This window comes from Medicago sativa, chromosome 3 (genome assembly GCF_051527215.1).
Source record: "Medicago sativa cultivar Bolivia chromosome 3, Bolivia_mono, whole genome shotgun sequence".
Lineage (NCBI taxonomy): Eukaryota > Viridiplantae > Streptophyta > Magnoliopsida > Fabales > Fabaceae > Medicago > Medicago sativa.
In genome coordinates, this window is record NC_140751.1 from 46,357,430 (window position 1) to 46,426,304 (window position 68,875).

Sequence of the window (68,875 nt, forward strand, 5' to 3'; positions counted from 1 at the left end):
AAAACCTAATGAGTCTTCTGCTCATCTTTTCCATCCAAAGTCATGATCAAATTCTCAGCCTCATAGTATCTAGTCTTCCACTGATGCTTCTCTCGGCTCCCTATAGCTAGATGCTCCTGATACATCTCCTGAGTAGGCAGAGGTAGAGGCAAAGGCATGGTTGGAGTAGATGCGGACACATATCTCATGGTGGGGTAAGGCATGCCAATCTTCTCAGCCTGGTTTATTACCCATTGAGTATATGCCTCATGGGCAATACCGGATCTCACACCCATATGCTTCACATCTTTCTTCCGAATCTTAGACCAAGCCTCTACGAAGTCTTCTCTTATCCCTGTAGGAGCATTAGAGTAATGGAAGAAATATGGAGATGTAGCAAGATAGATGGGCTTCTCTTTCATGGGGAAACCAAATTGTCGCAAGGCGAGCTCCGGGTTATAGTTGATTCCACCCCGGGTACCAAGAAGAGGCACATTAAGAAACTTTCCACCACCGAAGATAATTTCTTTGACTCTAGCAGCGGGAATGAGCCAAACCACTTCGTTAGGGGTGAGAGCCATAATCCGCTGTGAAATAGTCCAATTCTCTGGATTATCATGGAAAGACTTCGGAAGGTGCGAAATAAACCACCTGTAGAGGAGAGGTACACAGCACAGAATGTATCCAGGACCCTTGCCGGATCGATCGTGAATAGCATGGTATGTGTCAGCCAGCAAAGTAGGGACCGGATTCTTGGAGCGGAAGATCATAATAGCATTCATATCCTCGAAGTCATCAAGATTTGGAAAGAGGATAAGCCCATAGATGAGTAGTGCGAGAATAGCCTCAAGAGTGTCCTGACAAGTGGTTTTGAGATTGGCTTTCTCAAGTAGATACTCCGAAGTGAATCCTCGGATGTGAGCCTTAGTGACAAGATTCTTGGAAACATCGGAGGTCTTGAGATGGAGATCACGGGCAATAACCAAAGAAGTAGGGGGATGCTCAAGACCCGTGAAAGGTGTCCCCTTGGCAATAGATAGATCCATCAAGCAAGAACAAGCCTCGAGTGTGGGCACCAACTGAAAGTCGGGAAAAGTGAAGCACCGATAGTCCCGATCATAAAACTGCACTAGAGTGTGTACAAGCTTCTCATCCACATTAGTCCGGAGAAGAGTAAGTAAGTCCCCGTAACGATGTCGGAAACCGGTCGGATCCTTGACCTTGAGTGCCAAATCTCTCAAACTAGCCAAACCCACTTCCTTGAACTTGTAGGACTTAGTCTTCCCCATTCCTACAATGTTTACAAATTCAATTCGTCTAAGCCCTTCGATAAATGCATGGAAAAAGGATTATGCATGTATGCATGATCACATTCAAGTACGGAGAGAACATGGTGGGTTGAAATTCAAAGTCAAGGAGTCATGAGTGGACACGGTGTCCGGTGAAACTAGGGCTTTGGGTAATAGTAACTGGGTTCTACAAAAGGTTCCCAAGTCGCAACCTCTCTTACGTATATCATGGTGCCACGAGACAAACACTCGCTCCATGATTATCTGTAAGAAGGTTTAACTTGAGTGTAGTATCACGTGACGACTAAAACTCGAGACAACACTCGGTTTAGCCTCCGCACTACATCCTAGAAAATGGCCATGGATGGGTTCGGTTATCTGCGGTCCATAGCGTCATAGAACAATTGGAAGCAAAGTGCCTAAACGCGACAACACGCGCCGACAACATCACCCTCAAAATGCCTCAGCTATGTGGGATTGATCGCATAATCCAATACACGAGGCAACCCTCAGAATGAATTGTCAATTATATCCCCCCTAAATCCTAAGTTCACTCAGCCCGGGTGTAGGGCTTTTCATATTCTCACCCCCACACGTTTGCAAGAATTTAAACATTTATTCACATAAGGAAGCAAATAAAAGAACAAAAGCGCAAGCGTGAAAATAAAGACTAGGCGTAACTCTCGAATCTCCCCAGTGAAGTCGCCAGCCGTTTTATCTTGGTTTTTCGGGTGTCAAACATTGATTAAGTTTGAACCTTTTTAACCTTTGATATCTGATTTTTCTTGGGAAGGGAAAAATAACAAAAACCCTTGAGAATCGAGGTCCGGGAGTTGTTTTCGTCATGGGAAGGTGTAAGGTACCCATAACAACTATAGTATCCTATAGGAACCATCTTTACTTTCTACGCGCGCGCTTTATTTTTAAATGCTATTTGAAAATGTTATTTACACCTAAGGGTTTGCTAGGTTAAGAATTGGAAGGAGAAGAATGTGTTTGAATTTTATTTTATTGGAATTGGAGAAGTTTTGACTTCTTGCCTACATACCCTTTTAAGGGATCAAAATCCATGTAGTTCTCTTCCAAAAAAATGTTTTTTTGTTTTTTTGTTGGTTGATTTTAATTTTAAAAATGGAATTTTGAAGAATAAGAGAGAGAGGCCTCAAGGGCATATGATTTGGAAAATGTGAGGTGGAATTAGTCATTTTGCAAAAAAAGGTCTAAGTATGATTAAAGTTCATTAAGGTTTTTGTTTAAGAAAATAAAGGGAAAATTTAATGGGATCTTGATCCCAAGGTTTCTTTGGAAAATTATTTGAGTGAAGTTGTTCATATTTTTTGGAAAAGAGAAGTTTTCTAAGTATCGTGATTCCTAAGCATACATCTAAAGCATACATTCCCTAAACATTCATCTAAAGTATCCATGTGATGTGTGTGTATGTGTCGGTGCTTGTGTCGGTGTACATCATTAGAGTCCATTGTCCATTACATAGGCCCTAGTTTACACGCTATGGTCTTGCAAGAATTTAAATTGCATAAAATAAAGTACAAAAAAACCTAGGTTATACATGCTAAGTCTTGACAAAATTTAAAGTGCAAGAAATAAAAGCTAAGGATATAAGATGGAGGATGAGATGCTTATGGAATGTATGAAACAAGAAGTAGAAGGTTAGTAGCACAAAGTGTAATATGGTGAAGCATATAAGCAAGTAAACATCACAAAAAACTTCAAAATACACCAAAAATAAAGGTAAAATATACCTAAAATTTGACCACAAAAGCAAAGCCAATACATGCCTTCTAATCCTCACATCATGATAATTTTCCAAAGGTTTTATTTCAATCATGATCATGAGAATTAGGAGAAAGTATCAAGCCAAGAATTATGACACATTCATAGACATATTTTACACTTTATTTTCACAAACAATATCCACATAACTTGTAACACAAGAAATTAACAAATTGAATTCACAAACAGTAAAAAAAAGACACAAATCAGAGGCAAACATATCACAAGATTGTATATCAAGTATCAATATCAAATTGACAAAATATCATAGCAAAATATAGCAAGAATTCACAAGAATTTAGCAAAGAAAGCAAACAAATCACAAGAGACATCATGTATACTTTTTATCAATTTTTAACATGTAAACATTCACAAAAATATCAAGAAACACATCAAAAGCACATAGGAAATTTTTAGGAATTTTATCATGCATTTTGAGGCAAACAAGGGTGTAATTAACAAGAAACAGTGTCAAAATAGTAAAAAAAAAAAAAGCAAAACGAAATTTAACAGCAAAATTAGGCCCAAGCCCAAGTACAGGTTGGATCTGGATCACAGGAGGCTACAGGAGCCGTCAGATCGATCCAAATGGGTCAGACCTAGATCTGACGGTGAAGATTGAAAGAAAAGTGAACCAGGAGTGAACCAGACCGGTCCACTAGTTATATAAAGGTTTGAAACCGGTCTGGTTTCATTTCCTCTTCTCCTTTCTCTCTCTAAGTGTTTTAGAGAGAGAAGCTCTGCAACTTCTCTCTTCTTCTCCGATCATCTTCTCCGACGAACACAACGACGGAGGTACGGTGGTCCGCCTGTGGCGCCACCGTACCTGAACGTTTTCTGAAGAAAAAAAATTACATCGTTGTGTTCGTCTTTGTCTCCTCTTTATGGTTCTGAAACTAGTTTTTTGAAACGAAGCTTAGATAGGAGCAGATCTATACTTGAATCTTCCTGTTTCAACGTTTTCGAATCTTTTCAAAGCTTCTTGAAACGCAACCCTAATCTAACCTATTTTTCACACTGATTACGAATATGAACTTAGATTTTGCAAATAAACAGTGAATCTTCGTAGATCTATGTTTTAGGGTTCGGTTTTCATTTTTTGTAAAATTTTTTGAAGGAACAAGTCCTGAGACTTGTTTATCTACCTTGATTCACCGTTTATCTGTTCCTATGAACCTTCGTTGAGCCTTTGCGATGAAAATAAGAAGGTTTTTTGTGATTACCTGAATTTTGAATTGGAGATTCGAACAAAAGATCCGTAAAAGCTTCTGGTAAGTTTGAACCGAAAATAAATCGGTGTTCTTCTCTTCTTCTTCTTCACTGATTCAATTCTGGCTTCGATCCCTCTTCTTCTCACCTCAAAACCTCTCTGTGATCGTCCAGATTCGTTGCTTTTGCGATGAATTTGGGCTCGAATTGCAGAGAAAGCGATTCGATGATGATGATTCAAGCTTGAATCTCTGAGAATTGCATCGAATTCATCGAATTGATGATGAATTTGACTTTCTTGAATTCTAGGGTTTGATAGTGTTCTTGGTGTTCTTGTTGATTTCTGGATTTTGATCTAACTGAATGGAGAGGGAAAATTCTCTTTCTGTTTCTGTGATTTTGCTGAGTTGTTGAAATCTGAATGGGGAATGTGATGACTGGGCTCTTATATAGCTGACACTTGGATTTGATAGCCAATGGATTGCTGCCACGTGCTCCTGGACTGTAACTAACTCGGCCTTGCTGAGTTTCTTGCCTTAGGGACCTCTCTGCAATTTTTAGAACTTTGGGACTAGTCTGCAAAACTGGAAAAGGACTAAAACAAAACTTGACACAAATAAGGACTATTCTGTAATTGTTAGAAATAACAGGACTAGACTGTAATTTATTAAACTGGACTAAAATGCAATTTTTAAAACTTTGAAGGACTAAAATGAAAATAATAATAAAATTGGTAAAATGGAAAAAAAAACGTAAAGTGAGACAATTAAAAAACACAAAAAGGACTAAAATGAACCAACTACAAAATGAGGTACTTTAAAGTAACCTCTCTTTGTCAAAATTTCATGTGAAATGACCAAAATGCCCCTGGGGACTAAACTGACTCAAAATGACTCAAATACAATTTTGAAATGGATTTTAACATGGAATTGAAACAAGGATTTATACAAACAAATTGAAAAGACTCAGAGACAATTTTCAGGGATTAAAATGAGTTTGAATGGAGGAAATGACTAAAATGCCCTTTTCCATGATTTTTGCAAATAAAGTTGAAATAAAATGCAGAGAAATATGCAATTGATCAGAGACAACTTCAAATGACTTGGAATGCAAGAAAACCGTTTTGGATGGCTTGAAATGCAAGAAAACCACAGACAAAATCACAGTTGAAAATATTTTCAAAACAAAGACAGTAACATATGCAGATGAAGCATGGTGAAATATCAGGGTAAAACAATATTGAGTAATAGACATATATCAAAGATGGAAAAACATTTTGAACAAGTATTTTTAGGTCCAAAATTAGGGTATGACACCGTTGTACTGGCACACCTGGCTCTAGCGATTACGAAATCGTGGGAAGTGTAACCACAAGAGAGTTGATTGCGGGAACGTGCAGAGAGACATTGTGGCTTGCTTGAACAGGTCTCGCTCGCTCCGTGCACCCCCTTGTGGGGAAGGGGTGTGTCGCAAGTAACGTTGCCAAACGTGGTGCTTGGGCTTTGGATTGTATTGGGCCTAAGTAAATGGGCCAAAGGTCCTTTTGGCCGGTCCAGAACAGAATGGAAAAAATTTAATAAAAAAAGAATGTGAAATGTTTTTACATTGTCAAGCAATCATATTTGTTAGATCGTTATAAACAAATGCCTTTAATCAAAACTACTTCTAAAGTCACATATATGATTTTTATGTGATTGGTTGACAATCTTAAACTGTATACACGAATAGTGTGTCAAATTGAACTCAAAGGATTAAAAGTTCTAGTTGAATAAATTCTGTATGAAAATACTTTTATAAATTTATTATTTTTTTCATACTTTATCATGTTATTTTATTTTAATGTTTTATATGATACTTAAAAATGTAGGTAAAGTTGTATCATCAAACAACTGGGACATAAATATTTAAATAATCTATATTTTATAACAATCCGATATGGTATTGCTTAAAACGTGTTTAATACAATCTGGTATTTCTACCAAAATCTGAAAACTAGCTGAAGATGTGGCCTCCTTTGCTAATCTATGGGCTGCCTCATTTGCATGTCTCCTCACAAACTCAACACTAGAGTTGACATCTAAAAATTTTAAAGATGCAAGCTAGCTCAAGAAAGGTCTGTAAAGTTAAAAAAAAACAATCAAGATCAGCTGGTGCAACTATTTCTGAGTCATCTAAAAATTCTTCTTCGTCAGTGAATAACGATTGGGAAAATTGGGTTTTGTTACATGGCAAATCGAAAGCAGTGGAAGCGGATGTTAAGGAGATTGGTAAGACTGTAGGGGTGAGTTTCACGTGCGATACTTCTAATAGTTTTAATTTGTTGACAAGGGAGGGGAGAAAAGGGTGGCGGGCTGCTGGTGGAGGTGGGGTGGGTAACGAGGACGTTATGGTAGGAGAGGGAGATGGGTCCGGTTGTTGATTAGTGTTGGTGGGTTGACGGTGGGGGGTGTTTGTAGTTTCCAATGAGGTTGTTATCTTATAATGTGTGGGCGTTAGGTGGTGGTGAGAAAAGGGGGGAGGCCCGAAAGTTGGTTTCTGAAAAGCATCCATTTGTGCTCTGTATCCAAGAGTCTAAATTGGGAGTTGTCGAAGACTTGATGATTAAATCGATTTGGGGTGACGCAGCTTGTGGTTATTCCTACCAACCTTCGGTGGGAGCCTCTGGTGGATTGGTGACCGTTTTGGATACTTCTTGTGTTGATGTTTGGTCTACTATGAGTTTTAGTCATGTGTTAGTGATCAAAGGGACGGTTGTTCGCTCAGCGGAAGATTTTATTATTATTAATGTGTATGCGCCGTGTGATCCGGTGGCTAAACGAGAGTTGTGGGATGTTTTGACACCTTTAGTGGCTAACAATAATGATGTCTGTGTTCGTGTTTGTGGGGACTTCAATTCGGTTCGAAATTGTGAAGAGAGAAGGGGTCGGTCGACTGTGGTTAGGCAGGCAGATGCTGATTTGTTCAATAAATTCATTGAAGACAATTTTTTGATTGATTTACCTATATGCGGCCGGCTGTTTACTTGGTACCGTGGGGATGGCGTTTCTATGAGTAGAATAGACCGATTCTTGTTGTCAGCAAAGTGGTGTGAAGCTTGGCCTAATAGTATTCAGGTTGCTCTCCAACGGGGTCTGTTTGATCACGTTCCTTTATTGTTATATGTTGATGCAGCCAATTGGGGACCCCAACCGTTACGTTTGCTCAGGTGTTGGGCTGAATTTCCAGGATATGATGATTTTGTTCGAAATAAATGGGTTTCTTTTAATTTACACGGTTGGGGAGGCTATGTGTTACGTCAGAAGCTGAAATTGATGAAAGTGAGTCTTAAGGAATGGCATCAGCAACACTCTCAGAACTTGAATGGTAAGATTTCAACGGTGAAAAATTGAATCTCTTTTTTGGATTCAAAAGGAGAGACAATTGTGTTACTTGATGATGAGATGGCGGAGTTACATGAATTGTCTCTTAATCTTCATTCCTTAGCAAGGGCTTAGAGTAATATCAGTTGGCAAAATTCAAGAATGAACTGGTTTCAAGAAGGCTATGCTAATACCAAATTCTTTCATGGTGTGTTATCTAACCGCCGACGACATAATGCAATTAATTTGGTTACAATAGGTGGAGCTATTATTGAAGGTGTTCAAAATATTCGGGAGGCAGTGTATGACCATTTTCCACTCATTTCAAGACGACGAGCAAGTTGCGGCCAGGCTGACAGGGTACTCAGTTTCGCAAACTTTCTTATGGTCAAGCCGGTAATTTAACAAGACCGTTTTCTTTAGAAGAAGTAAAACAGGAAGTTTGGGATTGTGATGGGTTAAAGAGTCTGGGACCGGATGGAATAAATTTTGATTTCATCAGAAAATTTTGGGAAATTTTACAAGATGATATTATGACCTTCTTAATGGAATTTCATCGTAACGGGAAACTGTCGAGGGGGGTAAACTCTACTTTTATAGCTTTGATCCCAAAGGTGCATAGCCCCCAACGGCTTAATGATTTTCGTCCTATTTCTTTGGTGGGGTGTATGTATAAGGTGCTAGCGAAGGTTCTAGCAAACTGTCTGTGGACAGTCATTGGTAGTGTGGTGTCTGAATCTCAATCGGCGTTTTTCAAAGGTAAACAAATTTTAGATGGGATTTTGAAAGCCAACGAGGCGGTTGATGAGGCAAATCGCATAAAAAAAGAGTTGCCCATTTCCATTAGCACCAACCTATTTTAATATATTATTACTCTTTAGAAACATATTTATTATAATTATTTTGCTTTTTTGAAAAAAGTTTATTAGATAAATAATTATTAATATAATTATTGTGTTTTTGTTGCTATGAAAAAAATATGCATTTTTTAAATATTTTATAAAAAATAAAGTTTTCGCGGGTGGGGGTGGGGGCGGGGCCGGGAGACCCGTCCCCATTGGGGGCGGGGTTGGGTGTTCAATTTTTACCCCCAATATGGTCTGGGAACGGGGGTGGGGGCGGGGGCATGGAAGCGGGGGCGGGGACGGGGATACTCAAACCCGCCCCCGATCTGCCGGTTGCCATGTCTAGTGATGAATTGTCGACGTGGATTTATTCCTTTTTGTCGCGTCATTTTACGGAGATCAAGGCCATTTGATTAGCTTTTGACTCACTAGTTATTTCACGACTGAACATTTAATTTTTTTAAGAAAAGGGGAAAAAAGTTCAAACTACCCCATATTTTGAAAAGATTTAGGGTTCGGGGGTTAGTTACATAAAGGGGACGTATTAGCACCCTTTATGTCCGTAGTACTCTATGGGAACCTCTTAGTTTCGTTTAATTAATGTGCTATAACTTGCTTCTAAAAATGGAATTTAAAATGATAAAAAGAAGAAAGAAGATACCTATTATCTACATTTTTTATTGTTTGGAAGGACGATTGCCCTTTGCCTACATACCCGTGAGGTATCAAAACCTCGTAGTTTGGGGTATAAATTGACGTTTGATTGGTTGAGTGTTTTTTATTAGTTTTTGACAAAAAAGGTTTAAAAAAATGAAAGAAAGCCAAAGTGGCAAATGAGTATTTGTTTGTGTTTTTTAATATTAAAGAAAATGGACTCAAAATAAGTTAAATTGATTGATATTTGATTAAGAAAAGAAAATAAAAAAGGATCACTTGATTTAGGATCAAGGTTTCTTTAAAAATATTTTTGTGGTTTTGAACTATTTGCATGTTTTTGTTTTTTTTGAATGATGATTAAACTAGAATTGAAACTAACGGAGCAAGAAAATAAAACGTAGGTATCTTATAGTGACGTTGGATCACTACAAGAACCTTTAACCTATACAACCACACACGCACACATGAATGATTTACATTGGCCTAGGATACATTCTATGGTCCGCGCAATAAAGTAAATGACAGAAAAATAAACATGCGTTACATTAAGCCTAAATTTACATTCTAAAGTCTGCGGGAAAAAATAAATATGCATGATAAATTTACATTAAGCCTTATATACAATCTAATAATTTAAAAATGCTTAACAATAAAAATAAAAATGCGAAAGTAAACTAAAATAAATATAAGATGCAGTAAGATAAAATGTAATTAAAATAAAAATGCATGGAGAAAAATAAACATGATACGAATTGAAAAGAAAAGGGAAAAAAAAAAGATGAATGCAGGGGGGTGCAGCAGTATAATGAGAATGTGCAGTAAAAAAAGTGGAATGGGGCTTAAGAGGCATGCTGGGCGTCAAAGGCCAGCATGTCAAACCTTAGCCGTCTGATTAAAATCAGACAGCTTTGGTTCAATCATGCAGAGAAACAATAAAAGCCACAGGATTGGAGATTAAATGAACAAGGGGCGCAGGTGCATGCTAACACATGCACCGTCCCACACTAGATCAGGGCAGCAACTATAAATAGGCTTTTACAGCCATTAACTTCATTTTCCTTTCATGTTTCTCTCTCTACTCTTATATTTCCCCTTCGTTTTCTCCTCTCTCCCCTTATGTTTTCTTCTTCGATTGGAGAATGGGTGGTGGAAGGAGTTCCGGTGCCGTGGCCGGTGGACCACCATGGCGCCGCCGCCGCGCCGGTTTAAAAAGGAAGCCTTTTGTTATTTTTTTCGTGGTTTTACACCATTTTCCTACCTCTACTCAATTCTGGCCTCAAAATTTCCACAACAGTTAAATTGAAACCTAGATCTAAGAAATTAGAAAAGAAACTACCTCTTGCGTTGTCTTTGGATTTCTTTGCCCCTCCGTTTATGTTCAACTGTGACGGCGATGATGCTTATATTCTGTGGTGTGGCCGTGAGTGTTGGTTCCATTTTCGGTCTCCTTCTACTCTTCTTTAGACGAATCTGGCTCCTTGTTGTTTCCTTTGATTCAGTACAGATCCATTTTTGTGCGACTGTGCTTCGGTTTGTATGTTGGTTTGGTTCGGATGTGATGTTGGTGTCTGGTTTGTGGTGATAGGCTGTTTTGGGTGTGATCGGTTCGAATTTGATGTCGTTTTGATTCGTGTACGATGGCTTTGGTACTGGATGTTGGTATTGATTGTAGGTTCGTGATGGAAATTATATGTTGTGAGAAAATTGCAGGTTTACGGGTTGTGAAATTGGTTTGAAAACTGTTGGAAAATTGCAGGTTGATGCGTGTAATCGTTGCGAGATTGTTGCAGGTTTTGCTGATGGTTTTTTCATGAATTTTTGGCCCCCCTTTGCGTGTTGTGCAATGCAGGTTTTTATAGTGTTGGATTTGGACTTAGGGTTTGTTAAAGATGCAGAAAAAATTGGCATTTTTGGATTGGAATGAATAAGAAAAGCGTGACTGTTCCTGGATTGTTGCAGATGAAGGTGAACTGGATTGGAAAGGCTGTGTGAGGCGTGTGATAGCTGTTTTTGGACTGGAATTTGGACTTATCAAACAATATAAATAAAATAAAAATAGAAGATAAATATGCATGCTTTTTGGATTTGGACGGATGGATATTATTTTTAAAACAAACAAAAAAGGTAATTAAATAAAAATAAGAAAATAAAAAAAAAGATAATAATGACTATTAGAATAAAATTAAAATTAAAATTAGTCAATTAATAAAAGATGGAAATAATAACAAATAAAAATAAAGAGAAGAGGGCCCAACTCGGAATAAAAAATGAGGTATTTTAAAATACCTCTCTGTCGAATTTTTTTACTGAAAAGTCAGAGATTGATCAGGGTTAAATGACATATGAATGTAGGGTCTTAGGTCAAAAATTGGGGTATGACAGATGCCCCTATTTAAGTTTCTTCGTTAGAAGATTTGAAGATGGAATCTTTGAGTCGATGGGCCGAAGAGACTTAAATACAAAAGTACACCAATTTTGACCTAAGATGTTATGAATACACGTGATGTAACTATGAAATACAGGACGACAAATGCGATTTGATTGGGATGAAAAACTATAACACCCATACTAGACGTATCTAGAAAGTCTAGCATGTGCGTTTATTTAGTACTGGATACATTAAAAATTTACAACATAAAAACTCACAATGAATATCTTATACAACAATGTGCGTTCGTACAATAATAAAGTAACTCAACTTTTCTAAAATATGATGAATGCGTCCTTGCATATCCATATCATCCTGCAGCGGGTACGAACGAACACTTGTTGATATATCCATTCGGCTACTAGCTTGCCATCCAACCTGTTTATCTGAAACAAATAAGGATTGGGATGAGACATAATGTCTCAGTGAGTTCCCCTAAATCCTAGGCTATAGGTAACCTCAGGGAAAACCTACGGTCACCACGTGTCTAAAATACAACCTGACGGTTGATTATACATGTGTGGTCATGTTTCCCAGACGGTAGTGCATGCTAGACTCGTCATAGGCTTATCTCACTTGTTATAGGCTTCACTTCCTATACGTGTCATGACGGTTAAGGGGAATCTAAGACCGTTTTGCCAAGATTACGCTCTACGCATCGAGGCCTAAACATAACATAATCATGACACAATTCTAAACCAGACGATCAGGGGAAACTAAGATCATCATCGGCATAACTTTCTCTATTGCTCTATGCATACTTACGTTGTGTCTAACAACATACCTTATCTTGCTATCATACTAGTTCTTGACGATCTATGCCAAGGCTCTACTAATTCTTGACGATCTACGTCAAGGCTGTATGACATAACATAAACATGTCTAATAATTATGCATAGTCAGATTCATTGATAAAGTTAGCGTGTAACAAACAAATACTATCTGAGTTCATTTTACGGAGAGCCCCGGGGTGGAGTAAACCCGAGCACAATCCCTATCTAACCGATGGAACCTATCTAAGGTATAACCAACGTCACTCCTCCAGTGGCGTGCGGGTTCCTTACGGCTAACCCCGTTTCACCTAGTGGAAACCCCTTATGTCCAACCTAGTGTGGATCATAAGAGACACGATACCTACGTCTTGTTTAGCTTTCTATGTGAATAGATATCTAATCACTTCACAGCTTTAATAAAGTTTGAGTCTAATAATGCATGAGTATTAAATCTATACCTGCTATCTCTTTTACCTCGGATTCCTATACGATCCAACTAGAGGTAAAATATACTTGCTTAACTTATTCCGTGAATAGATATCTAATCAATTCACGTCTTGCCATACTCGTATGGCACTTAGCTCCTATGCGAAAATAATACTCTATATTACTCCGCGACTTATCAAGCATATCACTAATGCATAGCATTATACTTCTTTACTAACTATTCTAGTTCTTGACAAGCTATGTCAAGGCTTTACTTTAATCCCTTTCTTAGTTCATTTCTACCCGAGTATTCGGCTAAAACTCTCTTGTGCCATTCTTGTTGTACATGTTAAGATTACCATGATTCTTGATTCGAGGATCATTTGATGTTATGTGCATTGCCTAGATGTTGTTTTGGGTTACAAAGTTATAAAACGATGAAAGAAAGGTTATGGAATGCACCACCGACCCAAGGATGGACCCACAAGCCAAAAGCATGTTGGCCAAAACCAGAGAGCTGCGCTAATAGCTCACCTGGGGCGTGGCTCATCCTGAAGAATTTCGCTATTAGCGTAGATTTCGCTAATAGCGTGGTTCTTCGGGTCTGTGGTACCAAATCTGCAATTTTTGACCCAAAACTCGTCCCAATCGATCCTGCAATGAACTATGAACATCCAGCAACTTATATATCATTATAAAACACCTTTCATGGCAATATTAACATGTACAACACAAGATCAAGGCTAGGGTACTAAAAATCATATTTCTCTAAACTTAGCTAAAGTCATGATTTCCTTGCAAAATTAAGCACATAAACCCAAGGTAGGTTCTATCTAAGAACTCACCTAACATATTCCTTGTGATTCCTCAAGTTCCAAGCTTTCCCAAGTTCAAACCCTAAGCCAAGAATCCTTGCTCAATCCTTTCTCTTTGTTGTTTCTTGTCCTTGAAGCTTCTATGATTCTTGTTTGGTTACCAATTGCATGATTTGGAAAGCCTTGGATGGATTGGAGAGGGAGAGATGGGCGACATCTTAGAGAGAAGGAGGAGAGAATTCTTTCTCTCAAAACCTAGAGAGAGAAAGAAGAAGAAATTATGAGGTTTCCACCCCCAAAATCACTTATATACTCCCTTGTGCGAGTTTACTTAAATGCCCTTCGTCTTGGTCGCGCTTAACTTGACACTCATACATAAACCCCTGCTTGACTGATATTTCATAAAAACATCTTCCGTCGTACTTGACGTTCTGTAACACTTAATCTCTGATATCTAGCTCATACCTGACTTATGCCATTTATAGACATTTCCATTACCCCTTACTTTCCATGAACATTTGTCCTCTGACGCGTCTGATGGGTAATATTCTGTTACTGATAAGCGGGATATTACAAAAACAACAACGGGATACCCAAATTTGTTGATGAACGAGATCCGACTTCGCTGGGGAATTGCAGTTTCACTGGGGAAGAGATTGTCTACTACCGTATTGGTTTGGAACGATAGTTTAATGAAGACAAATTTTTTAGTGACGCCTCTTGACCAGACACACTAGGGATGACGCTTATTAGAAAATGAAGGGTGATTGCAAACTGTTCGTTTGTTCGAACTTGTTGCTTGACATGTAATAAAAAGATAGACAAGAGTTGTTCGTTGGTTGGAACTCGCCACTTGGCACATTTTGGTTGATTTGTGACATCTCTAGACCAGACATACTGGGAATGGCGCTTTTTGAAAGGGTCCAAGCTGTCCTTTTTGTCGGAAACTAGCCACTTGAAATAGATTGAAGGTAAACGCAAGTTGTCCTTTTGTCGAAAACTAGCCACTTGAAATTGATTGATTTGACTCAAGTTGTCCTTTGTCGGAACTCGCCACTTGGAATTGATTGAAGGTAGACTCAAGTTGTCCTTTTGTCGGAACTCGCCAGTTGAAATTGATTGATTTGACTCAAGTTGTCCTTTTGTCAGAACAAGCCACTTGAAATTGATTGATTTGACTCAAGTTGTCCTTTTATCGGAACTAGCCAATTGAAATTGATTGAAGGTAGACTCAAGCTGTCCTTTTGTCAGAACTAGCCACTTGAAATTGATTAGCGACATCTCTGGAATAGATAAACTAGGGACGACACCATTGAAATTGATTTGATTAGTGACATCTCTTGAACAGATAAACTGGGGATGACACCATTGAAATTGATTTGATTAGTGACATCTCTTGAACAGATAAACTGAGGATGACACTTTTGAGATTCCGTAATCCGGTAAACCGGGGATGAAACACTTGATATTCCATAATTTGACAAAGCGAGAATGAAATACTTGATATTCCGTAATCCGACAAAGTGGGGAATGATTGTTTTGATCTTCCGTAATCCGACAAACCAGGGAAAGACACATTTGATATTCCGTAATCCGTTAAACCAGGGAATGAAACACTTGATATTATGTAATCCATTAAACCGGGGAATGACACGTTCGAGAAAAGAAAATGTGATTTCAAACTGTTCATTGGTTGCAACTAACCGTTTGAAACATGATGAAAGGGGAAACTCAAGCAGTCCGTTGTTTAGGACTAGTAGCTTGAAACAAGATAAAAAGGTAAACTCAAGCGGTCCGTTGTTTAGGACTGACGGCTTGAAACAAGACAAAAGGTAAACTCAAGCGGTCCGTTGTTTAGGACTGGTGGCTTGAAACAAGGCAAAAAGGTAAACTCAAGCGGTCCGTTGTTTAGGACTAGCGGCTTGAAACAAGGCAAAAAGGTAAACTCAATCGGTCCATTGTTTAGGACTGGCAGCTTAAAACAAGATAAAAAGGTAAACTCAAGCAGTCCGTTGTTTAGAACTGGCAGCTTGAAACAAGATAAAAAGGTAAATTCAAGCGGTCCGTTGTTTAGGACTATCAGCTTGAAACAAGACAAAAAGGTAAACTCAAGTGGTCCGTTGTTTAGGACTAGTAGCTTGAAACAAAAAAGGTAAACTCAAGCGGTCCGTTGTTTAGGACTGGCAGCTTGAAAAAAATTGAGCACTGAAACGAAAGGATACGAACAAACAAGACTTTGGTGACAGATGCAACCATGTATGAATTAATATTGTGTATATGTTGTGTATATATGAATGTACGAATACGTGAAAATATTAATGTATGAATGTATGATTTTATGAATGTATGAATGTAACTTGTATGACTGTATAAACTGTACATGACAGGTGACTTGATAAAACAAAACAAGACAGGTAACATGGTAGGCGGACTGACATCGCAGTACATACACTCGGCAAACTTCCTTGGAGATGATACTATTGTGAACAAATCGAGCCGTTGACGGGGCAAAACCTGGCACAAGGTAGCAGCTGACGCTCCTGGGGATAGAGCCCATTGTTTTACCAATAGTTTGGAAAAAGTCGCCATTGGTAAACCGGCGAAGAGTGCTCTTCCATCGGCATGCTTCAGCAATCATGATTTTTCCTTTTGTTTTTTGTTTGTTTTTTTTTTTTTTGAATCCCTAACTTTTGCCTGGATCGCCCTTTCGGATTTTCAATTCACCAGGAGTTTATTCCTTTTTTATGCCCCTAATTTTTGCCTGGACTGCCTTTTTGGGTTTTCAGTCCACTGGGACGCTCTCTATTGCCTAAGCTGCCTTTTTTTTCAGGTTTTCAGCTTAGCGAGCTCTTTTTTGTATATATATTTTTTGAATTTTTTTTGTATTGTGACAGCATCTTGCTCAAAGCAAAGGCCCTCCATTGTGCTTAGCCATGTTTCTCTTTCAGAGTGTAACCGTTTTCGAGGCGAATGTTGACGTACGCTTCATCTACTCACGAGTTCAAAGAGAGTGTGTTTGTTGTTCACACTTTTTCAGAAGATGTAAAAAAAAGTTTTGTATTTTGAAAATTTTTGCTTCGAGTATTGCCATCAAAAATAGAAGAAATTTTGCAAATAGAATAAATGAGAGTTCCAAATAAATTGGCACAGGCTCAAATTTGATGAATTGAGTGATGACCTGCCAATGGCATGGCTCTACGGATCTTTGAAAAAATTTGGAAAATGGTAAATATATGGGAAGGTACATTGAACACAATAATCGTTATTCTCCCTAACAACTTTGAATGCCCCTGTTCCGAGTCTTTGATCTGCAGATGTTCGAATTGGATGTCTTTTCGTAGTCAAGATGCCCAAGTGGATTGTGTTCGACCGTATGCAGTTACCTTGTCTTTTAATCCTTAATTTTTGCATAGATCGCCCTTTCGGGTTTTCAATCTATCAGGATAATCATTTTTTTTCATGTCTCTAACTTTTGCCTGGACCGCCCTTTCGGGTTTCCAGTCCACTGAGACGCTCATTTTTGCCTAAGCCGCTTTTTAAGATTTGCGACTTACCCAGCTTTTATTTTTTTGACAAAGTATTTCTTGACTACACTAGCATTCATAGGATGTGTGAGTTTGTCACCATCCATAGTTGTAAAGTCGTTGCACACGAGCCCTCATAGTTAGGCATCCATTTACCCTTGGAGTCTGGTTGAAAGGATAGTACCTTTTTGGGCACAAAGTCTCCTTCTTGAATTTCACGGGGACGAACCTTCTTGTTGGAAGTTTGTTTCAACTCTTTTGATGTAGTTGTACAAGGACGTCATGCATTTAAAGTTCAACCAAGCTGGGATTCAAGCAGTACTCCTATTGACCGGACTTCAACCTCCACGGGAAGCACGACCTCCATGTTGTATATTGGGGAAGGAGGGGGGGGGGGGGGGGTTGCCCCTATTGAAATGTGTAATGAAGCATGATACCCATGTAAGGTAACAGTAACATCTCATGCCAGTCTTTGTAAGTGACTGCCATCTTCTAGACAGTCTTCTTGATTTTTGTTTGTAGCTTCAGCGGCTAAGATGCCCCAGTATACGAGAGATCTTATTAGGAGTATCTTCTCTCTCTTCTTCAGCTTCGGATACAAGGAACTCAAAGTTGGAAGAGAGTTCATGGTTAATGTGTTCAACGGGTTTATTAATGCATGATTTAATTATTGATTTTGACAAGTAAGTATAATTTATGATTATGCAGATATTTGAAAATGATTATATATTATTTTTTTGGGTTTTTTATGTTACCATTTTTTTCCAGAAAAAAGCACAAAATAAAAAAACAAAGTCGGGATCAAAACGACATTTTTATTAATGATGAAAATACTTAAAACAAAAAGCCCTACACAAATTCACTTTCGTCTCGGGCGGGACGAAAGGATTTTTTTTGAAAAGCAGCAAACAACAAACTAACGCATTATTTGAACAGATAAGTAGTAGAAGTAGGGATGGGAATAGGCTAGGCCGAGCTAGGCTTTGCAAGGCCTAAGCCTGGCCTGCCATATTTTTTTAAAGCCTAAGCCTGGCCTGCGGCCTGTCATAGGCCTACTTTTTAGGCCTGAGCCTGGTCTTCTGAAAGCTTGATACGGCCTACTAGCCTGTTTAAAAGCTATATCTTATGAACATCTTTAAATAAGCAATATGGTTTAAGTTTAAATGGACTGGCGAACTAGTAGTTCAATTATATTAAACTCTCTTTTGATAATCAACACGAGGTTTTAGGGAATTCGATTATATATTGTATCATATTTCTATTCTAGTTTATAATAATACATTTATATATGCAAAAAATTAATGTATACTAATAAAGCTTAAATTGTTGAAAAAATTTACAAATTTACATTTAAATTCAAAGTACAAAATATAATATAATAATAAATAATATTATTCATACTACTTAAATAGGTCGGCCTAATAGGCTTAAGAGGCTTTTTGAGAAGCCTGTGGCCTGGCCTTTTAAGCTAAATAGGCTTAAAAAAAGCCTAGGCCATCTTTATTTAAGAAAAAAGTCTGGCGTGGACTGGCCTGTCGTAGGCCCGTAGGCCCTTGTAGGCCGGCCTGGCCTATTCCCATCCCTAAGTAGAAGGAACATCAAAAGTGACCCAATTCCAGCTATCCACTCCATGTGCCACAATATAGTCCGGCAGTGGATTAACTTACACGTCCGAATTCAATCTTCGAAAAGCAAGATATTGGCTTCAATCAGTTTCTGGACTTCAATCTTCAAAGAGAAACAGTGCTCGATGTCATGGTCGGGTGCTCCTTGACGGAAGGCACAGGAGAGGTCAGGTTGATACCAAACCGACAACTCGTTAGGCACCCGAGCAAGATGGGAAGCAGCTCCTCATACGTCATTGGGATTGATGTTGGCGAGGCTGCTGTTGTCGAGGCTGCTTTTCATGTTGGCGTTCGAGCCCTTGCTGGAACTGCGGCTGATTCTTCGAAGCTACCACCCGGGTACTCAGTCTCTCTAGCTCGGCCTGGACTGTTGTTACCTCTTCACAAATGCTCGTGGATTTCTTGTTCAGACTGATACGTTCCCTCTTTTTGTTTGCACGAGTGTTGTAGGTGCGAGTTGGTTTCGGACAAGGACAACCATGACTCTTTTGAGATGGGTTGACCTCTTATGGAAAAGAAAAATTTGTGAGACTCAGAATTGAGACTATGAAATGCAAAATGATGCATGCTGCTTATGCAAAAATAGACACAATTTTTTTGTTGAAGGACTTGTCAAAGTAATTGTAAACATCATAAGGAACATCGCTTCATTTGATAATTTGGAATATTACAAACAATTTCGCTAATAGCAAAAGCAAAGTCAAGGAAGAAATCCCCCAACAAAAGCTAAAGTCTAGTTAAGACTTTTGAAAATGTAATTCTTGGTGTTCCTCTTTATAAGGTCCACACTTCTGATGTTTACAAGAACTTATCTAGGACCTTCGGTTTTGATGATTTTTTTTTATGGATGAATGCATGTATGCATGATTATGCTACACAAATGGTGAAAACATGGTGAGGTTAAGTCCATAATGTTGGAGTCAAGGGTAACAACGCCATCTGGCAAGGACTATGGTTTCAATTGCACTTGTATCAAGGGTTCTACCAAGTTCCCAAATTCCAACCCTCTTTTGAATATATCGGTGCATATGACTGCTCCTAGTCCAATAACATTCACAAGGAAGTCAAGTTTGAGTGTAGTATCGCGTATCAACTAAATTTAAGACTGCTCTTGGTTTAGCTACCGCACTACGTCCTAAAAAGGCCAAGATGGGTTAAAGGTAACTCTAAGGTTCTCAACTTCGACGGAATTCAAAAAATAATAACGCCAATCACGACTGCTCATGACGACATATTATTACTTTTGAGAGACCTCGTTGAGTGGGGTTATATCACATGCACACATAGCGCAGGACCGCTCCTGGTATGGCACTATGATCTTACCCTGTCCTATCTTATATTTCCCTCAAGCCCGGGTGTAGGACTTATCTCACCACTCACGTTAAGAAAGAAGAAAGAAGAGGGAAGAACATATATACACATATTTTCATCTTTTATTTTTTTGATTTTTTTAAGCAAGCTATAGCACAACAGTTAAATAAAGCCAAGTTAGGCTCAACCCTCTTAGGGGGTCCCCAGTGAAGTCGCCATCTCTGTCGCGTCATTTTTCGGAGATCAAGGCTATTTGATTAGCTTTTGACTCACTAGTTATTTCACGACTGAACATTTAATTTTTTTATGAAAAGGGGAAAAAAGTTCAAACTACCCCATATTTTGAAAAGATTAAGGGTTCGGGGGTTAGTTACATAAAGGGAAGGTATTAGCACCCTTTATGTTCATAGTACTCTACGGGAACCTCTTAGATTCATTTAATTAATGTGCTATAACTTCTAAAAATGGAATTTAAAATGATAAAAAGAAGAAAGAAGAGACCTATTATCTACATTTTTTATTGTTTGGAAGGACGAGTGCCCTTTGCCTACATAACTGTGAGGGATCAAAACCTCTAGTTCGGGGTATAAATTGACGTTTGATTGGTTGAGTGTTTTTTATTAGTTTTTGAAAAAAAAAGGTTTAAAAAAATGAAAGAAAGCCAAAGTGGCAAATGAGTATTTGTTTGTGTTTTTTAATATTAAAGAAAATGGACTCAAAATAAGTTAAATTGATTGATATTTGATTAAGAAAAGAAAATAAAAAAGGATCACTTGATTTAGGATCAAGGTTTCGTTAAAAATATTTTTGTGGTTTTGAACTATTTGCATGTTTTTTTTTTTTAATGATGATTAAACTTGAATTGAAACTAACGGAGCAAGAAAATAAAACGTAGGTATCTTATAGTGACGTTGGATCACCACAAGACCCTTTAACCTATACCCACACACACCACACATGAATGATTTACATTGGCCTAGGACACATTCTATAGTCCGCGTAATAAAGTAAATAACAGAAAAATAAACATGCTTTACATTAAGCCTAAATTTACATTCTAAAGTCAGCGGGAAAAAATAAATATGCATGATAAATTTACAATAAGCCTAATATACAATCTAATAATTTAAAAATGCTTAACAATAAAAATAAAAATGCGTAAGTAAACTAAAATAAATATAAGATGCAGCAAGATAAAATGTAATTAAAATAAAAATGCATGGAGAAAATAAACATGATACGAATTGAAAAGAAAAGGAAAAAAAAGATGATTGCAGGGGGTGCAGCAGTATAATGAGAATGTGCATTAATTAAAAAAAGTGGAATGGGGCTTAAGAGGCATGCTGGGCGTCAAGGGCCAGCAGGTCAAACCTTAGCCGTCTGATTAAAATCAGACAGCTTTGGTTCAATCATGCAGAGAAACAATAAAAGCCACAGGACTAGAGATTAAATGAACAAGGGGCGCAGGTGCATGCTAACACATGCACCGTCCCACACTGGATCAGGGCAACAACTATAAATTGGCTTTTACAGCCATTAACTTCATTTTCCTTTCATGTTACTCTCTCTACTCTTATATTTCCCCTTCGTTCTCTCCTCTCTCCCCTTATGTTTTCTTATCCGTTTGGAGAATAGGTGGTGGAAGGAGTTCCGGCGCGGTGGCCGGTGGACCACCACGGCGGCGCTCCCGTGCCGGTTTATAAAGGAAGCCTTTTGTTATTTTTTTCGCAGTTTTACACCGCTTTCCTCCCTCTACTCAATTCTGACCTCAAAATTTCCACAACAGTTAAATTGAAACCTAGATCTAAGAAATTATAAAAGAAACTACCTCTTGTGTTGTCTTTGGATTTGTTTGCCCCTCCGTTTATGTTCAAGTGTGACGGCGGTGATGCTTGTGTTCTATGGTTTGGCCGTGAGTGTTGGTTCCTGTTTCGGTCCCCTTCTACTCTTCTTTAGAGGAATCCGGCTCCTTGTTGTTTCCTTTGATTCAATACAGATCCGTTTTTGTGCGACTGTGCTTCGGTTTGTATGTTGGTTTGGTTCGGACGTGATGTTGGTGTCTGGTTTGTGGTGATAGGCCGGTTTTGGGTGTGATCGGTTCGGATTTGATGTCGTTTTGATTCGTGTACGATGGCTTTGGTACTGGATGTTGGTTTTGATTGTAGGTTCGTGATGGAAATTATATGTTGTGAGAAAATTGCAGGTTTACGGGTTGTGAAATTGGTTTGAAAACTGTTGGAAAATTGCAGGTTGATGAGTGTAATCGTTGTGAGATTGTTGCAGGTTTTGGCTGATGGTTTTTTCATGAATTTTTGGCCCCCCTTTGCATGTTGTGCAGTGCTGGTTTTTATAGTGTTGGATTTGGACTTAGGGTTTGTTAAAGATGCAGAAAAAATTGGCATTTTTGGATTCGAATGAATAAGAAAATCGTGACTGTTCCTGGATTGTTGCAGATGAAGGTGAACTGGATTGGAAAGGTTGTGTGAGGCGCGTAATAGCTGTTTTTGGACTGGAATTTGGACTTATCAAACAATATAAATAAAATAAAAATAGAAGATAAATATGCATGCTTTTTGGATTTTGACGGATGGATATTATTTTTAAAACAAACAAAAAAGGTAATTAAATAAAAATAAGAAAATAAAAAAAGATAATAATGACTATTAGAATAAAATTAAAATTAGTCAATTAATAAAAGATGGAAATAATAACAAATAAAAATAAAGAGAAGAGGGCCCGACTCGGAATCAAAAATGAGGTATTTTAAAATACCTCTCTGTCGAACTTTTTTACCTAAAAGTCAGAGATTGATCAGGGTTAAATGACATATGAATGTAGGTTCTTAGGTCAAAAATTGGGGTATGACACTTTTGTTTACTTGGGGCTGCCCATTGGTGGTGATTCGCGAAAGTTGAGTTTTTGGAAACCAGTTGTGAACCGTATTGAGGCTCGTTTGTCGTCATGCCAAAATAAATTTCTATCTTATGGTGGCCGTCTGATTCTTCTGAATTCTGTCTTGTCCTCTTTGCCGATTTACTTTCTTTCCTTTTTCAAAGCCCCTTCAACTATAATTTCTTCTATCGAATCTATTTTTAAAAGATTTTTTTTGGGGGAGGGGGGGAGAGGGGGGTGGGGGGGGGGGGGGGGGGGGGGCGGGCTAATAGGAAAATAGCTTGGATTAAGTGGGATTCGATTTGTTTACCAAAGGAGGATGGGGGGGGGGGGTTGGGGGTTAGGAGGATGGGACCCTTTAATATTTCTTTGTTGGGCAAGTGGTGTTGGAGATTATTAACGGAGAAAGGGGGTTTGTGGTACCGCGTGCTGAAAGCCCGCTACGGTGAGGTTGGGGGCGGATTAGGGAGGGAGGTAGAGAGTCATCGGTGTGGTGGAGGATGTTGTGTCGTATTCGAGAAGGGGTGGGTGAGGGAGTCGGGAATTGGTTTGAGGAAAACATTAGGCGTGTCGTTGGGGATGGTAGGGATACTTTATTTTGGTATGACAGGTGGATTGGAGACATGCCGTTGAGGTTGAAGTTTCCCCACCTTTTTGATTTGGCGGTGGAGAAGGAGTGCTCGGTGGGAGAGATGGAGGGTCGCGGTTGGGGAACCGGTGGAAGGGCTTGGGTGTGGAGACGTCGTTTGTTGGCGTGGAAAGAGGAGTCTGTGAGGGAGTGTTCTTTGTTATTAGATAACATTGTTTTGCAGGACTTTGTTCATGACACGTGGCGGTGGGCTCTCGACCTTATTCATGGTTACACAGTTCGGGGAGCATGCCGTTTTTTCACTACTACATGCATTATGGTGGACGGGTCTCTTGTTGATGACATTTGGCACAGACATGTTCCCTTGAAGGTGTCTTTGTTGGTGTGGCGTCTTCTCCGTAATCGCTTGCTGACTAGAGACAACTTGATGCATCGCGATGTTCTCCCTTCCTCAGCAGTGTCGTGTGTTGTTGGTTGTGATTGTTCTGAATCGGCAACTCATTTATTCCTTCATTGTACGTTGTCAGTAGATCTTTGGGCGCTTGTTTTGAGTTGGTTAGGCATTTCCTTTGTGCACGATGATGAGCTACGACATCATTTCCTTCAGTTCACTAAAATGGCGGGTATGCCGCTCTCTACACAGGTTTTCTTTAGGATTATTTAGTTTGCCACTATTTGGGTCCTTTGGAGGGAAAGGAATAGCCGGGTATTCAAAAATACGGCCTCCTCTTCCATTACTCCCATTGAAAAAGTTAAACTCCATTCATTCCTTTGGCTGAAATCCAAACAGGTGGCTTTTGTTTATTCTTTTCACGAGTGGTGGAGATATCCTACTCTTTGTATGGGTGCTGTTTTGTAATTGTTGTTTTGGTTGGTGCTCTATTTTGACACCTTAACTCTGTAAATATTTTTCGGTGTTCCTTCGTTGCACACCTTGTGCGGTGGGAAACATCATTCGTTTAGTAATATATATCATTTTGATTTGTTAAAAAAAAAACATTGTTAAAGGATAGTTTTATAATTATGGATAATCATCCCAAGTTTTGTAACATCCTGACGTGCAGATGATAAACTATCCACCACTTTTTTGGCATCAAGCTCAAAATCGATAGGTCCCAAGTGTAATTGACGAATACATTCCAAAGCTAATAACAATCCAATAGCTTCGCCAACATGTACCTCACAGACTGGAGTAAACAATTCAGTTTTTGCCAAAACAAAAGTGTTTCTATCATCCCTTATACAAACTTCTATTCACACTCTATTAGAAAGTTGTGAGAAAAAAGCATCAATATTGCACTTACATCTTCCTTCAACTGGTTTGATCCATTTCACATTTCCTTCTTGTCCCGGATGTGCACAAGATGTATTACAAAACCTACGTACATCTTGCCAATTATGAAGTATAACTTTTGCTCTCTCCACAACATAAACTTGAGTATCAATTGCCTTACTCCACACTTTGTTGTTTCTTTATTTCCATATACTCCACAACACACAGCAAAATAAATATTTTATAACATTGAAATGTTTTAATATATCGTTAAAAAACAAATATTTTATTTTAAAAAGTATATTTAATTGGATATATAATTTTATAAAAGTCATTATTTTGTCTATCTTAAAGTACTTTTTCAAACTACTAATCTCCACAAGATGAGAAACTAAATAAATATATCACATAAAATGATTATAATATTAACTAACAATATCATTCCAGGTCACAAAACAATGAACTAAGACTAGACATCACAATCCATCTATCTTTGTCAAAAAAATAAATGCCGATTAAATGATTTATTCTAATTAATGAGATTAACACAACAAAAATAAAAAATATGTCATATTAATCTACATCACACATTGATCTAAAACAATTTTTTTCATCGAGCATAATTAAAGAAAATACATATTTCCATTTTGTCCTATTAAAATATTTTTACTTTTTTTGTCTTAATTATTCATACCCTAGTAAAGCTGTTAACAATGCATAATAATCTAGTAATTTTATATTTGCGTTTTTAGAATGTGTGAACATGCTCTCAAGAATAAATAAACTACTTTTATAAGCATTTTGAATACATTATATTCTTACAATTCTTTATAGTTAAAATTTATTGTCTTAATTATTAGTTTGACCATGATTATTGAAGGTAAATACATTTCCTTTTATGTAAGAAAAATAGGAAACAAACTACTGTATTGAAGGTAACACAAATTGTCACGTTTGGTAGAACTAGTGTTGTGTGAATTGAAAAAAGTGAAAGTCCCCCATCGCATGGATCACACATAGTGGGGGTGTACCTCTAATAGGGGTACATAATTATGTGAATGAAGTAAGCACTAGAGAAAAAATATATATTGAAATATATTATATTTTATTATTTGGAAATGATTAATTAAATAATTAATTTAATCATTATTAAAAAGATAATTAATTTAATCATTATTAAAAAGTGCTTTCTTGATCTGAAAATATTTTGGTACATAATATAACATATTTTTGTACTCAATATAATATACTTTGATACGCAATTGAGATATTTTTGTGCAATATCTAATATGTGAATTACTTAATCCAAAAGTAATGTATTACTTGTTCCCAAAGTTTCTCACTTATTAGTTGTGAATTTTCTCTAAATAGAGAGCTTACATAGTGCATTACACACACCAAAGAGTTCTATTGAGTTGTTGAGAACTCTTTCTCTCTTCACCCTTCAACTTGTATTAACGAGCTATTCTTCTCCTCATCTCCTTTGTTTTGTTCCTTCAGAATGAAGCGTGTGGTCTTAAAAGCATAGTGCCTTCGATAATTTATGTCCTTTCGGAATAAATAATATTTTAAGATCATAGTCCCTTTTTCGGTATAATAAGAATGATCTTAAAAATATATTCTTCTTCAATTATTGGAGAAGTTAGATGTTAGAATGGTGGTAACATCATATTTGAATGGTCATTATATCATAGTTGAAGAAGTTAAAAATTAGAATAGTGGTAACACCATATTTGAGTGGTCTCAGCACCATAATAAAGTGGTCACAGTACCATATTAGTTTCAGTATTAAAGAATGGTCTTAGTACTATATTTGAGGGTGTAATTCTCGAACGGTTTTCTATATGCAGTAATTAACCGCAAAGTTGTAGTTGGACTTGTTTTATCCTGGAGACGGCGGGTTGATAGTTTTTCTTGCACAATTTTGGACAGTGTCACAAAACGTCTTAAAGAGAGCGACCTGGTCGTGACATAACCTAGTAACAACTTCGATAGATATTATCTATCAAACTAGAATTCAGGAATCTCAATACAACAGTTTGGAAATCAAAAGACAACAATTTTTAAGATGTTTCCTTCTGCCATGTATACCGAAGAAATTACTAACTCGAATTTTATTGTCCCTAAATAGAAGAAGGATAAAAGGATGTAGAAATACATCTCTATACTGAACATGATGAAGTGCTTGTTGTTATAACAACAACACTAAGAAATTCACATATGCAAGTTTGAATCTGTTTGAAATTTATTTTCAAGAATTAGAACCGAATTGTGAATAAGTAACTCTAACTGCCAACAGAGAACCCAAAATGGTCTTAAATGAGAATCAACAGCCACCAACAAGAAATGGCACTGGTTCACAATTTATTTTTATTACAATTGTGAGAAACCAGGTCATATGTCCCGCATGCTCCGCTGCCTAATCTAACTAAAAAGAAATTCATTGATATGACTAGTTAAATTAATCTAGTTGGTGAATTAAGTGAATGGTGGATAAGCATTAGCATCTCGCGCCATGTTTGCTATGATTATGCTATGTTCAAAAAACATGTGTTATTGCTGAAAATAAGAAAGTGTTGTTATAATATTATAACACCATTAAAGTTGTTGGCATTGGAAATATGAAGTTGCAATTCACGTCCGAAAAGAAAATTATTCTCTAGGACGTGATGCATGCTTCAAAAATAAGAAGGAATCTGAATTTTAGATTTCTATTGAATAAGACTGAGTTGACTCAGACTTATAGAGAGACTTGCGCACCGTGTATTATTGTTGGGAAATATGACACCACTGAAGGAATTGAAATTTATTTCAATAAGAAAATTAGTATTTTCGTGGTGATAGAAGTACATAATCCCCAGATTTTCAATGAGTTTTATTTAGAGTACAAGTTTATTCATGAAACAACTACATCTTATTATCCTGAAATGAACGGTAAAACTGAAAAGAAACAAATTAGAACCTTTACCGAGCTAGTTGTTTAAATCATGATTAATTTTGGTACTACGTCTCATTGGTGAGTGAACTTTTATAAATTGTTTGCTATGTGCTAAATAGAATGCTCAAGTCTAAGAACAAAATTTCTACTTATGAAGTTTTGAAGAAAAGACAACCCAACTTGTCTTATTTTTTTTAACTTGGGATTGTATGACATAAGTTCGTATTTTGAACCCCAAGAAAGTTAAACTCACTAGTAGAACCTATGAATGTGTATTCATTGGGTATGTTATAATTAGCGAAGCATATAGGTTTTATAACCTAAATGCTAAAGTGATCATAAAATTAAAAGATGTTGATTTCTAGGTAAATAAATACCCCTTTAAATAAAGAACAGTTTGGGCACTAGTAAGGCGTTAGTGAGAACACAATATTAGTGGGGGTAAAATAAATTCCCTTTTAAAAAAAGTTAAGAGCTAGTGGGGGCACTATATCTGATCACATTCCTGTAATCAGAAATAGTTATGAAAACATCGAACGAGATGTTATGGAACCTCGAAGTGGTAAGAAAGATAGAATTGCTAAAGAGTATGGACCTGGTTATATGGTTTCTACATTGCAAGAAGATCCATTAAGTCTTGAAAAAGTTATATCCTCTTTGGATGCTGAATTATGGCAAGAAGCAATAGACGATGAAATGGATTCTCTAGAGTCTAACAAAACATGACGCTTAGTTGACTTGCCTCATAGTTGCAAACTAATCGGTTGTATTTGAATTTTGGAAAAGGAAAACTAAAACATGATGGTTCAGTTGATGAATACAAGGCTCACCTTGTTGTCAAAGGTTTCAGATAATATATATATATATATATATATATATATATATATATATATATATATATATATATATATATATATATATATATATATATAGACTTCTTCGACACTCATTCACCAGTCACTAGAATCATATCCATAAGGGTACTAGTCCCTTTAGCCGTTGTTCATAACTCGATATGGAACAACATGAAGGTTTTGTGATTTATGGACAAGAAAACAATGTCTGTAAGTTAGATAATTCTTTGTGTGGTCTAAAATAAACTCCTAAGGAATGGAATGAAAAATTTGGCATTCTAATGTTATCGAATCAGTATAAAGTGGATGAAAGTGACAAATATATTTACAACAAATATGGAAATAACATTTGCACGATCTTATGTCTCTATGAAGACGACTTTTTCATATTTGGTTCAAAAATTTATGCTATAAATTATGAGAAATCATTGTTTATCAACAACATTGATAAGAAAGACCTAGACGAAGTTGAAGTAATTCTTGGTTTAAAGATTACAAGATCAGAAAATAGAATTTTTTTGATGAATCTCACAAAGTTGAGAATATCTTAAGGAAATGTAATTCTTTGGACCACCCCTTATGATTCAAATGAAACTCTTTAAGAACACTTGAGATGGTGTTAGACAAAGAGAATATACGAGCATCATTGGCAATTCTTAGCTATGTCATGAATGTATTAGACCCAACATTGGCCACGTCGTGAACTCTTATGCAAGTTTACAAGTAGACGGATGAGAAGCATTGACATTCTATTGAAAGAGTCATAAGGTGCCTTAAGAAGACTATGACTCTAGGATTATATTATGAGAAGTATCCTATTGAACTTGAATAGTACAAGATACAAATGAGAAGTATCATATTGTACTTGAATGGTACAAGATACAAAATAGAACATCATTCAGATGAGTCTTAAGTGACTGGTGGCTGCAAATTGAGCATCACTGGAGGAGTTGTTTGTTGGATGAGTTGTTTGTTGAAACATATGATATTGACTCAATCCACTATAGAATGAATCTGAGATGAGAACACTAGTGAAGAAGCAAGTTGATAAGATGCTTGTTAATTGAAAACCCTCCTACGAGGACAATAGGTGCTAAACCAGTGTAAATCAAATGTTATTTCTCTTTTCCGTAATCTTTTTTTATTCTTGATTGAAATTGTAGTTTTAGGACTTAAATCTAGAAAATTTGGTTTATTTATGTCCATAACAATTTTATCTTAAACAAATTGTTTTGATTAAAGGCATGTTGATCAATCACTTGATAAGATTGCAATAATTTCAATTGCAATGTCAAATTCTTTGTTCAACTTATTGCATGTAATTATTTATGCTTGTTAGTATTTTTGTGTGTTAAATCTGTACTTGGTTTGTGAATGTTCGCTTTGTTCAATTTATCCGTTAATTGAAACTGTTAAAGATTAGTCAATTATGACTTGTGCTAATAAAAGAATAGCATTAATCATCATGTTATTAGTATTGAATTTTGCTCTTTGCATGCACATTTTGGCCCTCACTCAAACGTCGAATCAATAGGCAAATACACTCGTTCTTCGCTTCTACTGTGGAAGATCTATTCAAATTGTTGTTCTGGTCGTATAAACCAACAACATAATAGTTTTTAATTTTGCAATTCACAGTTGTAATGACTTGACATTGTGAATAAAAGGCTCGACGCTTTTCATATTCATTGCAAACATAAAATGCAAATCCTTCTCTTTCAACTATTTTTAGTCATTGAGAAATTCAGTAAGATTGATGTCAACAAACTCTAGCAAAATGAGCAATAGTTTTATTTCTAATATTTTCAAATAGATGAATGAGTACTGACACCTGAAGCTAGGTATATGAAAATCCGTCCATATAGTCTCTAACATCTTAAAACAGAGACTAGATTAACGATTTTATGTACTTTAAGAATTACTGATTACATTTAAGTAGTTTAGAGGCTAAATGAAAAAGAGAATAGTTTAGGGATTAAATTGATGAGTGATTCTTGTATTTTTCATTACCCAACAAGAGGAATCAAAAAGAACTTAGATCATTACTCAATACAATAAGTAAAAGCAGCTGTTATCATTACTCATTAACAATTTGTATTATACATACATCAACGACAAAACCAAGCAATATAAACACGAAAAAGTGAATGTCTCTTTGATCATGTAAGAGGGGGATAAAAAAAAAAAGGGGGCAACATGTACCACATTAACCTCAGATAAGGTACATTTTTAACACAATATACACAATAATTGTTCGAATTGATCGAAAATAAATAGGAAAGCGGTACGAGGAGACAGAAAAGTCAGGAAAGAAAATCATGAAGCACCTTGAAAAGACAATCGATCTCGAAGAGTATCAAATAATGATGAAGCTGCTGCATTTTGTGCGAATGTCAATTTCAACCGACCAAGCAACTCACCGTCTTTTGACTGTGCAGCAGCATCCGCAGCTTCCTTGGCCATACCAATTCGAGCATACGACTGTCCAGAATAAGAAAAGATATACAACTATAATACATTATACATGTGCAAAACTATACGAAAAATAATAAATAAAAAATTATATTATGGTGAAAATATATTATTTTATCTGTATTTTTTTTTTCTTGTAATTATTGCTTTGCATCTATATAAAATTGATTCCGTTGTGTAGTTTGTAATTCAAACACAGTTTGTCCATGTGTTTCTATTTTCTCTCATGCAACATATTACTCCCTCCATTCCTTTTCTTTTGATGTTTTAGAACTTCAACTATATTCCAAAACTTTTGATGTTTTAGTGAATTTATTATTGTTTTCTCAAGTTTACCCTTGTTGGAAAACACAATAAACTATTAAAGTAGTTGTGACCTTTGGTTTATCACATGTGAATTTAATGATAAATAAGGACATTTAAGTAAAACACACGCAAATGTTTATATACTTTAATCTATTTTATTCCTAATCCTAGTTAACATTGCTAATTACACTCCAAAACCCTAATCCTAAAGTTTTAGGCGCCAACTAATTATGGCCCTTGGATTGATCCAGCCTTTTATATCAAGCTTTGTGAAACGCGCTTCCTCTTCATTTTCCTATGGTTTTGACTCATTATTATCCTCCAATTCCCAAATTGACTCCCTTTGTGCGGCTCAATACTTATCTGATGCATTATCAAAATTCTATCAACACCATTGTATATTAATTAATTCAGCACATTGGAATTGATCAATTTGAATGGTACGCATGCCTCCAAGGTCTTATCTAGGCTCATTCCCTCTTTCCAAGATAACTCATGTTACCAAGAATTTACATAGCTTGCTATTCTTTTACTCTCTGTTCCTTTTTAATTCAACGCTCCAAGGTTCTGTCAGATTCTACATGATGCTAGATTTTACTTTCAACAGGTTTTTCTTCACTAATTCTCCTATTTTTTCTGTCCATTTTTAGTTTTGGTTCTATTTTGAAAAGTAATTGATTTTTCATGAAATAAAAGGTGACAAACTACAAAGATCTCACGAGTTGGCGCAATGACAACAGGTTTGTGCTCCTTTTTTTTTATCAATCCAAGAAGTGTTCTATGATAAAGTTCATATATTTTTTTAATCTATTTTGACTTCTTTTTATTTGCTTGCGATTCTATGATCATTAATTTAGATGTGTGTTATTTTTTACGATGTTATTTGAATCATATTATTTTGCTAATATTTAGCAACTTCCTAAATTTTTTGTAGGACATGCTTTGAAGATTACTACAGTTTTTGAAATTACCAGATGAAAATTGAGTTACCGTTGAAGGTTCATAGCATTCATTCACATATGAACTACAACAGACTGCGTCAATTCCTAAAAGGAAGGATTTAAACTCTACTATAATATTGGAAGATTCCTAAATTTTTTGTAGGACATGCTTTGAAGATTACTACAGTTTTTGAAATTACCAGATGAAAATTGAGTTACCGTTGAAGGTTCATAGCATTCATTCACATATGAACTACAACAGACTGCGTCAATTCCTAAAAGGAAGGATTTAAACTCTACTATAATATTGGAAGATTTACTAACCAAATCAAATAACAAAAGTTATGTATGTAGGCAATCACACGTTTTCATTAGTTGTAAATCATCTAGAGCATGGACATGGTTGGTGAATTATTGTGTTCAATGGGGATTCTTAATAGTCTTCTTGACATGTATGGGCTTTGATATCATTTTTGCATTGACAAACTTGATTCTCTCCTTAGTTTCTATGTCTTGCTCAATTTCGCCTGATGACAAGTTTCTTTGACTATTATGTTTGATTATTGATAAAATTGGTTGGAAAACTTCTCTCCTTAGTTATACAATTCTAGAATAATTGTGTTAAGACATTTATGTTATCCTTGCATATGTAAAGCAAACTCAAAGCCCTGAATCAAGCGGGTTCCTTATATTGTTTGTAGCATGCTTTTTTCGTGTAGCTTCTGTTGTAGAGTTGTGCTTTTTTTTCCTGCTGAATTCTGCAGGCTCTTGGTAGTGTTGTGGTCTTTGTTTATTATTTTGGTTTGGTGTGTTATTTCCTGGAGCAGGTCTGTTTTTGTGTCAATGTTAATAATAATCTATAATTTGTGTTTTCAACATTCCTCTTTGTGTTCTAAGGTAGATAGTAGAAATTGAATTGTGAACAACATGGTGACTTTTGTTTAATTGTTTCTTATGTAATAACCTTGGAGAAAGATCTATTAACAAACCACATAAGATGATAAAAGACGATGTTTTTTATTTCTGTTTTATCTGATACCAGATTTACATATATTATATAGATCATTGTGTTATGTTTTTAAAAGTCTACAATTTTTCTATGCTTAATTGAAATAAATGTGCCCCTGTTGGTAGTTATTTTAAATGTTGTAGAAATGTGAAATTGAACAGCAAGAAGACAATTTATCAATCTAACAACTAAAGTCTTTGTAAAATCAAGGATCACATATTCTGCAGTGCGCTATAAATGTATGTTGATTGCAAGTTGCAACTATATCAGTTTGTTTTGAGTTGTAAGTAAAAAGTAAATATTGGGATTTTGAGTCTATTTTGGCCATTTTGATCAATTTGTAAGGTATCAACCACTGTTTGAAAGTTCTTTCTTTGCTTGGTTTTATGATTTTTCAAGGAGCATTACTTTGTGTAGCTAATTTAGATTGATTTTGTATATCGAATCGTTGATAGAGCTATTCTTTTGTTGCACATGATTTGGTAGACGTGGCGTGTATTTATATCCGTCCCGGACTAGTGTGGTGCCAACATGCCTTCAAAATTATAGGTATCTCAACCAAGAATGTGCATAAAGGAATTGGAAGCGCTAAACACTTCAACAGACAATAAAGTACACTTTATGGCATATGTTGATGGAAGTGGTAGAGATTTGATGATCGTTAAAACAGCTTAGGGGACTTATGTTGATATTTACTATGACAAAGGTTTGTAGTATGGCAATTTGTGAAAAGTTGTAATGAGTATTGTAATTGGTAGTGTTGGCACAATTATGCTGTCTCCATGCTTCTTTCATTAGTAATGTTAATTTTTCATTAAATAGCCACGTTTGAATGCAAACTTGATTATTTTTTTACAATCAAACAAGCTGATATAGTTGCAAGGATGAGGTAAACATAAAGCTTCATAAGAAATCTCTAAAGTGTATGATTTTTGGGATTTGATATTCTTGAATCCAACATCCACTCTACCAAGATAACTCTAAAAGTTGGATCTACTAACTTGATGATAAAAAGTCAATTTTTTTATAAAACAAAAAGGCTTAACGCTAGCTTCTATCTAAACCTACCAACTCTTCATACTCAATTAAATACAAATTTAAAGTGAGATTTCACAATCTGAACTTCTATCCAATTATGGATCATGTTAGTTATCTTAATAGTGTTTTTATGTGTTATTTACCATACATTGTCTTTGAATTGAATTCTTAACGATAATTTTATCTATATCAATTCATGACAGTAATATATTTTACATATATCTCGCCCGTACGACGCACGGGTGTGTGATCTAAGGACATAAAATATTGAATCATTTTGTTTTCGATGTAATAGATCATATTGCAATATATCAACTTCTCCATTGTTAATGTCCCGGGCGGTAGCACGGGTAAAAGTACTAGTTACTCCTTAAAACTGTGTCAAGAGTTAAAACATCAAAAGAAAAGGAATGGAGGGAGTATTTGGTAAGCAAAACTCTAATTTGAGCTAAAGTCTCGTCACTTCCACAGCAAAAGCTCTAATTTGTGCTACAAATTGGCAGTAGCATACACTTTACGCAATCTATCTAGATCACAGTTTTACTAGAATTTAATTTATTATTTTCTGAGCTATTTTTAATTTTTTCAAAAAGCACCGGGTTGTAGTTTCAGCAATATTGTCCCAAGTTCAGCACATATTGTAGGCTCCATTTCTGGAGATAGAGGACTTGGCATCTCAATGGTAAAATTTTCATTTTAGACGAAAAAGTGAGGAGCTTTAACCATGATCAATGGTTGAGATTGTGATAAAATGTATGCATTATTTAAACCTCAAACAATCAATAATGTATCTTTTCCCCTGGTTCAACTAATAACATGAAAAGAAAAAAACAATAATGAAGAACAAAAATTGTACTGGCTACTCTGATATTGGTTATCGGTGTTGGTTGTTATAAACATTTCAATCTTTTAATACTCAAAAACTGTTAAAAAAAAGAAGAAAAAAAAATACATAAAATTGAGATTTGAGACGAGCTTAAAATACCTCAGCTTTTTCTCGAGGGTCTGCAAGTTTGGGTATATATTTAATAGCTTCTCCCTTTTCATCTGCTTCAATGCATGCCTCGACAAATGGCCTATAACCTATGGATGCCAAAACACATAGGTATTGTTCGTCAAAATAATAAGGTACCAAACATAGTAAAAGAAAAAAACTACCACTACTTCATGATGAACATTACAAGAGGGAATCAAAATTTCAGATCTGCGTCTCTTTATAATTCATAGGGTGTTGCTATAAAGTGCCCAAAATATATTGGTTAAGGGACATTTAATAGAGTAAGTATTAAATGTTCTCCAATTACTAAAAAAATATTAAATCTAACATCTTTCTTATATTCTCAAATACTTACTTTTTAATCAAATACTTTCTACATATATTTCAATAACTAATGCTCTAAAGGCACTCCTTAGCATTCTCATCTTCCATAGGTATCCAAAATTGCAAAGTATAAACTGGAATTCTTTATTAAAAAAACAATGCAACTTTACTTTGAAAATTGTCACATTTCAAATTAAGTACTAAAAACTATTTTGATATAACATAAACAGCTGGAAATCAAATCTACACAAATGTAGCTACCAATATACAAAGCCATTGAGAGATTCTAAAATAAGATATTTCTCATAATAAAATTATTATTGTTTATTTGAGGTAGAATTAATTAAAAAAATTACACTACTAATTAATGGATGTTACAGTATCACGTCATCTGTTAAGTGTTATTATAAGATGTTACTAGGGTTTTTAGTCCTTTCTTGAGTTTATGAGCTTTGTTCGTATTTCTTTCTTATATAATACTCTCTTAAATATGAGGGCCACTGCACGTTGTACTGAATCATATCACAGAATTGTCATCTGCTCTTTTTCTACTCACTCTCTTTGTACACCGTGTAGACATTTTACATATATACATATACATACATACATACATACATATATATATATATATATATATATATATATATATATATATATATATATATATATATATATATATATATATATACAACAACAACAACCAAGCCTTATCCCACTAAGTGGGGTCGGCTACATGGATCAAATGACGCCATAGTGTTCTATCAAAAACCATATTTGGATCCAGCTCATTGACCTCTAAATCTTTTCTAATGGTTTCTCTAATGGTTTTCTTAGGTCTTCCTCTACCTCTTTTAACCTGGCTCTCCTCCATTTGATAGACTCTTCTTACAACGGCATCTACGGGTCTTCTCTCTACATGTCCAAACCATCTAAGCCTATTTTCTACCAACTTTTCTACTATAGGTGCTACCCCCACTCTCTCTCTAATGGTGTCATTCCTAATCCTATCCTGTCTAGTCTTACCACTCATCCAACGCAACATCCTCATCTCCGCTACGCTTACTTTACTCTCGTGTTGGCTCTTAACCGCCCAACACTCCGTACCATACAACATATATATATATATGCATATCAAACCATTAATTAATTAATCCAAACTGCAACTAGAAAACCACCTAAAAAGATGGTTAGTCTAGTGAACAACTTAACCGAATATAAAATTGAGAGGATCTATCGAAAAGAGTTCTTTTAAAACTCCATAGATTCAGCTTGAGTTGTGAAAATACAACCTGCTTGCTGAGTGGCATGTGATTGTGATATGAACAAAACGTTGCTCGAATAATACCACTATTAAAGAAAAAGATACGAAATACAATATGAAAGACATATATTACACATTCTAAAACTTACCTATTGGAGGTTTCTTCTCCTTCGAAAATTTTTCTAGGGCAGCCCAGTCCTTGATTGTGGCCAGAGCAAAAACCTTAAGCCAATACCATCTCTTCTCCGACACCTGTAGTGTTAAAACCACAATTCTGAGCTCATGAACTGATTTATACAGAAGCGGTAGGGGTCATAAAAAGTGGTCCTATTTGTTTGTTTCACATTGTTTTATTTTCATTTACACAAATCATTCATTCAAAGGCACAAAATAAATCATTCAATTCCTTCAAAGAACCATAATCAAGGTTCAAGTACCAACCTTAAATTCCGTTTTCACTTTTAATGCAGCTCGATGATTTCCCAGGACAATACAAGTCCGGATTGTGTCACTTATACTTGAATCCACAAAAATGGCCTGCTTCGTGGTCACTTCAAGTTCATGCTGGAGTCTGCAGTAGCAACAGTTTCATAAATTTCCCTTGACTGAAGGCACGAATATTTAGTCAACAAGGATTAATAATTTTATGGGTTTTGCTAACCAATGCCCTTAGGGCAATGGTTAAGGAATCAAAAAAGGAAATAATTGTGAAATTTCATGAAGAAAAAGTTGCTTTTTACTATTTCAATAAGTTGAATGCACAATTTCCAAGATAAAGTTACTACTTTAAGTTTCTTATCAAGTGCCCTTAGGGCACTTGTTAGCATTTCCCTAATTTTATTTAACAGCTAGTAACACAATCTAAATGTTTCTGCAGAATTTATATGAATATCATCACCTAATGATAAATATATGGACATCAAAACACCCCAAAAGCTTAACAAATTAAATAATTCAAAGATTTATTTTATGGTCCAGCAGTGTAACAAAAAACTGATAATCACACCTTAAAAGTTTTGCATGCTCCTCAGCTGCCTTTGATTCAAAGGTATGTTCCTTGGTTTCTGCAAAAAGATTTTGGGCCTTCTCAATAAGTTTTATTCGAGGACCATGAAGTGGAGATCCCTTGCTTGCCATGGGATTTTTTTCTAGTTCCCATGATTCTTTCCAAAGAAGAAATGCCACATCCTGCATGGATTAATTTCAGAATAAATTCCTAACTTCCAGTACTAAAATGGAAAGCATGAAAAAGTGCAGTTGAGAATATAAGTATACGATTACTAGCAATACTTAAATCTAACATATTGGCACTGGCATAACAATTTTGATTATAAACTTTTTGAGTGTGGGGTAAGTTGTCAATTCCGCTTCCGCGCAAAAAAAGAAGGCATAATGTCATGATAAGCAGTTGACGACATGTGAATAGAAAAATCGTCAATTCCGTGCAAAAAAAAAAAGTTATTGATATCAAACGAGGTTATCAGTACTTATTGTGATACCATCCCTATTACAAGGAAATGCAACTGATGATATATAGTAGAACCGTATATAATATTCAAAATCAGAAGTCAAGCATATTATGCAATTTGTTGCAAACAGAACATACTTGAAGTTGCCCTGTTGATAAGAAGAAGTCCTTCAAAAATTCATGTTTATAGCACCTGAAAATGAGATTATTTATCAAAGGATGCATAACATTATTTCTCAATAAATCGTATTTAATACTTCAAATCATGTGACTCTATTGATTATTAAAAAGGGATCTAGTCTGTCCAAGCTAGAAAACATGGACAGAGATTCATAAACCGGAGCGATATTAAATCTTAACCATTGCATTTCACTCATCTCTACCTCTAATTTTAATATTTAAAGATGTGCCTCCCAAAACACTAGTCCACTTTTTGCTGTATTAAATTCTTAATCATAATTAAATAAGGGAAAAAGAGTATGAAATATACAGAGATATCGAAAAGGGTTAATAATGTTTTTGGTCCCTGTAATGAGAGCATTCTGGTTTTTATTTTTTCATCCCCGTCATTTAAGATTCTCCCACTTTTAGTCCTTCATAGAATATGCCCTTGCCATGTCTCACTCTTGTGTGGCACAATGCACACTTATGTTGACATTTTTAAGTTATGTGGCCTTTACTTAATAATGTGGCATTTTTTGTAACTGTGTCAGTTTCTTTGTTAAAATAATCAAAATAAATACTATAAAAATAAAATAATTCAGGTATCATACTCAAGAAATTGAAACCTAGAATGACAGAAATTGAAACCAACTTGAAACTCCATGGAAACAATTTCCTCAAGATGTGCACATACTTAAAGCTCTTAAAAAAGTTTCTAACAATATACAACATCACCAATTAAATCGAGAGAGGAAGATAGGCAATTAACAGCACACATATGAGGCCACATACTTCATCACCCACCTCAAGAAATCCTAAATCCATGATTCCAACATATTTAAACCTCTTTCATATACTTTTACCACAGCCACCCGTGTTGCATCATACACTTCATATGAAGTGTTGCTAGAAAGTGGTCGCTAAGAAATACTAGTAGTTTATAGGTTGATGGGCTCATACTTCATCGTTGCTCCGTTAAAAACATGTTATCAAATCAAAAAAGGAATAGATGAATTCCCATTGTGATTTGTGATTTGTGACCCCCTACTACTCTCTATTTCCCAACTCCTGCCACTTAACTTTCCCTTGTTGCCAACCGCACCTCTGCCTGCTTCTAAATTGCATTGATTTTGTCAAACTTAATGATTCTTATGATTTTTTTTATCGATAAATGATGAGTAATCTATTTCTATGGAGACAAGCAGGAAAGACCAGCTATTTCAAGAATGTTCAGGAGGTATGGTTACTTCTATCCGACAATTTCACCATGACTAAATAACCATCCAGTTCTTCATCGAGTCCTGCAATGTCTGCAATTTGTTTCCTTCTGCCAAAGAATATCAAACTCATTATCATCACCATCACATCCAGTAATAGGTATGACTGCAGTATAGTAAGCTGGTTCAGAAAACAATACCACAAACTATTCCAGTGCCCCTGCAACAGCATTGTTATCTCATCTTCTTTACTAGTTGTTTACAAAGACATGATCCACCTTCTTATCTTTGGATTGTTTATGTAAGGATTGCATTGTAAATGATTTATCTTAGTCTAATTACTCTATTTTGTCAAGGTAATTTATAGTTTACAGACACTTCTATATTGCTATGAGGGTCACATACATCATATTCTACAGCGGAGCAAATGCACACTTTGACTATGGCAAAGGGGACAAAGGTTGACAGCGGTGGTGAGACACCAAGAAACAGATTTAGACATTCTAGCTTCATATTTCAGAGAATGGCAGAACAAATATGCCTTTGGACCATAGCATATGTCATTCCGAGCAAATAAACTTTTACGTCATTGAACAAGTGTTAGAAAGGGTGTATCCAAGAGTGCATAAGTAGCACTGTTCAGCAATCTCCTGAACTTCTACTTCTATCATAATATACACAACTCAACTCTTCCAGGCAATGATTTGGTCGAAAAAACTTTTTTTATTATATGCAATTTCTTTTCTTCATTTTCTCATGAGTTAGCTAGCTTTGAACCTTAATATTACATAACAAGGAGGATCCACTTGTCTTGCCTTTTGAAAAATGGTTCAATGGAACATACCGTGCATAAGTTATAAATAAGTCCCGTGCTAATTGTCTGGCCTGTATGGTTCCAAAGAACTCCAACGGTTGCCTCTGCATCATCATAACAAGAATGTGTGTGTGAGATGCATGTGTTACTCCATATACATCACAAACCTGACAACATTTAAAATATATAAACCTTTCCAGAATCCAATACCTTTTGCCAAATATGAAAAAGTACAAGGTAAACAAGGTCTGTATCACCACATTCAGTCGCCTTCATCAAGGCCGTATCTTCTTCTCCTATGCTTAACAGGAGAGGAACCTAAACATGAGAATTGATGAGATCAATAATAAAATATCCAACCAGAAACCAGCCATTGAACTGGGTGTGACTTAGGGATGAGGGGAGACAAAATTGAGATGCCATTAATTTAACATGTATCCAGAATAACTAGAAAACAAGAATTCCACCTGTTTAGATGAACGGGGTTCGTGTTCAACAAGCAAGGCAGCTAACTTTCGGCGGCCATTTTTGTCTGCATGAGCAGCAACTGCTGCATAGGATATGCCTTTGCACACTTTTAACTGAGAGTAAAAGAACACAATTCAAGAGCAGTTGCATAAAATATGATGATTGTAACAGAGCATGAAGAGGGGGAGGGGAACCTTATCAAGCAGAATCTCTAGAAGAGTAGCATCGGGTATTGCCAATGACGCAGTTATCTTAGCACATGCCCAGTGCATTATCACCACCTCCTACACAAAAGTAGTCAACAAAAAAAAAACGAACTTTACTTTTACACTCAGAAGATTGCTAATGAAGTGATATATCAGTAATTAAAAAAACAGAGAATAAAACAATCAATCAATAGAACTGTAGTAATTCAGTAAATCACTCCTTGTTTTCATATAGCATGTTAATTTTTTGAACAACCAACAAAATGGACATCCAGACACCACATCCAGATTTTTATTTATTTATGCGTGTATGTGTGTATAATTAACACGAGAAAAATCTAAAAGGGAATTAAGATTAATACATTAACCTTTGAAAAAAAAAATATGGTAAATCTAGATTACCCTGACAAAAAGGTGTACTAAGACTAAGATGAATCATTTACAATGCAATCCTATAAGAGAAGTAGTTAGACTAGCTTCGTTATAGCTAGATCAGTGTGCTAGAGTAACTGTTTTCTATTCATTCAATGAGAATCAGAAATTGATAAGAAAAGTTAGTTTGAAGTCTTAATCTAAATATAATAAGATGGATAATGACTTTTAGAAACACTAGTAAATCCTATGATAATGAGCCTAAAAAACATGATAAGAAGCATCATTTCGCTATGTCTTAAAATGTCAAAGATCTAATCTAAGGTTAGGAATGTCCAAGAAGTGTTTGGCCAAGAGCAGGTGTTGACTCAGTCTTTTACCACGTGTCCAACACATGTCTAACAGGTGTGCATGCCAAAATAAATTATTTTTAAAAATTGCACACCTTTAAAAGGTGTCTGACATGTGTTCAAGGTGTTTCCAGAAGTATTGGCATATGAAACGTGTCAGGCAGCACATTGGAGAGGTGTGCCTGATAGACCAAACATTCATATACTCAAAAGAACAGTTCAAAGGTGGTGGCTCCTGTATCCACCAAGTATGTCAGAACTCTTCCAACTTAAAATGGGATGAAAATATTAGATATAATGGCATTAAGTTTTGATAAAAACAGATTGCATAGAGTTTTGAGAAAAATGGAAGAAGCAATGAATGAGGAGGGCTAAGGGATAGAAAGGGACTTGAGTAGAAAATATCAAGAGGAAAAAAAGGCGGAGTATTTTTAACAAATTATAAGAATTTTGCCCACTTTAGCCATGTTCTTCAGTCCCTACTCCCTTCTCTGACGACACTTTCGTCCACTCTGCTTCAAGCTCATACCAAGCACCCTATGAGCCCGTCCTTGATCCTTTAACTGCTGTTACCTTTGTAATTGTCTCCCAACCAACAATTGTTTTTTCCTCTTCCATCCAAAAATAAAATAAAATAAAGGAAGCTTATGAACATTCAAAATTTTCATATACTCACTTCGATTGAAGAGCCTAATTCACCTCATATTTTCCCATTACAACCTTGCAACATTGTTATTTGTTGCTTCCATCAATTTTTAGATTTTCAATTCGATAATATTTCCATAAACAGAATTAGGACAAACAAAGCATCTCTAATAATTAACTACCTTTGTAACTTTGTTAAAATAAGAAACTCACTCTTCACGTATACACCGTATCTGTACTGTAGTGTATAACAGATCAGATTTGTGCTCAACACACTTCCTAAAACCCTAATTTCGTATTTATGAACTCGGCGCTGAGTTTCCTATATCATTAAATGTATAAACAAATACACTAAACACTATCTTGCCGTGTATTAAGTAGATGAGAAGCATGAACCATTATACGTCCGTAACCATCAAGTCAAATACATGTTTTACTTTGGTGCATTTGATTGGTATGCTAAGTTCTCATATTATTAAAGATTATCATTTGGATGAGGGCATGCTCTTTTCAAAGGAATTTTCCTTACATATGTCAAAGGATTGGGAAGCATTGCTTCGTCGTCACTGATGCCTTATTCATGCTTTGTTGTTTGTATATCCTTTTTCATTTTATGCAGGATCTATCATCTTACAATTGTAATTGTCTTCTCATTGTCTTAATGAATATCTGATTTTATTAAAAAAAAAAGGCAGAAAAGTCCAGGACTCGGCAAGTAATGCAAATATTTCTGCTCATGAGGGAATATTTCAAGAAAATCAAGTTTCAATCTTGTATTTGATCAGTTGGTGCTACAGAATTATAACAAAAATGCAAAAATATACAATATGCATACACTTACTTGATTCATTCCGAGATATTCGGATATCCGCAATGCAAGCAGATGTTGGTGAGCATTTATCAGGCGACCAATCAGGACAGATGGTGTAAGCAACTGATAGGAATAAGCAAATTCAGTAGAGTGTCCGCACAGACAATTTCAGCACTAAAGAGACAAGTATGCCTTAAAAACCTTATATTGCTGAATACTAAGAGGAATGCCGATCTCAAAGCTGCGCACTGCATTCAAGACCCGCAGAATTTTACACATTTCTTGGATACGATCACGATGAAAATTGCTGCCAAAGTCAACTGGATATCATTACCGAGAGCGAATATCAGAAAACATGTTTGCCAAACTTTCACTGCTAAAAGAATGTAATTAAGGCAGCAAAACAATTTTTCAAATATTTTGGTCAGTATATCCAACAGATAATTCAAATCAAGCTTACCTACAAAAGGCCTGCCCATAACTGGCTGCCCTTAGGAGAGTTCGTTGGCGCGAAACATCAAATTCATGACCTGCAGCATCAACACATGCTTCAACAGCCTCAGGAAGGGACGATCTTATCAATCTCAAATTTTCATCTGCCTGGGGAATGATGATAAGAAAATCGGACAGTCATCTACAATTATGAACTGTTTGATGATACAATAATTAAACTGCAAATAAAGAACTCACACATCAACTAAGTCAACATATAACAAATCACTTATTTCTCTCTATTTTTATATCAAAAACATGTTGTAAAACACCCACGAATGCTGGTTTCCTTCATCATTTTCCTCTATGTAGAACTAAATAGAGAAAATTAATTAACCATACTCAATCAACCAAATCTACTTTTATCATCCATTATTGGGAGTCGTAACCACTGTTTGTTTCTTTAAAAAGTCTAATAAAGGTATATTACATTGTCAGTAGAAAGCAATGCTCAAGGTGCCCACCGCTCAGTAAGACATGTTTGAGCATATACTTAAGTTGTGTCTATTATTAAGTAAAATCAAATTGAAAACAGCTTACACTGTTACAGACTTACAATATACAAAAACTTGAATACACGTTCCAATATCCAACTAGATTCTGTTGTGTAAATCGGGCATAATCTTCTTAATCCACTTATATTCATTAAATATAGGGCTACACCTAAATAATTAACATACATTCCTTGGTAAGTACGCTATCAGTTAGAAGCTTCTAACCACAAGAGAAAGCAGCACAAGCTATTGAATGAGGAAAATCACAGTAAGATTGATTGCTAGAGACGCTACTTAAGTTCTTTTTTAGTATATTCAAAAGAATTATATTAAGATGGAAGACAGAAAGCAAAATTGATGCTCAATATAGTGGTTTTAGCCAATGGAGATAATGATCAAACTCATCCGCCAAGAAAAATGAATTTTAAGGTCTTTGCACCAAACACATGCCCACAAACTATGCAGTATTTCCCTACTCCACATCTTAAGTTTGTAGACTAAAATTTTCAAGTACAACACGAATTCAGTAATTCATTTGTTGGCAATGAGTAGCTATCTGAATATAACCAGATAACCGACATACAGTGGCTACACCTCAGATATTTATGAAGTTAGTCATGCATTAGTAAGAGAACAGGAATGAAGTCTCTACCTTAGCACTACGCCTATCAAAATGATCTAACGCGTCATACAGCAAAGCTGCGGGTGATGTACTGCCAATTGTGAAGATTGAAACTGTGGAGTCAGGAACCCGTTGCAGAAATTCCATACTAGCATTGGACAATATCCTCACTCCATCGCACTCAGGAATAAGAATTATTGGTTCGTCATAAAGGTAGGTAACCGGTTCTCCATCAGGACCCATCATTAAAAGCATATCATCCCAGTAAAGCAGAACAGCATCCATTCCACACCAAGCAAGCTGCTCTGGAGGAAGAGCTGACTGCACATATAAAAATAAATTATAGACCTGACAGCGGTAGTACATAAAGTATATAGATCATAGATCATAAACAATTATGGATATCTCTTTGAAGTTTCAATACACCCTTTTTTGCCACTTAGACACATGGTGCTCTAGCATTATATGTTATCATAATAATTAACAAAATTGGGTGGCAACATCATATGCAAAACAGCAATCAACTGATTGACATGATATAAATTTAAAATTATGCTACATCCCCACAAACACAAATCTTAAGCATTCAACAACCAAGACTTAAGCACATCCCTCAAATTCTACAAAATCTCATAATCACTTATATCTTATGTAGCATTGACACTTAGGATTAAAACACCAACACAACATGTGGTTACACCCAATCATTCTAATTTCTTAAATTATTAGCATTGCCTACGTGTCAATGACAGTGTTGTGCCCAGTGCCAGTGTCTTTGCAAGTGTTTCCTAGCTTATTTTATTCACAAAATAACCAAATAACTATCAAGACAGTATTTCAGCTTTAAATTGTCACTAATCCTACAAGATCCTAGAAACATGCAAGTCTACAAAATTTGCAAATGCTTCAAAATCCAAACCACACAAAATTCACAATAACAATGAAAATTCAATTTCCAGTCCAATTCCCAACAGAATTCACGCACCTCGCACTCCCTCTCGATGATAACACCAGTCAAATCCGACGTAGTAACAAGAAGCCGGCCATCATGAGTAAACGACGCAAGCCACTTCCCATCCCGTGACACCACCATCTTCTGCAACGGTCCTCTTAGCATCTCACCACCAAGCCGCTGCACACCGTCCTCCTCAACTGCAATCACCGCCGCATTCTCCTCCTCACCACCATCTCCCACACCAAGTAAAACCTCAACATTCCCAGACACCGTATACTGCGGCTCAATAACCGCCATACACCGTGGCGGCTCCACAATCCCCGGATCAGCCAACTTCACCGCGTTAGGGTTTTTAAAATCCGCAATACAAAACAACTGATTCGATTCCGTTATACAAACGACACCATTTCCCCAAAACGCACAATCAGCAACATTGCTTTCAAAACACTCTTTACCTGTTACAATAATCAAATATTATCAATGCTAAAAGGGTAAAATAACAATCTAAAGATATTTTTTTATACTGGCAGTTAATCACAACCGTCCTGGAAACAGCCTCGTGTAAAACAGGGTAAGGCTGCGTACAATACACCAAATGGTGGGACCCCTTCCCGGACCCTGCATATGCGGGAGCTCTAGTGCACCGGGTTGCCCTTTTAGTTAATCACAACCGTCAACCGTCAGATCAATAGAAACTTTTACTTTTACCACCTCTAAAGTCGCATACATGATTGGTTGTAATACGTTAATAGTGTAAAAAAATTTACTGTCCTTGCATAGAAATTAAACTCTAAGGGAAAAATATTACTTAAAATACTAAAAGGCTAATACTTAGAGCTCATTTGTTACAGCGTCTTTCATGAAAGGGTCACTTTTAGAAACTTTCATCCAATTTTCAACAAAATCAGGATCTGAAAAAACTCTAAACTGCTTCAATGAGAAGTTGATTTAGGGCCCATTTGGATTGGCTTACTTTTGAGCTTATGCAAAACACCTTATGGAAATAAATAGGCTTGTATGTACTATTCATAAGCTTGTTAAGGTAGTTTATGAAAAAACAGCTTATGAAGATACAATTTTGGATAGTGAGAACTTATGAATTAACATAAAAGCTTAGCTGTTAGCATAAGCTGAAAAACATGCCAATCCAATTAGCTTCGCATAAAGTCATTCTCTGATAACTAATTTTTGTCATCAAAGAAATTATTTTCATTCTGGCAAATAATTAACACAAACCAGCTTATAATTTTTATAAAAATCTCTAAAAATTAATCTCTAAATTATCGAGTATCATAATCACTTTTTTTCTTATAATCCATAACAAACAAAAACAATCCCTCAATTCCAAAAACATTACCTAAATTTTCAAAAAACAAATAAATAAATTATTACCTAACGATAGATTCGGTTCAATCAAACGCGCGTGAACATCATAGCGATAAACCGTTCCATCTTGAACAACGCAGACGAGAGTATGATCATCGGTCCACGACATTCCGATTAACCTACCGCCGGGGTTCCGCCAGACGGTGTCGGCCAGGAGATGACCGGAGGAGGAGAATAATCGAAGCTTACGAAGAGCGGACTCGCCGTGAAGCTGGACGATTTTGGAATCGTCACGGATCACGGCGAGTGGACCGCCGAAAGGAGCGGCGGCGATTTTGTTCCGAGTGAGGTCGACGTGTTTCCATCGCATTGGATAGAGTTCGGGTTTACGGTAGTAACGGTTGTAGAGGAGTTGCCACTCCGCTGCTACTGAGACGTTTGCCATTGTTTGGAAGAGTGGGATAGTGGAAAATGTTATTGTGAGTTTTGATCAAGGTGGAGAAGACATGGATCTATAGTTTTTTGTTTTTTTTCTCAAGGGTCTTGGAGTTTTTTTTTTTTTTGACAAGAGACTTGAAAGTTGGATATCTTATTTATAAAAGGTCTTAAGTTGTCTTAAACAGCTTTTTGGAGCCAAAATTTGAGGTTAATTTTGTCATTTTAATATTGACACCTCATTATTCTTATTATTATTTAATATATATTTAAGCAATTGAACAAACTTTTGCTAAATTTAATATTGACAACTCATTATTGTTATTATTATTTAATATATATTTAAGCAATTGAACAAACTTTTGCTAAATTTGTGCCATAAACTACTAAATATGTTTTTTTTTCTTCCATAATCTTAGTTTTTTTTTTCGTTTTTTTTTCTTTCATAATTTTATTTTGTTTTTCTTTCACATTATTATTTAATAATATATATTTAAGCAATTGAACAAACTTTTGTTAAATTTGTGCCATAAACTACTAAATACGTTTTTTTTCTTCCATAATCTTAGTTTGTTTTTTTTGTTTTTTTTCCTTTCATAATCTTATTTTGTTTTTTGTTTGATGAACATCATAGTTTGTTTTCTATTTTCTCTATTTTTTTGGTAGTGCTATTTTCTCTATTTATTTGGCAATATAAACACCGATCCCCATATGTTTTTTTTTGTTTTTGTTAACTATGTTTTTCTAAAATTTCTCATTAAATTTGTGCCACCAAAGAAAAAAAAATCCTCATCTAACGTTTGTCTTTGGTAACTAACTCTGTCTACATCTGTGCCACTTTATGCCAAAATATAAGTAACATCAAATAGGATTTATAAGTCATACTTCATCCTTCATCCTTCGATTAAATCATCTTGCTTCAAATTAATCGTACGTCATATTTTTTTGCTTTGAATCTCTTTTTTTATTTCTAACTTCTTTTTTATATCAACGATTAAAGTATCTCTCTATTAATATTTTTAACTTTGTCTACCTTTCCATGATTTATTTCTTTTCAATTCTATGTAGATTGAATAATGGCTTCTCATATTACTGATATTGATGACATTGTTGCTGGAAAAATCGATTGGAAGATACGTGTTCGTATAGTTAATCTTTGGAAAATTCCTGATTTCAACAAACCAAAAGAGGCATCCAGTATTGAATTACTATAACATGTTTGTGTTATGTGTGATGAAACAGCATGCCTCTATATACTTTTATATGGTTCTGTTATACCTATCCATTTTTGTTATTAAAGATCTTTGATTTATTCATGTATTTCACAAGTTGTATCTTCTGTTTTTCATCACAGTTAAATTAGCCTATTAAATTAAAAGAACCATATATGAACATGTTAGTAAAACAATTAGCCTATTAAATTTAAACGATCAGCCTATTAAATTTAGAGGTGGGGATTTATTTGTTTTGGTTGGTGCTGTGCAGTTTTTAGGTGCGCGGGGTTCCTGTTCCTCCACTATAATCTTCTTTGTTATTTTGAATTCACTACACTTTCTTTTTGGGTGACTCTATTAAAAAAAAATTAAACAGCCAAACTGCACAGCCGCATCTAACAGGACTGCCCAAAACACACCCGAAAAACAACCTAAACTATTATAAATTGATAATAAAAGAAGTTTTTTAATTTGATTCATGATTGTCCATACTATGGACGTGTTGATAAGATTATATCATTGTTTTTTTATGTTTCACCTTTATTTATTTTTTTGAAAGAATTTGTTTCAGTTTTATAATTCTCATTATCTTTTTATTCACATAAATTCACATAATATTTTATTTATTTCAGTTGTCAAAGATACGAGCTTCTATTAAAAGCAAGGATTTCAAACAACTTGGAGATTCTATTGAAGAGGGTGCTTCATATACTATAGAAAAGTTCTTGGTCCAATTTAATAAAGGAAAGTTTAAGCCAACTAATCACAAATACAAGCTAACTTTGATAGGAAGCACTATTATAACCAAAACATCTTATGATAAAATTCCTGCAAATTTGTTTAACTTCACAAAATTTCAGGACATTATTGGTGGTACTGATAACGATGTTTTAATGGGTTAGTACTTTATACTAAAATTACAAATTAAATATTAACTTATTTTTAGATTTTTATGATTTCTTTTTTATGATTCTGCAACCATGTTTATTTGTAGATGTCATTGGCCATATGGTTGGAACGACTGACATTAAGGATGTTCAAGTAAAAGGAAAAATGACTAAAATCTTGGACTTGACGCTTGAAGACCTTGAGTTAGTGGAGTTTTTTTTTTTTTTTATCTTTGTTTTAACTACATATATAGATGTTTTTTTAATTATTATTCTTAGTCTAATAAAAATTATTTTGTAAATTTCAGGAGCAATACAATCATTTGTACTTTATAGGGTCCTTTTGCTGAACAAATGAATAGCTATATGAGCACAAATGGAAATACTTTTCCTATTGTAGTTGTTATGCATCTATGTCGACTTAAAGTTTTTGGTGGTAATTAGATTATCTTTTTAAAGGTAATTATTTTTAATTTCTTTGTATTGTTAATGATATATATTACTTAATACCTTTTGGTGTATCGTTTTAATAGGTATGTATGAGATTGCCAATGCATTCAATGAAACCAAGTTGCTTATAAATCCCAACATTGAAGAATGTTGCACCTACAAGAAAGGGTATGCACTAACCTATCGTTATTACACATATATTATATATTGATAATTATTGAAAGTTTTTTTGTTTTTGTTAAGTATGATTTTCTTATATTTTACGATAGAATGGAAACTGGCAATGCATCTTTGACCCAAGGGGTCACCCAGATGATAGCACAATCTTCACTTTCTTTGTCTAATGATCTACTCCAAACAAAAAACATGACAATTTCAGATATTACACAAGCTAAACAGGTCTACAACTTTGTTGATTTGCTTTGACTTATACTATTATACTATGTTGTTAAATAATTCTTAATCCATATGTTTGTGTTTTAATTTTCTAATTATTATTCTTAAAATAAATTTAATAACTATGCAGGTGGGTGCATGTGTTGTCTTGGCTAAAATTATTGACATAGACACCAATAAGAAGTGGTGCTACGTTTCATGTGATAAGTGTTTCAAGAAGGTTGAACCTGTTTGTACAAAACACTTTTGTGAAAAATGTGATACATTAGTCGATGCTACAAAAAGGTAACGTTTTCGATATTAATTTTTCTTATGTTTCACTCATGTTTTTTAAGCTAAACTCAATTATTCTTTCTATTCGGTTACTTATATAATTAGCAAATCTAATTTCAATTTTTTTTTCTTTCTAATAACTTACTATGTACATGATTATATAAACGACAAGTTGCATCATCACCACTTTTATTCTTTTGGTCACTGATTTTTTTGGTTAGTGATTCCTTATAAGGTTATTGAATCTTTCATGTATATTCACTTTTCATTTTAGGTTTATGGTGCACATTCATGTTATGGATGATAGTGGGTCAACTACCTTTGTGTTGTTTGATGGAGTTATTTCACAGCACTTTGGAAAGACTGCAAAAGAACAAATGGTATTGATAATGAACTTAAGTATATTGTCTTTTGTGTTTTTTATGTTATATTATTAAAACAATAAACATTGGTTTTAATTGTTTACTAATCCCTTTCAAAAAAAATTGTTTGCTAATCCAAATCAAAAACAGGGAAAGACCACAAATGATTATCCAACCGAGTTTGACACCTTACGTGATAAGGAAATGTTTTTCAAACTGGAGATCAATCAAAAAAATGTTGAACAAAGGTTTTATACTTATGCAGTCAAAAAGATGTCCGATGACAATGAAATCATTGATGAGTTTAAGAAAAAGTATTATATTGAGTGTCATGCTGCTCCTCCGAATGGTAAGGAAGATGATGATGTTGATATCATAGGTCCTATTACTCCCCAAACTGATGATAAGATTAAGGTAGTTAAATATTCTTTATATCTACTTTAATAGTATTCATAAAACTTATTAAATTAACTATTTCTATGAATGTTTATTATTCATGTAGCTTCTTGGTGATGAAGCTAATTCTATTCCTAAAGATACTCATCTATCCAAGTCTTTGAGAAAGAGAAACGCCGACTCAGATGCAACATATATTGACGTTGATTGTCAAACTCGGTCGTCCACCACTAAATTGCAGAAAGTTGTCAAAATTAAGCAAGAACCTCAAGATTGTTTGACACCTTATTTTTATTTGTCTATTCGATGTGATAACGAGAATTCTAAATTACTTCAAGTTTTTATTGGTTTTATTTTGGATACGTTAATTCATGCTCACTTACAACTATTATTGTTTCATTTACGATTACTTTATTTATTAATCAATGTCATATCTAACTTCCCGTGCATCGCACGGGTCTAAATACTAGTGTTGTTTTTTTATGGGGTAATAGTCACTTTGGTCCCTGAATGTGTACCAAGTAGTCATAATAGTCCTTTAATGTATCAAAATTATAAAATAGTCCTTGATTGTCCACTTTGTTAGTCAAAATAGTCCATAACGCTTAAATAATCCCTTAATACTCAAAATAACTCTTTTTATATAGGGACTAAAATGACAATAAATAAGTACGTATAAGGACTAATATGATAATAAGTAAGTCTATTGAAGGACTAATATGACAATATTAACGAAATATTTTAATATCAAGGACTATTTTGACTAAAAAAATACACAATCAAGGACTATTTTGAAATTTCGATACATTGAGTGACTATTCGATCCTCATTCAAGGACTAAAATGACTATTTCCCCTTTTTTTATTGCGTTAAGATTTGAAAATTATGAACTGTGTTTTTTTTATGAAATTTTGATTTTTTTAAAACTTAAAATATAAATGTTTGTTGTTTTCAAGTTATAACAAACCAAATATATTAGGGTCTTGCTAACAAGTACCCTAAGGGCATTGTTTAAGGAATCCAAAAAAAGAAACAATGTCTTGAAAATACAAGTCAAACACTTTTTAAAGTCATAATCATACGATTTCCAATGCAAAAATTGCTACTTTTAGATGTTTAAACAATGCCCTTAGGGCATTTGTTAGCATTTTCCAATATATTATGATTAAAACTAAAAATACAAATGTTTGTTGCTTTCGAGTTATAACAAACCAAATATACTCATTCAAGGACTAAAGTGACTATTTTCACTTTTTTTATTGCGTTAAGATTTGAAAATTATGAACTGCGTTTTTTTTATGAAATTTTGATTTTTTTTAAAACTTAAAATATAAATGTTTGTTGTTTTCGAGTTATAACAAACCAAATATATTATGATTAACACTAAAAATACAAATGTTTGTTGCTTTCGAGTTATAACAAACCAAATATATCATGATTATCTATTTCAATGACATCAACAATATAAAAAAAATATAATCTAAATTTTTTTAATTACACCAACAACAATATTTATTATAAAAAAAATTAATTAAGGGTATAATTAGGATAAAGGAAAAAAACATATATTCATATCGTGTTTGTTACTTTTATTTTAATATTTAAATTTATTCTTATCTATTTGTTACATGTGATATTTGTATTGAAAAATGATGGTATTTTTGGAAAGAAAATTCAATCCAAAAGTGTTGAAAGAAGTAGTTTTCTTTATATATAATATAGATATAGATTAGAATAAGTGACATGAATCCCTAAAAAAAATGAATAAGTGATATGAACTAAACTATTTTTTTAAAAAAAGAAATATGTTTATAGCATTTCATTTAAAATAAATTGTTTAATATAAGTTTGACCCAAAAAAATAAAAAAAAATACAACGAGTTACAATAGAATAAATGATGAGATTTTGTATATATGACTGACTGATTGTTTTTTGGAGTGATCTTTTCAGTACACCTTATGCTAAAGAGGTTCCACTATCGTTGGTAATATATTCCATTTTTTATTCTTCAAAAAAATATGATGAGACTAGTTTTTTCAAAAAAAATGATGAGACTAACTGATAATTGGGTAGAGCCTTAAGATTGTGAGCTACCGAATTTGTTTGTCTTCGATTGAACTCGACCTTAGAATCGTTGAAGTGAGAAGTAAGGAGTCGTCTGTAACAGCCCGATTTTTCGATAGATTTATTTTATTATTTAATTATGTGTGTTATATGTGCTCTTATGTGATTATTTGCCTCTGTGTGTATTTTTGGTCGGAAATTGTAGAATTCGGTGTTAGAAGGGTATTTTAGTCATTTTAGATTCAGGGGTATTTTGGTCATTTTATGAGTAGGGGTAATTTATTAATTTTGGTGGGAATTATTTTTAGTGTTTAGTGAGAGTTGTTATTTTACTAAGTTACTAGAGAGTGTGGTAATTTATTTAGTTACTGGTAAGTGTCCGTTATCATTACATTTTATCGTTAAGTGAGTAGTAACATTTTGGGTTAGAATAGAAATGGGTTAGGTCCATTAAGACATTGTGAGCTGAGCCCAATTATGTAGAACCTATATAAACTCTAGTTTGTAGAGAAAATATGGTTTACCATCATTTTTCATTTCAAGAGAAGAGGTAGAGAGAGAAAGAGTAAGAGAAGAAAAGGGTTTGAAGAAGGAAAGCTAGAGAGAGCTAGAGGAGGATAGAGATTCAAGTCTTTGGAGCTAAAGTGAGGCCTAGGCTTGATTTGGTGAAGAATTAAGGTAAGGGGGTTAGACTTTAATCATAATCCTTTAGTTTAATTTCTACCCTAATTCTTTGCATAATTGCTTATTTGGGTTAAGTGATTAATTTGATTTTAGTTGTAGAAATCCGTGCTTAATTTTGATGATAAGATTATATGCATGAATTGAATGATAATTTTGTTGTTGTTGTTGAATTTGTATGTCAAAATGGGTATATATGAACATGATGTGTTTTTGTGTGAAATTGATGATAAATGAAGTTGTGGTTGTGAAATTGCGAATGAATTCATGTTCAAATGTTGTTGTTGTTATCTTGACATATGTTGTTGTTGAATTGATGCAATGGGTACCATTGAAATGATGAATTATTGATGGATTTGTTGTTGTTGTCGAAAGTTGTGGAAGTTTTGGGGAAATGGTGAATTAAGTTTAATTGTGGTGTCGATGATTTTTAATGAATGAAACAAGTTGATTATGATGAGTTATGGTAAAATGATTTTCTGTTCTTGGTTGTTGTTTGGTAATGAGGAATGGTTTTGGAGAAAATTGGGATTTTGAGTAAAAGTGATTTTAAGTGTTTTTGGAAAATAAGTGATTCTGGGATAAGCTGTTTTTGAGATTTGAAAATATGATTTTTCAGTAAAATATGATAGGATTTATTGAATAGAAAACGTAGGCGAAAAAGGAATTGGAATCGGGTTAACGGTTGGGTTTATAAGGACGAAACGGTAAAACCGGGAAAAATCGGGACTGCACAGAGCTGCAGCGCAAGTCACTGGCTACTGCCTGCCCACGCCTGGGCGCAGATTGCCAGCGCCTGGGCACAGCAAGACAGCCCATCATGGGTGACTGTTTTGTTGTGCCTTCGTCTGAGTGCTGTCAGGACTTCGGTTTTTGCTGCATTCTTGTGTTTTTCACCCCTTTTCTGATTTGAGTTGGCCTTTTGTGTAAACATGAAAGTTTTAGCTAATTTTGTTAGCTTTCCAATGGTTTTGGTTTGACTTGAAATTGTTTTGTGGATTTTGAGTTATGATGAAAACACTTCAAGTATGTCTTGGAGAAATTTTAAAGATCACTTAGCATAACTATTTCCAAGTCATCCCAAAACTTATGGTTTGGTTTCTAAACTTCAAAACTTATGTATTATGAGTTCAATTAAGGGGTTTGAGAGTATTTAATCTATGATGTGGTGAGTCTAACTTGGTTTTGTTTTGTAAAAGAATTGGTTTTGCAAAATGATACCAAGAGACGAACTTGGTGATTTTCATGATTTCGTCGTGTTTAGTGGGTGAAACGTAATTGTATGCTCTACTGCACTTGTATGTAGCCTAGAGGTATACTTAGTTGAGGCATTGAATCTTGTTTACTTGATTTTAATTCAAAAGCTTCAAATTTTTTTAAATGGTGAAATTAGAGACGAACTTTGATGAAAATGGTTTTATGAGCCGGATGATTTATGAATCCTATATGGATAGTTTGATCTGATTGTAAGAAGATGTTTGAATGACTGCTAAGTGATGAATATGATGTTTGTTATCATATGTTGTATAGAATGAAGTTGTTGAACTTTATGATAAATATAAATGTTGATATTGCCGTTGATTATTTCCATTGATTATTTCCGTTGATTATTGCTGTTGTTTATAGCAGTTGGTTATAGCCGTTGAATTGTTATAAACATATGCATGGTGGATTGTGTAACACCCCGTTTTCCCAATTTAAGTAAATACAAAGAATATCAGAGTTTCTCATCAGAAACGGAGTATCACATTCATCTTTAATACATTTTCCACTCATTAATAGAACAAAATATTATTTATTCAAAATAACCAGCCTTTATAAAAATCCAATAATCATATGCAGCGGAAATAGTTTTACATCATCTTATAAAATCCTTGGCGTTAAAAGGCCACAACTTAACATCATAAAATAGTCTCCATGAAATTAGTCCAACAATAATAAAAAGAAATACGTAACAAGGAAAACAATGCATCAAACAATCCTCATCCCCGTTACATATCAGAGCATCCTAGACGACACGACGGAGATCACTCACAACTGCACTATTCTTCGTTACCTGCAAGTTACTCATACGAAGAGCAACATTTTCAAGCAGAAGGGGTGAGATTTCACATTCATTAATAGCAAGTAACAATTCATAAAGATTAATCAACAACATATATTTAACATTAATATCATCACTTAACATCATTTAATAAGGATAAAGCAACCAACAACATCTTAAACATCAACAATATATATATTCATCATTATATAACATCAACTAATATCATCCATTAAGGTCAGAACAACAACAACATCATAAAGGGCAGCAACAACATCTTAAGCAATCATCATTTATTTCATGTTATGACGACTCTACAATGCAACAACAACTCCTCATCTTAAACAACAACACCTTAAACAACTTTAATATGCATGTGGTACCACCAGGGCATTAAGCCCCTATCTCTAAGGTCATAAATGGACCTGTCGGGCATTAAGCCCTCATCTCTAAGGTCATAAAGGACCTGTCAGACGTTAAGCCCTCATCCCTGACTATGCAACGACACAACTCTAATGCAACAACATAACTTTCGTACTACAACTTGAATGGCATAACATCATAATATTATGCATCATACAATACTCACATAATATATTCCAACATATCAACAACAATAACAACATATACATTAATCAATTACATTCATATCAAAGTCCAAAACATTCTTCAAAAGTAAATCAAGTTTGATCAATAAGACATAAGTCAAATACTCATAAAAACACCTCAACTAAATCCCTAATACTTAAGTTGAAGTTGGAAAACCAACCATAAGTTTTTGGACTAACTTGGGATTAGTTATGCTAAGTTTTCTTAAAGTTTTCTAAGGACCCGCTTGGACTATTTTCATCGTAACTCAAAATCTACAAATAATTTTCTAGTCACTCCAACTCCATTAGAAAGCTAACTCAATTATCTACAACTTTTATGTTTACACTTAAAGCAAATTCAAAACAGAAACGGGTGAAAAAGACACAAGAACGCGAAACAGGGGATGCTGTCAAATCGGAGTACGATTTGGAAAATCGGAGCACGATTTTTTGGGTCAAAATAAGCATTTTCATTTGTAAATAATCGGAGCACGATTTGACAAAATCGGAACACGATTTGGCACAGGCTGTTACGATTTTTACACTATTTTTCACCCCAAAAACCCAATTTTCAATCACCTAAACCCCAAATTTGATAGGGAACATTGCCTATGATCATTCTAAGACCTGAACATCAATTCAACACAACAATTCATGGGAAATTCATGCACTTTCAACAATTAAATTCATAATTCAAAGACTTAATTTCTCAAAAAAAACAAAGCTATGAACAACAACATAAGATTAACCCTAATCCCCAAACTCACAACCTACAACTTCTGTCAAACCCAATTTTCAGAAGAACATACTTAAGATTAGAGAATACGAATCTCACCCTTACCTTAGATTATTTTTCTGAATTTCAACGACTGCGTTCTTCGTTCTTAGGGTTCTCTCTCTGAGTTCTACTCTTTTCTCCAAAACGTACGTGTTCTGATTTTCTAACTCTTACTGACTCTTAACCTATTTTATAATTACTCTTCTCACCACAATTTACTTCCTCCCCTCTTACTTATTTATTTCTAATAATTATAATTCTCCCCCACATGCAATAATATTAACAGATAATATCAATTATTAATATATATACATTCCATCAAAATATATAAGTCACATAATATTATACTAAAATGCAATAAATCAATTAAGTAATAAATATAAAAAGTAGGCGTTACAGATTGAGTCATATGTTCATGCATCATATGTCGTGTCGGATGTTATATCCATATTGCCGTTGACCGGATACTTGTATCCATATTGCCGTTGATTATAGCCGTTGATAATGATGTTATTGTTGCATCATAAGGTGACGACCTTGGAGGAGTTTGGTACCACATGCATCTAGAAGAGTCTAGAACATTGCATGCATTTGATTAGTTGATGAGTCATTGCATATTTGAATATGTGACTTGGTGAATTATGCATTGGTGAAATTTGGAGAATGTTGTGATTATCTGGATTGGTGTATATGTGCATTAGTGGATTTTGTTGATGGTTGTGAATAAATGATCTATGCTCTAATTGCATGTCTTGCCTATTTGTGGTTATACACTTGGTGAATCAATTAAGGATAATTATTTTAGCAATAATGATGAGGTGAGATTTGTATATGCATATATGTATATGATGTGGTGATTTTCTTTAATGATGATGATTGCTTGCTTATAACTTTGAAATGATGGATTGTACTTGTTGAGTTAAGCATGCAAGATGAGTAATGAGGTGAGTGTTATTTTCATTGATTGATGTTGATAAATGACAAGCTTATGTCGATGACTTGTTTAGAGATTGAATATGTCTGTTATGCTATGATGATAATGTGATAGCTTGAGATGCAAGTAATGGGGGTAATAATCATATGATGCTAGTATTCTAGGAGGGATGTTTATGATTATGTGATATGCTTGAATCCTTGAATGCTTATGTTTTCATATGTTGATTATGATTAATGTAATGCTTACCCCCAGTGGTTTTTGCCACCTACCTATCTGTATGGATGGGTAGACGCTGTGCAGGAGTAGTTGCTTTGTGGTGAGTGTTCGATAGCGGGAGATTTCTCCGTTATAGTTTTGAGTCGTAGTTCTACGCTCTGATTAGGTCGTAAAGTCTTTTTATGCCTTGTTGGTTTTTATTTTATCTGGTTGATGTTGTCCACTTGTTGGACTTGGAGGATTTTTAGTTGAGGTTGTATTTGACCATGACATGTATATGTTGGAGTTATTTGATTTGTATCCGCTGCGACTGTTGAGATATTCTATATATATGTATGTTGAATTTGGATTTTGTGTTAGACGTAGCGTCTATTTCTTGAATATTTGTTATATTCGCGTGTTTTATCGCTTTAATAGAAATAAGGCGTTACAAGTTGGTATCAGAGCCGTGGTCAGTCTTGTTCGGACTAGTACCCGTTGAATTCCATGTTTGTACTCGAATGGTATTGAGTTACCTTCGGTACTTGTTGTGTTGTTCCGTTTTTTTAGGTGGGTTTGAGCGTAGTGGGGGAGTAGCAGGTTGTTTCAGGTTCGTTGGGTCTGGCAAGGGAAGGTATCTTTGGCTGCAAAGGCTCAGTTGTTTGTGGTTTGTGTTAAGGTTCCTGTTGATTTTGAGTTGGATCTTGTGTGTCTTCCGTTGAAGTATATGGACGTGATTTTTGGTATGGATTGGATGTTATCTTTTGGTGTTAACATTAATTGTTTGACCAAGAGTATAACATTTTCTAAGCTGGTAGCTGAGGAAGGTGGGAAGTTCTTGACCGCGGAACAAGTGAAGAAGTCTTTGGATGGTGAAGCTAGTGTGTTCATGATGTTTGCTTCCTTGAAAGAGAGTAGTGAGAAAGGAGTTGGTGATTTGCCGGTAGTGCAAGAGTTTCTAGAAGTTTTTTCGGACGACATTACCGAATTACCGTCGGAGAGAGAAGTTGAGTTTGAAATTGATTTGGTACCAGGAACGAGTCCTATTTCGATTGCTCCGTATCGGATGTCTGCATCAGAGTTGGGTGAGTTGAAGAAACAGTTGGAAGAGTTGCTTGAGAAATAGTTTATCAGACCAAGTGTTTCTCCGTGGGGTGCTCCCGTGTTGTTGGTTAAGAAAAAAGATGGAAGCATGAGGTTGTGTGTGGATTATCGGCAGTTGAACAAGGTGACAATCAAGAATCGGTATCCGCTTCCGAGGATTGATGATTTGATGGATCAGTTAGGTTGTGCGGAAGTGTTCAACAAGATTGATTTGAGGTCAGGATATCATCAGATTAGAGTGAAGGCGGAAGATATAACCAAAACTACGTTCCGAACGTGGTATGGACACTGTGAGTATTCTGTGATGCCATTTGGAGTATCTAATGCGCCAGGTGTCTTCATGGAATATATGAATAGAATATTTCATCCTTTTCTGGACCGTTTGTGGTGATGTTTATAGATGATATTTTGGTGTATTCAAAGTCTGAAGAAGAGCATGCCGAACATTTGAGGATTGTGTTGGGTGTCTTGAAGGAGAAGTTGTTTGCTAAGTTGTCTAAGTGTGAGTTCTGGTTGCGGGAAGTGAGTTTCCTTGGTCACGTGATTTCTAAAGGTGATATTGCGGTAGATCCGTCGAAGGTTGATGAAGTGTTGCAATGGGAATCACCTAAGTCTGTTTTTGAAGTTAGAAGCTTCTTTGGTTTGGCAGGTTATTATCGGAGGTTCATTGAGGGATTCTCTAAGTTGGCATTGTCATTGACGCAGTTGACTCGGAAAGGACAAGCTTATGTTTGGGATGCTAAGTGTGAGAAGAGTTTCCAAGAGTTGAAGAAGAGGTTGACTTCTTCAGCTCCAGTGTTGATTTTGCCGAATCCGAAGGAATCATTTGTGGTGTATTGTGATGCTTCTAAGATGGGTCTTGGTGGTGTGCTTATGCAGAATCATCAGGTTGTGGCTTATGCTTCGAGGCAATTGAAAGTACATGAGAAGAATTATCCGACTCATGACTTGGAATTGGCAGCAGTGGTGTATGTGTTGAAGATTTGGAGGCATTATCTGTATGGTTCTAAGTTTGAAGTGTTCAGTGATCATAAGAGTTTGAAGTACTTGTTTGACCAAAAGAAGTTGAATATGAGGTAGAGAAGATGGTTGGAGTATCTTAAGGATTTCGATTTTCAGTTGAGTTATCATCCTGGGAAGGCGAATGTTGTTGCTGATGCCTTGAGTAGGAAGTCGTTGCATATGTCTGCTTTGATGGTTAAAGAGTTGGAATTTATTGAGCAGTTTCGAGATTTGAGTTTGGTTAGTGAATTGACATCGCTGGGAGTAAGGTTAGGGATGTTGAAGCTGACGAGTAATATCTTGAAAGAGATTGAGAATGGTCAGAAGGAAGATTTGGAACTTGTAGATCGAGTGGTGTTGGTTAACCAAGGCAAGGGTGGAGACTTTAAATTGGACGAGAACGGTGTTTTGATGTTTTGTGATCGTGTTTGTGTACCAAGTGTTCTTGAGCTTAAGAGACGGATTTTGGAAGAAGGTCGCAGAAGTAGTTTGAGTATTCATCCAGGAGCGACTAAGATGTATCAAGATTTGAAGAGGTTGTTTTGGTGGCCTGGAATGAAGAAGGAGATTGCGGAATTTATGTATGCTTGTTTGGTTTGTTAGAAGTCTAAAATTGAACATCAGAAACCGTCGGGTTTGATGCAACAGTTGTTTGTGCCAGAGTGGAAGTGGGAGATTATCTCTATGGATTTTGTTGGAGCGTTGCCGAAGACTGTTAAGGGTTTTGAATCGATTTGGGTGATTGTTGATCGGTTGACGAAGTCGGCACATTTTGTTCCTATCAAGACTAGTATGTCTGTGGCGAAGTTGACTGAGATCTACATTGAGCAGATTGTTAGATTGCATGGTATTCCTTCTAGCATTGTGTCGGATCGGGATCCGAGGTTTACTTCTAAGTTTTGGGAGAGTTTGCAAGTTGCTTTGGGAACTAAGTTGAGGTTGACGCTTATCATCCCCAGACTAATGGTCAGACGGAGAGGACTATTCAGAGTTTGGAAGATTTGTTGAGAGCAGTGTTGGAGCAAGGTGTCAGTTGGGTCGAATGTTTACCATTGATTGAGTTTATTTACAACTACAATTTTAATTCTAGTATCGGAATGGCACCGTTTGAGGCTTTGTATGGTAGAAGGTGTGGAACTCCTTTGTGTTGGTATGAGTCAGGTGAAAGTGCTTTGTTAGGACCGGAGGTTGTGTAAGAAACTATGGAAAAGGTTAAGATGATTCAAGAGAAGATGAGAGCGTCTCAGAGTAGGCAGACGAGTTATCATGATAAGAGGAGGAAAGACATGAATTTCAGGTTGGTGATCATGTGTTTTTGAGGGTGAATCCTGTAACCGGTGTTGGTCGTGCTTTGAAGTGTCGGAAGTTGACTCCTAGTTTTGTTGGACCGTTTGAGAAGATTGGAGTTGTAGCGTATCGAATTGCGTTACCACCATCTTTGTTGAATCTTCATGATGTGTTTCATGTGTCTCAGTTGAGGAAGTATGTGTATGATGTGTCTCATGTGATTCAAGTGGATGATTTGGAAGTAAGGGATAATTTGACCGTTGAGACTTGGCCAGTTAGGATTGAAGATCGAGAAGTGAAGCGTTTGCGTGGCAAGGAGATCGTTTTGGTTAAAGTGATTTGGGTTGGACCAACTGGTGAGAGTGCCACTTGGGAATCAGAGAGTAGGATGAGGGTTGTGTATCCAGAGTTGTTTCCTTCAGGTAATTTTCGAGGGCGAAAATTCTTTTTAGTGGGGGAGAGTTGTAACAGCCCGATTTTTCGCTAGATTTATTTTATTATTTAATTATGTGTGTTATATGTGCTCTTATGTGATTATTTGCCTCTGTGTGTATTTTTGGTCCGGAATTGTAGAATTCGGTGTTAGAAGGGTATTTTAGTCATTTTGGACTCAAGGGTATTTTGGTCATTTTATGAGTAGGGGTAATTTAGTAATTTTGGTGGGAATTATTTTTAGTGCTTAGTGAGAGTTGTTATTTTACTAAGTTACTAGAGAGTGTGGTAATTTATTTAGTTACCGGTAAGTGTCTGTTATCATTACATTTTACCGTTAAGTGAGTAGTAACATTTTGAGTTAGAATAGAAATGGGTTAGGCCCATTAAGACATTGTGAGTTGAGTCCAATTATGTAGAACCTATATAAACTCTAGTTTGTAGAGAAAATATGGTTTACCATCATTTTTCGTTTCAAGAGAAGAGGTAGAGAGAGAAAGAGTAAGAGAAGTAGAGGAGGATAGAGATTCAAGTCTTTGGAGCTAAAGTGAGGCTTAGGCTTGATTTGGTGAAGAATTAAGATAAGAGGGTTAAACTTTAATCATAATCTTTTAGTTTAATTTCTACCCTAATTCTTTGCATAATTGCTTATTTGGGTAAAGTGATTAATTTGATTTTAGTTGTAGAAATCCGTGCTTAATTTTGATGATAAGATTATATGCATGAATTGAATGATAATTTTGTTGTTGTTGTTGAATTTGTATGTCAAAATGGGTATATATGAACATGATGTGTTTTTGTGTGAAATTGATGATAAATGAAGTTGTGGTTGTGAAATTGCGAATGAATTCATGTTCAAATGTTGTTGTTGTTATCATGACATATGTTGTTGTTGAATTGATGCAATGGGTACCATTGAAATGATGAATTATTGATGGATTTGTTGTTGTTGTCGAAAGTTGTGGAAGTTTTGGTGAAATGGTGAATTAAGTTTAATTGTGGTGTCGATGATTTTTAATGAATGAAACAAGTTGATTATGATGAGTTATGGTATAATGATTTTCTGTTTTTTTGTTGTTGTTTGGTGTCATACCCCAAATTTTGACCACTGTTCTTTGTTTTTAAGTTTTTATTCGTATCTTAAACGCCAGGTAATTTCTTCGTCTTAGACGGAATTTCGGCAGAGAGATATTTTTAAATACCTCATTTTTGTTACCGAAGGGACAATTCTAACTGTTTTATTATCTTGTTTTTATTTTCTGTATTAATTAGTAATTTCTTAATCCGAAGGGACAATTCTAACTGTTTTATTATCTTGTTTTTATTTTATGTATTAATTAGTAATTTCTTAATCTCTTTATCCCTTTTAGATTTTATTTCATTTATTTTTAGCCTTTTATCTTTTAATTTTCGTATTTTATTTATTTATTTATTTATTAAATTCTATTTTTAGTTTAAAATCTTTTTCTTTTGGTCCAAGTTTTAGTGTCCAGCTGTCCATTCCCATGTGATCCCTTGTGAGGGTATTGTTGTCCTTTTTCACCTGCAGAGTTAGACCTAAAAAGCACTATTTAAGCAGCAATCATTGGCTCAGAAAAGGGGGCTGCACAGAAATCACTATTCACAGACTGACACATCAATCAGCCGCAGCCTATCATCACACAAACCCAAATTTACCATTCTCTGTCCATTTTTACAGATCAAAACACAAAAAAAAATCAATAAAAATTATGAACAACACACGAACTCCATGAACATTTTTTTTTTTCAATAATCATTTTCGGACTCAATTTCATCAAGTAACATAGACAATCATCTCAGATATCAACACCATTCCAAAACTCAACAAAAAGATCAGTATCGATCCATAACAACAACACCACCAGTTTCATCTCCCTTCACAAATCCATACACCATTTCCGATCCAAACCGAATCCAACAAATTTCAACCGTTTCAAGCAAAGATCCAGAACCGAAGCATAATAAGAAAGAAGGAGCTGGGATCGAGACTGAAAAGAAGGGAGAAGAAGGAAACCGAGTTCCATACAAGCACAAAGATAACTACAAATCCGGGTTCATCAACAACCAAAACCGGATTCGGAATCAACAATGAGGTTGTAGAAAGAAAAGAACAAAGCCTAACCAAGAACAAGGAAAAAGGTATATCTGTTTCTTCGTTTTGTCCTGATTTTGCAAGTTAGATCTAGGACGTTTGAGAAAAGTTTTAAAAATTTTAAGCATGGATCTGATCAAAGAAGAAGAAGAAGATTCGATTTGATTAAAAAAAAAATTTAAAAAAAGGAAGTTAAATCTTCCGGGGCGGCGCCACCGCCGTCCTTGGCCGGCCACCGCCGGGCCGGAGCTCTCGTCTTCATCTTCTCCGTTCAGCCTTTCTTAGAGAGAAGGCAGAGTCTGTGTTATGTTTTTAGAGAGAGAATTGATGTGTGTTATGTGTGTTTTTTTGCTGTCTCTCCACTTTTATACTTCTTATGGATCACACGCGTGCGCGTACGTGCTCTTTACCATGCTCCCTAGCTTTGTGATTCTTTGATTGCCATCTAGTGGCTATGATGAGTCTGCTGTGATGTAATCTGGATCTTCTGATTCACCAGATGGTCCAGATCGCTTCTGCCTGAGCCAAGTTAGTAACCCACCCTTTTATTGGCTGGTTCGACCCGTCTAGTGACCCATGATCCAAACCGGCCTGGTTATTGTATTTGGGCCCAGTTTTTGTCTGAAAAGCTTTACTGCCCTACTTATTTCACCACTGTTTTTGTGTTTTGCACCTCTTGTCACTTAAATTTTATTTTCTTCAACTCTTCAAAAATTATATGCTTTGATTCAATCATTTACATACTGTTTTTTTATTTGTGTGGTTTATTATTCCATTTTAACTCATGCATTCTTAACTCATTTGTGTGACCTTATTCCAAGTTTTTTTAATGCGTTAATCTCCATGACTTTTATTTTGCTTTAATATTTCAAAATATTATTTCATGCATCTTAAACTCTGTTTTTACTCCGCAATATCTTGTGTTGATTTTTCTTTAGTATTCCAATTTATACTTTGTGCCTTGCTTTAATTTTTTTTTTTAACATCATGCATTCTATTTGGTAATTTATTCTAGTATATTATGCTTTTAAGTTTCTTATCATCTTGCTATATCATGTTTGCTTTAATTCTAGTATGATCTCATGCATTTTCTTTATGTTTGCATTTTATTTTAATTCCATGATATTAATGTGTATTTTAGGTATTGATGTAATTTATTTTGAGCATTTTTATTTCTTGTCTTAGAATGGATCTAGGATGGTATGTAATAGCGTAGTAATTGCACACACCGACACAAACACCGACACAACACCGCTTTATTTATCGTTTTACGCCCGCTTTATTTTTTCACGTCGTTACGCTAGCTTTCCGTTAGTTTAGAAAAATCTTTTTATCTCAAAAAATCAAATAAGCAAAGAGTCAAAATATTTTCTTAATAAACCTTGGATCCAAATCCAAGTTGTTTTTCCTTTTATTTTCTTAATCAAATTTCTAATGAATCTTAATTGAACTTAGACTAAATTTCTTAATTAAAATTGACCAACTTCACACCATTTTATTCTTCTATACCTTGAGGTCTCGCAACCCTTCTTAAAACCATTTTCAAAAACAAATTAAAATCAACCTAACTCACCAAAAATATTTTTTAAGAATGAACTACATTGGGTTTTGATCCCTTTTCTTTAAGGGTATGTAGGCAAAGGATTTATCCTTCCAAATCAAATAAAAAACAACAAAATCATACTTCTCCCTCCATTCTTTCACTTAGATTTTAAGCAATAAAGTTTTCAAATAAGTAAAAATGATTTAGCATAAAGATAAATTTAGGAAAGAGGTTCTCACGGAGTACCGTGGTCGTTAGGGGTGCTTAACACCTTCCTCTATCGAAACCAACCCCCGGATCCAAAGTCTTTGAAAAAGGGTTTTAATTCATCTTTTCCCTTCCCACGAATAAAGATCGAAAAATCCAACGATTGAAGGTTCAAAACCAATTAATGGATTGACACCCGAAAATCATCGACTACAAATTGGCGACTTCACTGGGGACTTAAATCCTATGCGGGTTAAACCCACCTTTCTTCCTTTATTTTTGTGCTTTATTATTTGTTTATACTTTGTAAATATTTTTACCTTGTTACATGAGTGGTGAGATAAGCTCTATACCCGAGCTTGAGGGAAATTAAGATAGGATCGGGTATAATCATAGTTTCCATGCCAAGAGTACTCTTTGGTATTGGTACATGTGATAACCCACTCAATGGAGGGATCTTGGAGGTATACTTTTGTCGACGTGAGTACTCGCGTATGGCATGTTACTTTCAAGTGACCGTCGAAGTTGAGAACCTTTAGTCACCTTTAACCCATCTTGGCCTTTTAGGACGTAGTGCGATGGCTAGTCGAGAGTACTCTCGTATTGGTTGACATGCGATACTACACCCGAACGAGACTAACCTACGAATATTGTTGGAACGAGAGTACTCTCGTCACCTAACAAATATTTGGAAGTGGTTGAAAACTTTGGGAACCTTGGTAGAACCCTTGTTACAAGTGCAAATGGAAACCATAGTCCTTACCAAATGGCGTTGTGACCCCTAAACTCCAACTTTGTGGAACTTAAACTTCATCATGTTCTCCATGCATAATCATGCATACATGCATCCATTCATAAATATTTTTTCCATCAAATGTTGAAGGAATTAGCCGAGTTATTTGTAAACATCAAAGGAATGGACCTTGTAATAATGAACACCAAGCAATACAATTTCAAAAAATCTTAACTAAGCTTTTGCTTTTGTTAAAAACTTTGTCCTTAGTTTCGTTCTTACCTCTGAAATGGAAACCTATTGCAATATCTTTACAATATTCAAATGAAGCCATGTTCCTTTGCAATGTTTACAACTCGCCTTGACAAATCCTTCGATAACAAAAAGATTGTATATTTTTGCATAAGCATATCATGCATCATTTTGCATTCATAGTTTCTAGTACGTGTCTCATATCTTGTTTCTGTGTACAAAAGGTCAATCCATCAGTCTACTTGTATCTACAACACTTGAGCAAATCAGAATGAATCATCTTGAACAAGAGAACCACAAGCTTCGTGAAGAGGTGACAACCCTCCGGGCCGAAAATGAGATTTTGAGGAACTTCGTATCTTTGATTACGGTTGCACAGAGTCAGCCATTGTCTCTTCCTATCGGCAGCACTCAAGCTCAGACGGTTGCTTCCACTACCCCGATTTCAACGGTGTTTGCTAGTGCTCCTTGATGACATGCTGTCATTATGTAATTTTTAGGACTTATTGTGACATTTTGATAGAGTTCTCATGCAATTTATACTGTTCTGGAGTGCAAAAAGCTTAAATATTGAAGTCTGTTCGAAGGAAATCGCGCCACGCCAATTTCAAGCCGTGCTGCGATTTTTGAAGCAAAATTACATCCTCCCTGTTTGAGGGAAATCGCGGCACGCCTATATACATGGCGCGGCGCGATTTTGACGGGTCAGGCCCATGACTTCTATAAATACTGCACTCAATCTGAAGAACAAGGGTTACGATTTTGGAGAGCAAAGTGCGATTTTGAGACATCAGAGACGGCTAGAAGGGCGATTTCTTCATCCTTTTACCAATTCATGTATGTTTTAATTATTTCATTGATTATGCTATTTGTAAACTCGATTATGAGTAGCTAAATCTCTCAGAGATTAGGTCAGAGATGAATCTATGTAACCCTAATTGATACATGTTGCTGTGAAACTCTATTACTTATTAATGATATTCTAGTTTTCATTCAATTCAATTGTTCTTAATGCTTTTTATATCCTGATCAAATATAAACATGATTTTGTGAGAACGAATGACTACTGACCATAGCTTTCGACTTAGACCTAATTGAATTGTTCTAATAAACATGGTTAGTCTAGGAATGGATAATCGTTTGTTAGTGATATTAGGTTAACGTGCTTAAAC

General features: G+C 35.2%; 4 protein-coding genes and 1 long non-coding RNA gene across 5 annotated transcripts; 4 read left to right on the plus strand and 1 right to left on the minus strand.

The window, feature by feature from the left end:
* The first annotated feature begins 23,546 nt into the window (after positions 1-23,546).
* Positions 23,547-24,176, plus strand: LOC146937752 (uncharacterized). Its single transcript, XM_085749511.1, has one exon. It carries the CDS (start codon positions 23,547-23,549, stop codon positions 24,174-24,176), a length of 630 nt encoding a protein of 209 aa, XP_085605637.1.
* A 6,456-nt stretch (positions 24,177-30,632) lies between these two features.
* On the minus strand, positions 30,633-47,808 carry VCL1 (vacuoleless1 (VCL1)). The gene is made up of 16 exons (XM_085751901.1): positions 47,394-47,808; positions 46,032-46,456; positions 45,077-45,367; positions 43,899-44,038; positions 43,640-43,745; positions 43,469-43,561; positions 41,249-41,338; positions 41,054-41,167; positions 40,797-40,904; positions 40,617-40,690; positions 38,532-38,586; positions 37,932-38,113; positions 37,367-37,496; positions 37,075-37,177; positions 35,329-35,426; positions 30,633-31,058 (listed from the first exon to the last, which is right to left on the minus strand). The coding sequence occupies exons 1-16, from the start codon at positions 47,770-47,772 to the stop codon at positions 30,894-30,896; spliced, it is 2,553 nt and encodes an 850-aa protein (XP_085608027.1). The 5' UTR covers positions 47,773-47,808; the 3' UTR covers positions 30,633-30,893.
* Positions 31,532-34,130, plus strand: LOC146937754 (uncharacterized). Its single transcript, XR_015031022.1, has 3 exons — positions 31,532-31,962; positions 32,052-32,095; positions 32,290-34,130. It is a non-coding gene; the product is annotated as an uncharacterized LOC146937754 (long non-coding RNA).
* Positions 47,809-48,838: 1,030 nt separating the features above from the next.
* On the plus strand, positions 48,839-49,878 carry LOC146937755 (uncharacterized). The gene is made up of 2 exons (XM_085749512.1): positions 48,839-48,952; positions 49,609-49,878. The coding sequence occupies exons 1-2, from the start codon at positions 48,839-48,841 to the stop codon at positions 49,876-49,878; spliced, it is 384 nt and encodes a 127-aa protein (XP_085605638.1).
* A 293-nt stretch (positions 49,879-50,171) lies between these two features.
* LOC146937756 (uncharacterized) lies at positions 50,172-52,203 on the plus strand. Its single transcript, XM_085749513.1, has 7 exons — positions 50,172-50,299; positions 50,397-50,481; positions 50,583-50,712; positions 50,840-50,994; positions 51,257-51,362; positions 51,495-51,758; positions 51,847-52,203. The coding sequence occupies exons 1-7, from the start codon at positions 50,218-50,220 to the stop codon at positions 52,201-52,203; spliced, it is 1,179 nt and encodes a 392-aa protein (XP_085605639.1). The 5' UTR covers positions 50,172-50,217.
* Positions 52,204-68,875: the final 16,672 nt, after the last annotated feature.

Coding starts and splice junctions, on each gene's coding strand:
- LOC146937752 (XM_085749511.1), top strand. CDS start 23,547: ATGCCGTTGAGGTTGAAGTTTCCCCACCTTTTTGATTTGGCGGTGGAG.
- VCL1 (XM_085751901.1), bottom strand. CDS start 47,772: ATGGCAAACGTCTCAGTAGCAGCGGAGTGGCAACTCCTCTACAACCGT. Junction 46,457..47,393: donor TGAACCGAATCTATCGTTAG/GTAATAATTTAT, acceptor TTATTGTAACAG/GTAAAGAGTGTTTTGAAAGC. Junction 41,168..41,248: donor TAGAGATTCTGCTTGATAAG/GTTCCCCTCCCC, acceptor TTTTACTCTCAG/TTAAAAGTGTGCAAAGGCAT.
- LOC146937755 (XM_085749512.1), top strand. CDS start 48,839: ATGGCTTCTCATATTACTGATATTGATGACATTGTTGCTGGAAAAATC. Junction 48,953..49,608: donor ATTTCAACAAACCAAAAGAG/GCATCCAGTATT, acceptor TATTTATTTCAG/TTGTCAAAGATACGAGCTTC.
- LOC146937756 (XM_085749513.1), top strand. CDS start 50,218: ATGAATAGCTATATGAGCACAAATGGAAATACTTTTCCTATTGTAGTT. Junction 50,482..50,582: donor TGTTGCACCTACAAGAAAGG/GTATGCACTAAC, acceptor ATTTTACGATAG/AATGGAAACTGGCAATGCAT. Junction 51,759..51,846: donor AAACTGATGATAAGATTAAG/GTAGTTAAATAT, acceptor TTATTCATGTAG/CTTCTTGGTGATGAAGCTAA.